Genomic DNA, 72,089 nt, shown 5'->3' with positions numbered 1-72,089 from the left:
TAGTTATGTTCTTCCTTTCCACAATTCCATTCTACTGAGGTGTCCGAGGAGTAGAAAATTGTCTCCTTATACCATGCTTCTCACAAAAGTTATTAAACTCACCGAATGTGAATTCTCCACCATGATCTAACCTCAAAGATTTAATCTTGAATCCTGTCTTAGTTTCCACTTTAGCTTTAAAGATTTTAAACTTTTTAAATGTTTTAGATTTCTCTTAGAAATGTAACCCACATCATTCTAGAATAATCATCAATTATTAGCATGAAATATCTATCACCCTGAAAAAAATTAACTCTAGCAAGGCCACACAAATCAGTATGAATAAGATCAAGAACATCATTAGATTTATCTTGTATACTCTTAAAGAGCTTCTGACTTGTTTACCCATTTGACATTCTTTACATACTGGATTATAGGGCTTCACAATCCTAGGTATATCTCTAACTGCTTTAGCTGAACTGATCTTCATAATGCAATCAAAATTCACATGAGACAACCTTTTATACCACTGCCAACTCTCATCAATTTGTGCAATCAAACATGTCTTCTCACTAAAATTCAAATGAAATATATTACCTTTTGTCTATGTAACGGTTGCAATCTCCAAACCATATATGTTAATGATTTTGCATTTTCCATCCTTGAACTATAATTGAAATCCATTTCTACCAATTGTCCTACACTTAAAATATTATGCCTCAAACCTTCAACATAATAAACATTATTAGTATTGTTCTTACCATCTAGTGATATAGTTCCTTTTTCCTTTGATAATTTCCCACACCTGATCTAGACCCATCTATGCCTCCACCATGGAACTAGGCCTCATTTCCACACTTTAAAACATTTTTATGTTGGCCATTTGGAGGAATTGATTTTGTTTTGCATTGATGTTTTATTATTGATGTCAACACTAGTTGTTTGGATGCTTTACCGGCACACTTTTGGTCTCGATAGGTTGAGTAGTTTCTAGTTGATTTGGATCTGGCATGATCCGGTATGCTCTGACATGGTTTGGCTATGGAATTGGCTTATTCATGATACTCATATTCATATTCAGTCAATTGATTTTGGTCTAGTGATTGGATGCTATCCTATTTGCTTGGAAGCTTGGCTTGTGGTTCTGATGAGGGTTTCACCGGCAGAGCTTTTGATGAAGATCTTTGATGAATTGCATAAGTGGTGTTGGTGGAGCTTCTGGTATGGATTCAAGATGCTAATGGTGATCATGCTTGAGACTTGGCGGATGAAGATCATTTATTTAACATGTGGACCTATATATTGGGTGGCCGTTGATCAAGGTTATGGACTGATTTAATGTTGTAACAAAGAGTTGAAAAAAATATTATGTAACCAAATTTTTTTTTAAAATTTTAGGCTTGTAGAAGCCCACTACAAACCTTCATTTCACTAACCATTTTCTTTTGTTGTGCAGGTTTGCTGACTTCTTATTTTGCAGGAATCGAGGAGTTAGGAATTAGGAAGTTTATTTCTCTTTCTTTCTAAGCTTTTCTTTTTAAGTTAGATTAAAAAGAATTCACTTTCCTTTTTGGGTTTAGAAACAACTTCATCTTTCATTTTGGACCAAAATCAACAAAATTTTCAATTTGGGGCTTAAAAAGAATTTCATTTTGCAAAGTTAAAAAGAACCACAAAATCAAACAAACAACTTTGTTTTCTTGCAAGTTAGGGACAAACTTTTCATTTTGGGTTTAAAACAAACAAACAACTTTCATTTCTTGCAAGGATAAAATTAACAATCCAATTTTTTATTTTGCAAGTCAAAAAGAACAAACAACTTGTCCATTTTATTTACAAAAACACTTTTACTTTGAGCAACATGCTTTCAATTTTGTTGACTAGGACTTTCACTTTCCTAGTTAGAAAACAAATTGCCTTGAGGGATTAAAAAGAGCACCATGGTTGTTGGAGAAAAATCTCCAAATAGCATATAGAACACATTGTGATAAAACGGTTAAAAAGAACAAGTGTTTTCAGTGTTTGGCACACTTGTGCAAAAATCTGTAGAGTGGTCCCATTTCTAACACACACTATCCTCTCCCTTGGATCTCATGCTCCTAGGTACAAGAAAAAAGTGTTAGTAACGCTCAAAATTTTTTATTTTTAAGAGAGGCCTACCAAGAGACACATCACTCTTGGGAATGACCTTGTGCGGTAAATCCTTTGAGCCACTATAGAAATCAGGTGAGAGCGAAATTTGTAGCCTTGGGTGTAGTTGTTCCTACAATGTAACTTGCTGAAAGGACATATGGGCATATGGGCCCCACCACAAGTTACAAGGCTCTTAAGTGAGTCACTGTAGAATGAACTTATGTCCAAAAATATCAAACATTACTAGACACCTTTTATTCTAGAAGCCCACATGTTCTATTGATTGAGAATATTTATTAAAAGTTCAGTGGAAGAGCATAGATGGTTTTGTTCCCAAGATACTCAACATACATATCTCCTTGAGTAGAAACGGGCTTTTTGAAAATTTACTTGTAGCTTGATAAAAGTGGTGACTCCCCCATCATAGGGATCATCTATCTATTATGCTCACGCAAGACTTAGTATATCACATCCTTAGCTACCACAACAAGATTCATAAGGTATGTAGTACCAAAGTTGAATAAATATCAAGATGTGGGCTGAAAATATCACAACTGGCCATTTGACCTTACAGATAAAGTGTGTTTGAGTTGTCTTCATCTTGTGTCAGACTAGTAACAATTTGGGATGACTTCGGGCTTTGGGAAACATAAAATACATTTGTAAAAAGGGTCAAAAAGTTCATGATTGGATTGATTTAGACCCACACCTATTTTTCCCTTTTTGTTGAAAAGGTGCAAGGTTATTGTGCTTGTGTACTTGCTATGTTTTCTTGTCAACAAAATTCAAAACAATCTTAAACCAAGTATTCATCCAACACAATTTACATCAGACATTGACAAACAAAACAAACATCAACAAGCGAAACAAAATATCAATTTGTATGACCATCACTCACATCTTAAGAAAAAGGAATCTTCATCAAAAGACCAAATTGGAGAAGAGACAACTTGGTTCAAAAGCTCTTATCAAAAGAAGGAATTTTTTCTATATCAATAGACAACTATTTCTCTCACATAGGGTATTCTTACATCATATGTACTTGTCCCTACAAGGCAAATCCAATGAATTTGATAAAAAGCCTTTGAGCAATAGAGATTTTACTTAGTATAGAGCTTTTGATTATCACAAAAACAAAGGGGGCAAGATCAATCTTGCTTTCTTTCCTAAAATTTGTATCACATACAACAAAGCTTGAGGGGAACCACCAACCCCTGAGAGAGAGGAAGAAGTAGAAAACCCCTTTGTAATAGAAAGTTTTTATTGAGGTACATATTCTATCCTCTTTCACCTTCATACATCACAAATCCATTCAAACTCTCAAACACAAAGAGGTCTTGTCCTTAGTAATTGCAAATGTTACTTAAATCAAACCAACAAATCACTTTTTAGGGTGTCTCTACATCTAGGATCAATCATCCTAAGAGGCATTTCTACACAGGTTAAAACAAATTTATTAGTGCATCCTCTGATTACTGTTGGCATTTCAATAGAAACAGGGAGATTGTTGACATTTCAATAAGGATATTGAGAAGATTGTTGGAGATTATTGATATAATTGAAGAAGGATGATTACTGTCTTAATAATATTATTTTGTCATTGATGTCAGGAAATTGATTTTCTGATTCAGTATGATGTTGCCATATCTTAAGAAGTATGTTTTGATGAGTATTAAGATGTCAGTAAGTGACATAGAAAGAATGTGAGAATGAAGGGGAATAATAAGTTATTCATTGGGAAACTATTACCGAGTTAGACAGTGATGAGATTTTGTTGTTTTGATTATGTTGATATCCTATATATATGTGTATTCATTGACTGAATAAAGATAAGAAAAGATTTCATTCAGTAGATGAATATAAGTTTAATATTGTTCTATGTTACTGAGTAAATAACCTAGTCGGTAAACCCTAAGGTTATCGATATCAGTTAAAGAAGGCAGAATGTCTATCGAGTGAAGTTCAGTATTAACCGAGTTACAACCGAGTAATAACAGAATGCATTGGATGACTAAAAGCATTATTAAACGAAGGATTCTAATGAGCTGGAGATGAATACATGATTGGTATGTCGTGCAAAAAGTTTGTTAAGGATCTATGACATTGAAAATTCAAGAGCTAGATCTACAACATAGATTAAACAATCATAACCTAGCACAAGTACCAAGGAAGGAATACAAGTTCCAAGGTGAGATAAAACATTTTTCAAATCAAAGGATACAATGAACCTAGTGAAGTTTGATGATCTGAAGGCTAAGATTAATCATGGGAAATGTGATTAAGGAGATTAAGTGGTTAGGAATTGTTTATAAATAAGGAATTGTTGATGAACAAAGGATGCAGGCAAATAGAAGAATAGTGAAGCTACTGTAGTGATCATCGAGCACAAAAGATTGAAGATCGGATTGAAGAACAGATTGAGTAGCCCAGCAAGCCCAGCAAGGAGCAAGATAAGTCTTATGACAACATTATTTTGAGCACATAGAATCTACTTTAGCATTTCAAATTTGAAGTTGCAGATATATTTTATTACTATTATTTTATTTTGTAAGTGACAGAAAATCTCTTAATCGAGTGGACCTAACAGTCTTATTTGTAAATCCTCTAGCAAGGTAACATTCTAGTTGAGTGTTTGAAATCCTTTGACAAGGTCACTTCTAACAAAGTGCAAGATTCTAACAGATCTGAGGGAAATCCCTTAACCGGGTCACATCTAGCAATGTGTATGTAATCTTTTACAAGATTGGCTTTTAACCAAGCATACTCTAGAAGGGTATATTTCCTAGTGGGTCCAAAATCCCACAGTGCTTTTTCCCTATTTGGGTTTCCACGTTAAATCTGGTGTTATATGTGTTGTGATGTTTTTAAAGTTATCTGTTTATGAGTTTGCATGTTTTATAGTTCTAATTATATACTGAAGTAAAGGCTACTGAGGTTGAATCTGATGAATATATTGAAGATAGAGGTTATATGATTCACCCCCCCTCTCATCTTATTTACAATTGGTATCAGAGCTTTGGACTCTGGAAGTAATGTTTAAAGGTACTTGAGGCAAGATCCGAAGATGTATAAGAGGGATGCCCCAAAGCTGAACAAGTCAAGTTTCTCCACATGGCAAAAAAGGATGAAGCTGCACTTATTAGGAATTGGAGAATATGCTACATATTATCTGGAGAATGATTACATTGCACCGACCACCTACCCGATGACAATGGAAGAGATAAAGGCAAAGCAAGAACATATTCAAGCAATGATTGAAATAACATCAGCATTGACCGACTCAGAGTTTAATGATCTAGAAGGTTGTAATGATGCAAAGGTGATGTGGACTAAGCTCATATCTATGTATGGTGGTGATGAACATGTTCAAAGAGAAAAAGTAGATAGTCTAAGAGGTCAACTTGAATCCATGAGAATGAATGAAGGTGAGAACATAACACAATACAGTACAAGGTTAAAGGAAACTGTCAATCAAATCAAAGGAGCAGGAGGAACTATTGAAGAAAAGGATGTAACAAGTAAGTTGCTAAGAACACTTCTACCTACTTATGCCATTTGAGTCTCTGCAATCAATGAATTATGGTCTATACCAAACATGCCAGTGTCTTTGGATGCTACTATCGGTAAGCTACATGCATTTGAGTTAAGTAATTTTGATAATAGTGGGTCTTCGATAAATAAAGTTGAATCTAGATTCAGTTCTTTTCATCTTGGTGAATCTAATGACTACAATGATAGAATGAATAAGTATACTAAAGGAAATCACAGTGGAGCAAGTGAAAGATTTTGTAAAAATATGGAAGAAGTACACAAACTATATGAGGAAATGAGAAAGCAGGAAAAGTTTGAAGCATTATTGGCTAGAAGGTTACTGAGAGGCAAAGGTAAGTATAAAGGAAAGCTACCTTTGAAATGTTTTAACTATGATAAAATAGGACATATGGCTTCTAACTGCCCTGACAAAGAATCTAGTGAAAAGAGAGAATACCAAGATGACAGACAAAAAGAAAATCACTACAGAGGACACTGAGACTTCAGAAGGAGAGATAGAAAGACATGCCTAGTAGCTGATGAGGAATCCAACGATGATAAATCTGATGAAATTGAAACAGAGGAAGTTGTTTATGTGGCTATTAAAGATGGATTAGATGAAGAAAGGTATGAAGAAAAAGCCTTAATATCTCACATAAATAATAATGATTCTTGGATCATAGATAGTGGATACTCACATCACATGACAGGTGATAAACACAAGTTTGTTAAATTAGAAGATTATGATGGAGGTTATGTAAGATTTGGTAATGATGCACCATGTCCAGTAAAAGGTAAAGGTTCTATCACACTTCTTGACAATGCTAAATGTGATGATGTATACTAGGTTGAAGGTTTGAAATATAATTTGTTGAGTGTAGCATAGCTAAAAAATGCAGGATCATGAATAGAATTTCAGAAGGGAATTGTCAAAGTTCATGACAAGCATGGAAACTTAGCTGCTACCGGGACACAAACAAGAGGTAATACATTTCATCATGAATCAACTCAGAACAAATATCTGTATGCAAAAATAGAAGATACCTGGTTATGGCATAAAAGGTTTTGTCATGTAAATTTTGATAATCTGATCAAAATACGTAAGAAGCACCGAGTAAGAGGTCTACCGAGCTTGGAAAAACCTAAGAATGTTATGTGACGAGGATGTCAGATGGGTAAGATGACAAGATCAAGCTTTACAAGTAAGTCCTATACTTCTAAAGGTATTTTAGATCTTGTGCACACTGATCTTTATGGTCCCATGAAAGTTGAAAGTTATTATGGTGATAAATATTTCATATTATTTGTGGATGATTACTCAAGGATGATGTCAGTTATGTTTTTAAAAGAAAAATCAGAAGATTTTCAAATGTTCAAATGGTACAAGGCAAGAGTTGAAAATGAAACAGGAAGATAGCTGAAATGTCTTAGATCTGATAGAGGAGGAGAATTCACTTCTAATGAATTTAACTTATTTTGCAATGATCATGGTATAAAGAGACAAGTGTCTACACTGAGAACTCCACAACAAAATGGGATAGATGAGAGAAGAAATAGATCTATTGTAGATTGTGCCAGAACCCTAATGATAGAAAAGAGAGTACCTCAAACATTTTGGAGAGAAGAAAAGAACTATGAAGACACCATATGAAATCTGGTATGACAAGAAACCTAATGTAAGTTACTTTAAAATCTTTGGGAGTAGATGCTATGTTCACAAAGATGACAAAAATGGAAAGTTTGATTAGAAAAGTGAAGAAGGAACATTTCTTGGTTATTCTTCTAGAAGTAAAGCATTTAAATGTCTAATCAAATCATCTAACAAAATAGTGGAAACCACAAATGTGAAAATTGATGAATTTGCAGAAAGAAATGATGAAGGAAATTCCAAAGAACCAAAAGATTATGAAGAATTTGTATATGTTCAACCGAGAAGTCCTACCGAGAAAGCTACTGAAGAAAATGAAGAAAATATCCAGTTACTGAGTGATGAAGAAGATCATACAGAGCCTACCAAGCCTATATTAGCCAAATATGTCAGAAGAAATCATGCATCAAGTTAGATTATAGGAAATAAGGATGATCCAGTGATGACAAGGAACAAACTAAGACAGAACACATGTTTGATATCTGAATTTGAATCAAGGATAGTAAAAGAGGCATTTAACAATGAAGATTGGGTAAATGCTATGACAGAAGAGATTGATCAAATCAAGAAAAATGAAACATGGACATTGGTCCCAAGACCAAAAGACAAAAATGTAATTAGTACAAAGTGGATTTTCATAAACAAGCTAAATGAAAAAGGTGAGGTCATTTGGAAAAAAATAAGACTGGTTTGCAAAGGTTATGCTCAAGAAGAAGGAATAGACTATGGTGAGACTTTTGCACCTATGGCAAGACTTGAGGGAGTAAGAACACTGTTGGCATATGCTGCTTACAAAAATTTCAAGGTATATCAAATAGATGTTAAATCTACATTTTTGAATGGTATACTAGAAGAAGAAGTTTTTATTGAACAGCCTGAAGGATTTGTTGAAGAGAAGAATAAAGATCAGGTATGTAAGTTGAACAAAGCTTTATATGGTCTGAAACAAGCACCTAGAGCATGGTATGAGAGATTGCACTCTTACTTAATCAAGATTGGTTTTATAAGAATAAGTGAAAACAACAACATGTACATGAAGAATGATGAGGAAAATAGAATACTGATTTCAGCCATATTTGTTGATGAAATTATTTTTTTTGGAAATGATTCTTTATGTAAGAACTTTGGAAATGAAATGTGCAAAGAATTTGAGATGTCATTAATCGGTGAAATAAAGTATTTTATAGGTTTACAAATACTGCAAATGAAAGATGAGATTTTCATTACTCAATCCAAGTACATAAAGGAAATCTTGAAGAAATTTGGAATGGAGGATTCTAAACCTGTAAGTACTCCTATGAATACCAACTGTAAACTATCAAAGAATGATGAATCTGCATCTATTGATGAGACACTTTACCGATCTATGATTGGAAAGTTACAATATGTAGTACACAGCAGGCCTGATATAGCACATGCAGTAGGTATTGTTGCAAGATTTTCTGTAGATCCCAAAGAAACCCATATGACAACAATCAAGAGAATTTTTAGATACCTGAGAGGCACTAAGGATTATGGCTTAGTATATGAAAATAGGAATGATTTTGATTTAAAAGTCTATACTAATGCTGATTGGGCAAGAAACATTGATGACAGGAAAAGCACAAGCGGTGGAGCTTTCTTCTTAGGTGAAAGACTAGTAAGTTGGCTTAGCAAGGAAAAAGGATGCATTTTCTAGTCAACAGCTGAAGCTAAATATGTTGCTACAACATTGAATTGCACCAATATAGCATGGATCGAACAACTGTTGGAAGGTATAAATGAGAAAGTTACCAAGCCAGTAACTATATTCTCTGATAATACGAGTGCCATTAACATTTCAAAGAATCCTGTAATGCACTCTAAGACAAAGCATATCTCTATAAAGTATCATTATCTCAGAGAAGAAGTTCAAGAAAAGAAAGTTGTGCTGGAATATGTTATCACAAAGCCACTACCAAGGGACACTTTTGAGTATCTCAGAAGCAAGTTAGGGGTCCTACCCCTATCTTCTACTCAATGACAGAGTTCGGTGAAAGCATCAATTCGATGACTCTATAGAATACTATTTATGAGTTGATGCTAATTTACACACTTTAGGAGGTTTTCTAAAGTTGTGTAGGAAATAGTGAATGAAGACAAGTTGCTCTGACCGAGACTAAGATGATACATTTGTATATGGTTTAACTACAAGGAAATTACTTCACAAGGGAAGGAATCATGAATTAGTTTTTTTGTTTTTTTTACTTTTTGGCATTGTTGTCAAAGGGGGAGAAGTCTATAGCTCAAGGATAACAGGAGAAGAATTCCAGATCAAATCAATTGCCATTTAAGATTGGTATTGCCATCAATGCCAAAGGGGGAGATTGTTGGCATTTGAATAGAAAAGGGGAGATTGTTGACATTTCAATAAGGATATTGAGAAGGTTTTTGGAGATTATTGATATAACTGAAGAAGGATGATTACTGTCTTAATAATATTATTTTGTCATTGATGTCAAGAAATTGATTTTCTAATTCAGTATGATGTTGCCATATCTTAAGAAGTATGTTTTGATGAGTATTAAGATGTCGGTAAGTGACACAGAAAGAATGTGAGAATGAAGGGGAATAATAAGTTATTCATTGGGAAACTATTACCGAGTTAGACAATGATGAGATTTTGTTGTTTTGATTATGTTGATATCCTATCTATATATGTGTATTCATTGACTGAATAAAGATAAGAAAAGATTTCATTCAGTAGATGAATATAAGTTTAATACTATTCTATGTTACCGAGCAAAGAACCTAGTCGGTAAACCCTAAGGTTATCGATATTGGTTAAAGAAGGCAGAATGTCTACTGAGTGAAGTTCAGTATTAATTGAGTTACAACTGAGCAATAACAAAATGCATTGGATGAATAAAAGCATTATTAAATGAAGGATGCCAATGAGCTGGAGATGAATAGATGATTGGTATGTCATGCAAATTTTTTTTTAAGGATCTATGACATTGAAAATTCAAGAGCTAGATCTACATCATAGATTAAACAATCATAACCTAGCACAAGTACCAAGGAAGGAATACAAGTTCCAAGGCGAGATAAAACATTTTTTAGATCGAAGGATATAATGAACCTAGTCAAGTTTGATGATCTGATGGCTAAGATTAATCATGGGAAATGTGATTAAGGAGATTAAGTAGTTAGGAACTGTTTATAAATAAGGAATTGTTGATGAACAATGGATGTGGGCAAATAGAAGAATAGTGAAGCTACTGTAGTGATCACCGAGCATAGAATATTGAAGATCTGATTGAAGAATAGATTGAGAAGCCCAACAAGCCCAGCAGGGAGAAAGATAAGTCTTATGACAAGATTATTTTGAGCACATAGAATCTACTTTAGCATTTCAGATGTGAATTTGCAGATATATTTTATTACTATTATTTTATTTTGTAAGTGATAGAAAATCTCTTAACCGAGTGGACCTAACAGTCTTATTTGTAAATCCTCTAGCAAGGTAACATTGTAGTTGAGTGCTTGAAATCCTTTGACAAGGTCACTTCTAACAAAGTGCAAGATTCTAACAGATATGAGGTAAATCCCTTAACCGGGTCACATCTAGCAATGTGTATGTAATCCTTTACAGGATTGGCTTTTAACCGAGCATACTCTAGAAGGGTATACTTTCTAGTGGGTCTAAAATCCCACAGTGGTTTTTCCTTATTTGGGTTTCCACATTAAATTTGGTGTTAAATGTGTTGTTATGTTTTTAAATTTATCTATTTATGAGTTTGCATATTTTACAGTTCTAATTATATACTGAAGTAAAGGCTATCGAGGTTGAATCTGATGAATATATTGAAGATAGAGTTTATATGATTCACCCCCCCTCTCATCTTATTTACAATTACTACCTAGCTTGGTTTGTAACACATCTGAAACCTTTCTATACCTCATCACATCAAAAATTGTTGAAAAACACAAGAGCAATTCACAAAGAACTCTGTTGACATCTAACCTTTAGTGTTAGAGATCTATCTTCCACCAATCCATCATCTCAAATAATCCATAAGAAATATCAACAAAGGAACACATTTTTGAACTCCTTTCAGCCATCTATCTAAACATATTTTGAAAACTATTCTTCCATCATTTCCTCTATCTATTTTGGGTCCTTATGTCCCAAAATTTGGTTTTCCTCTCTCTTCATCACTTCTCAAGTTGTGTACCAATACTCATCTTGAATACATTTCCATCTATCCTCACACAAATCTTCAAACATTCTATGTATTATCCAACACCTCTTTTCTATCCTTCAATCCCTATCATTCAATCCTTTGCATAAATTCATCATCTGTGAAATAGGCATTTGTGTCATTTTGTCACATGCTTGCCCATTCTTGAATCTCATGTTCAGTCCTTCTCCTAGATATCTATTCATGAAATGCTTTAGAATCTGAGGTTGTTCCTCTTTAACATTTTCTTTTGGTTGGGATACATACTCAATCTAGAAAAGAAATGCTCATCATATCTTGGTACTAACATCTTTTGATTACTATATCTCATACACTTAATCAATTTCTCTAAATCATTGTGATCTCTTAGTTGACGACATGACTTGTGAAAAATATAAAATCTTTTTTCAACACCATTGTAATTATCAGACCCATGTAAGTTTCATCACTTACAAGCCAATGCAAGAAAAATAAAGAGAAGAAAGAAATATCATAAGATCAAAAGCATGAGCAAGAAAACAAATATCAAGAAAAGAAAAGAAAAAGCAATATCAAAATGCTTGGCTATGGGAACCTACAAGTAACTCCATCGGGGCTATGAACACCTAGTTGGCAATGGAGCAATATTTGTGAGATTACAATGATAACCTCATCGGGGCTATGGACACTCCCTGGTAGCAAGGCTCTGTCCAGGATGCTTTTGAAGTCAGGGTGACTCCTGTAGCTAGCCATGCTAGATTCTGAAGATTACAATGATCATATGAGCTAGAATGAACCCACTTTTACACACATGGGTAATCAAAGACTAAATACCTTGATCCTTCCCTTTTGATTCTACTTCCAAGTTGCTAGAAATGTTTAGTTGAATTTTCTGGAGGTTCTAAGTGTGGGTTGGGTCTCTATCTTTGAAAAGTTCAAGAACACTTATTCGGGTAGTGCTAGATGTTGTGACAATCTTACATATTGCCTTTTTGCAAATGGAAACCTCTATGCTTGGGGAAAAATTTCATCCACTCTATTCTTCCTACCATATCATCCGTATCCTCTAATCCGTGTCCCTTATCCTATCTATTCGTTGCTTCTATCATCAAGTGCTATCTACAATCTTGCTTCTCTTTATCCATACCATCTATCCTATCTATTCATAGCTTCTGTCATTGAGTGCTATCTACGATCTTGCTTCACGTCATCCATATCCTCTAATCCATATCCCTTATCACATCAATTCAAAGCATGAATGCATGGCCCATCCATCAATTCAACAATAGGAAAACTCTCAAAGTCTGTAATCAAACTAATCACATGTCTTGTTAATCAATTCATCACTCAAAATCAACATCAACATCAAACATGTCTTATATAGGGATAGGTACACTTGAAACTAGAAAGATCGGTCTTATACAGGGTACTCACTCTTTGAAACCATAGATTTCTATCAATCATCAAGTCTTGATAATCAATCCATCGATCAACATCAACATCAACATGTCTTATATAAGGATAGGTACACTCAAACTAGATAGATCAATCTTATATGAGGTACTCACTCTTTGAAACTAGACATTCTTATCAATCATTGAACAAATCAAAACAATGACATAGATTAGTATGACTACTAGATTTTGTTCTAAGTTAGCCTTATCTTTATCAATTGATAGCAGTAAATGTTTTACAGATCATATTGTACATATCATATCCACCCATCTAAGCCATCACCATAAATTCACAAATACTTATCAATCCTAGACATACTTAGCGTAGTCACTATCCTTGGTTTATCTGAATCAGTTATCCAAATCATATCCCACCATAGATTGGTGATCAATGTACATATCCATATCAAAGTACTATCAATAGCAAGGGGCAAAATCTTGACCTTGCTAGGGGCAATTCGCCTTCAAGGTTTTCAACATTGGACCAAACACGCAAACACATAGCAAGACAACAACATAATTAAAGTGATCATTTAGTTGCATATCATTTTAAAACTTTCATTTAGTTGCATATCATTTTAATCTTGCATTAGTATCACATCATTATCATTATCATACATCTCATTTTCAAGATACATCTCATCATCATCATCTAGTCACATTCATCATTGCATCTCCCGCATGCATATCTATCACATCATCATGGAATCTTTCTTCATTTTCATATCTTCATCATTCTTCCAACTATCATCTATCAAGTCTTATACAAGATATATCATTCCTGAAACTAGACGTTTTGATCAAGTCTTATATAGGATATATCATTCTTGAAACCGGACGTTTTGATCAAGTCTTATACAGGATGTATCTTTCCTAAAACTAGATGTTTTGATCAAGTCTTATACAGGATATATCGTTCCTAAAGATAGACACTTTGATCATCTTTGTCTTATACAAGAGGAGTCATTCCTAAAACTAGACACTTTGATCATCTTTGTCTTATATAGGTGCCATTCATAAAAGACTATGGCTCCATTGCCTTTAAGAATTGTAGCGATCACATCCATTGCATTTATTCACCCATTATTTATACCATGGCTTGTTATTGATCTGCAATCAAGGTTACTACTTCATGTGTCCCGCGTCATGCTTTCATAGCGACATCTAACTGGGGGCAATGTTCTTAAAACCTTTTGATGGGAGTGGATTCTCCATTGCTTATCATACATTGAGTTGCTCATTCAAAAATGTCTTGAACTAATACCAAAAACATTCATAAAAACTCAGAAAATCCCAAAAAACATTCACAAAATCGAAAAAAATGATAAAAACATCAAAAATCAATCAAACACATTGCAACGTATATTATTCCTTGTACATATACATCACAAATGACACCAAAGAAACATTTTGAGCTACTCAAACAACGACCACTTACCAAATCAACCAACCAATCAAAACATCTACACACAACTTGTTGGAATTTTGACATTAAGTTGTCATTGATGTCAATTGACATGATGGCAATTCACATAAGAGTGAGCAGATAGAATGAAAGCTTATCGGTAAGGCATAATCTAGGATGAAGGCTATGTGTGTGTTAACATGTTTAGCAATAAACCGGTCTAGAGGTTGGCTACCTATTTATGATGAAGAGGCAGAATGTTAAAGTTATCACAAACCACTGGAGGTGAAGATGTGATACCGGTATAGTGTGCATTGTCGATTAGTAGAAGAAGAAGGCCTTACTGGTAAAGGTGTATATTGGTATGAACTTTCTAAATGTTCAAGTTTGAATTGACTATGTGTTGGTGAGTAGAGTCTTTGACCATGGTGATGCCATGTGGAGCTAAGGTGGCAAATATGTTGTGGTCGATGAAGCCTCCATTGACATGGTTGGTGAAGCTGTCAGTCAATATAAATGAAACAACCATAAATTATGGGATTGTAAATGACTGATGTGGCTCGAGGAAGAAATAATGACAAAGGAATATTAGGGAGTAGTTGGTGCCTAGATCAATGCAAAGGAAATCCGATCACAAGAAGATCTCGAAAAGGAAACAATAGAGTCTTCTATGAGTTGATAGATTTCAAAGTAGGAAATATTATATGCGATTACTATCCTTAGCAAGTATGCATTGGGTAATGGGAAATGTGTATAGATGTATCCATTGAGTATAAAGAAAGGGAAACCCTAACCACTCTAAATTTGAATTATTTTTTGGCGGGAAACTGAGGTATAAAAAGAAGAGCTCGAGACAGGGAAAGTTTGATGCTGCAGAGAAGAGGAAGAGAAAAGATAGATTAAGTGAAAAAGAAGAATTTCTAGAATCACATATTATTCTAAGAGAGTTGCAGATTAAGTGAGCAAGAATACCAGTGAGAGGGTTCTACCAGTAGTAATTGAGTACCGGTATAACTATAGCTTCATAGTTAAGCTGAACCAGCAAGGTGTGGTAGAGCAGGCACCATCCAAGTGTGACACAATGTATTGAGAGATTGTGTGTGTGTGTGTGTGTGTATGTTTGTGTGTGTGTGTGTGTGTGTGAGAAAGAGAGAGAGAGAGAGAGATAACAAAGGTTGAGAATTAGAGAGTGGAATCTCACAACCAGTAGTGTGAGATTCAGTGAAGGAGTAAAGACTATCAACCAGGAGTAGGATATCTAATCAAGAGTTGCATAATTCATTTGCAACAAGAAGCCTTAACTATATTCAAATTGTATTTTAATATACATTACCAAGTTAGAGCTTGGTGGAGGGGTTGGTGCTCCTTGGGTTGGTGCCCTAAAATAGAAGGGGCTGGTGCTCCTTGGGTTGGTGCCCTAAATCTTTGTAATTCACTATTTTACCTGTGAGGCTGGATTGAAGCACTAGTCTCCAACAACTTTTCTCACCGAGGTTTTTCCCACATTGGGTTTTTCTCATACATCTGGTGTTGTGAGTTGCATTTGTGTGATTGATCTCTTTGGATTTCCTTCTTTCTTTATTGGTTTGATTGTTTAGTGCTTAAGTGGTTAACTGGTATTCTGAAGTTGCTTTGAAAGTCAAAAGATTTAGGAACCACTGATTCACCCCCCTCTCAGTGGTACTTTGTGTTCAACAATTGGTATCAAAGCCAAGTTTCTAGTTATCATTAAACCTTGGGTAGATTCTAGACTTTGAACACAATAGCAAGAAATGAGTCTACTTCCTCAAAAGCCCCCATGTTTGATGGTTCTAATTACGGCTTCTGGAGCAAAAGAATGGAGACCTATATTTCCTCTCTAGGATTTGATTTGTGGATGTCTATCAAGAATGGTTATGTTGTTCCTAGTATTCCTCCCACTAATCCAGATGCCAAAAGGAATATGAGAACAATGCAAAGGCCAAACATGCTATCTTGAGTGGGCTGTCTGATAATGAGTTTGTCAAAGTCATGCACTATTTTCAGCAAACAAGATGGGATAAATTGTAGAGGTTGTTTCAAGGAGATGCAAAAGTCAAAGAGGCCAACCTACAGACACTAAAGGGTCAACTTGAAAGCATCAAGATGAAAGTTGACAAAAAGGTTGCAGACTATCTTCATAGATTGGATGAAACTATGAACACCATCAAAGGACTTGGTGAAGAGATTGCAAATGAGACTCTTGTCAAGAAGGTACTTAGGTCTCTCACACCCAAGTATGATACTAAGGTGTCTACCATAGAAGAAGCCAAGGATCTGAAAACCTTTACAATGGATGAGTTATTTGGCTCAGTGACAGCCTATGTGATGAGAATAGTTGGTGACACATCCTCAAGGAAAGAAGCAGAATTCAACATCACCAAAAAGGGGAAAGAAGTAGCTACTCATGAAGAATCCAATGAAGACTCTGATGCAAAAGTAGCAAACTTTGTCAGGAAGCTCAAAAGAGGATCCGACCAGTATAAAGGAAAGCTACCGCTTAAATGTTTTAACTGTAGGAAGGTCAGACACTTTGTTGCCAATTGTCCTCACAAGGAAACCTGTGGAGATGAGTCAAGAGAGTTTAGAAAACAAATCTGTTGGCAAAGATAGAGAAATAAATGACTACTGGCAAGGAAGGAGAGGCTACTAGATTCATAACAGTCTATATACTATTGAGGATGATACAATAGATGAAGAAAATGCATCAGAGGATGATTACCATGAGAATGACAGAAAAGTCAATCTCTTCATGGCACTTGGTAAACTAGTTGCTGAAGATGAGGAAGAGGAGGACATTGAGGCTAAAGTGGACTTGGAGGGTGAGCTTATCATTTCTCTTGAGGAATTGAGAAAAACAAGAAGAGAACTCAAAAAGTTCAAGTTTGCTATTGTAAATGAACAAGATCTCTTGAAGCAATCCCTAGATGAGTTCGGTCAAGTTATAGCTAACTTGAAATTGCAGTTGGAAGAAACAAAGAGGATATGTGAAGCTACATCCTTTGATCTAACAAAGAAGGAAAAGGAGCATCAAGAGTTGGAAGTAGAGATAGTGAAGCTTAGAAAGGAGCTTGAAGAAAGTAAGGAAAAAAAAAAATAAGGAGCAAATATGAAGGCAACATCGAGGCCTTAGACAAGATGCTGAGAAAACAGAAGCAATCCAAAGACAATGATGGTTTAGGCTTTGAAGTAGGTCAAAGTTCAACCCACAAAGATAGATCTGGCAAAGAAATAAAGTTCACCTCTTTTTTTGAAGGTGAAGAAAAGAAGACATTCACTGTAAGAAAGGATACCAACAAAAAGACATATGCAGATGTTCTTGGAAATTGCCACTCAAATCGGTATATAGCAATGAACTGGAGGCCACACTTCTTGTATCAACATGTAGATCCAAGGAAAAATGCAAGGGTTTATCATGAAGGTTTCACCAAATCCAACAACATGAAGGGAAGACCCTCGATGAGGTAGTCCCATTCAGGACCAAGGCTACCTAACCGGTATGTTTCAAACTTTCAAGGTTACTATTACCAATGTAACAAATTTGGGCATAGAATGGTTGATTGTAGATTAATCAATATGCCCCCTATGAGTTATGAAAGTAGAAATCCATTTAATGCACTCTATGATATGAATTTTTTCTGCTATTAGTGCAATGGATATGGTCATAAGAGTTTTGAATGTAGGAAGAATAAACCAGTTTCCTAAAACAATTTTAAGGATGTTCCCTTATATGAAGATGTAAAATGCTATAACTGTCAAGAGTTTGGACACAAAGAAAAGTTGTGTAAAAACTAGAAGATAAAGGAGAAGAAGACAAATCTTGATCAAGAACTGGTAACTGAATCTATGCACAATATAGAAACTGACAAGAAGAAGGAAACCAAACCGATATGTATTGAGAAAGAAAAGGAAAAGGCAGAATCAAGTCTCATATTATAGACTACCTTACATGCTGAAAGAAAAAATCTATGGGTTGTAGATAGTGGTTGCTCAAACCACATGACTGGTGACAAAAGGAAATTCATCAAACTTGAAGACTGGAATGGTGGTTCAGTAAGGTTTGGAGACAACTCTTCCATCAAAATAAAGGGAAAAGGCACTCTAAGCATTGATGGAACGCTGAAGGCACATGATGTATATTATGTGAAAGGCATCAAGAACAATATTTTGAGTGTGTGTTAGATGTGTGACAAAGGTTACAAATTCACCTTTGATTCAACTAGTTTCCAGATAAAGAAAGACAATACCGGCCAAGTTGTGGCAGAAGGAAAGAGAACAGATGGAAATGTTTACAATCTAAATGAGTGCTATGAGTCCCAATGTATGTTAGGACAAGTAGATGAAAGTTGGCTATGGCACAGAAGATTAGGTTACATAAACTTTGATAACCTAGTTGTAGTAAGTAGAAAGGGGTGTGTGAGAAATATTCTGCCCATCATCAAATTGGTAAGCACATTTTGTGATGAATGTGTGAAAGGTAAGAAAACCAAAGTAAGATTTAAGACAAAAGAGCACAACACTTCAAGACCACTTAAAATTGTACATACAGATCTGTGTGGTCCAACTAGGACAAGAGCACTTGCAGGTGAGAGATACTTTATGCTCTTCATTGATGATTACTTAAGAATCACATGGGTCACATTCCTGCAAGATAAATCACAAGCATTTGAAAGATTTAATATCTTTAGGAAGATGGTGGAGAAAGAAAGTGGGTGAGGGTTAAAATGCCTAAGATCAGATCGGGTTGGAAAGTTTACTTCAAATGAGTTTGAAGATTATTATGAAAAGTATGGAATTAGAAGGAAATACTCAGCTCCTAGGACACCACAACAAAATGGTATGGTATAAAGGAAGAACAAGATATTCAAGGAGATGGCCAGAACCATGTTAAATGAGGCTAGACTACCAGACACATATTGGAAGGAAGCTATTCATACAGTTGCATATACTTTGTATTGGGTTCAATTAAGAACAAACAATAGAATGACACCTTATGAGTTCTGGTATGACTGGAAGCCTGTGGTCAAATACTTCAAATTATTTGGAAGCAAGTGCTTTATCAAGAAAGATATGGATGGTCCAGGAAGTTTTGACTCCAGGAGTGATGAAGGAATCTTCCTTGGTTACTCATCTAACAACAAGACCTATAGATTCTACAACAAAAGACTAAGAAGAGTCGTTGAGAGTGTGCATGTAAAAGTTGATGAGGATATGTACAAAGGATGTCAACCATATATCAACTAGTATGATAACTTTGGTGATGAAGATGATGAAGCTCAGTCAGACATTGAACTAGAGGAAGCATCTAGGAAGGCCCCCAACCGGTATGTACAACTGAATCGTCGAGAAGACCAAATTCTGAGAAATAAGAGTGATGGTGTGCAGACTAGAAGAAGACTTGCTCAGAATAATGAACAAGTCAACCTCTGTCTCATGAATGAAGCTGCACCCAAAACATTCAATGAGGCCAACAAAAGACAAGAATGGATGGATGCCATGGAAGAAGAACTCCAATAGGTTGAGAAGCACAAGACTTGGGAATTATTCCCTAGATCAGAAGACAAGAACATCATTGGCACTAAATGGGTCTACCAGAACAAGATGAATGAAGAAGGTAAGATTGTTATGCATAAAGCTCAACTAGTGTGCAAAGGATACTCTCAAGTAGAGGGGATTGACTTTGAAGAAAAAATTGCACCGATAGCTAGATTAGAAGCAATTTGAATGTTTCTATCCTACTCTACCTACAAGGGTTATAAAGTATACCAAATGGATGTAAAATCTACCTTCCTAAATGGAAATTTAGAAGAAGTGTACATGGAGCAACCAGAAGGGTTTCTACTGCATGATGATGAGATATTTGTGTGCTAGTTGAAGAAGGCCTTGTATGGTCTAAAGTAAGCTCCTAGACCATGGTACTCAAGATTAGATCAGTATCTGAAGGAGCAAAGTTTTAAAGAGGGAAGTGTTGATCACAATTTGTACATAAAGAAAGATGGGAACCACATGATCATTGTGGTTATGTATGTAGATGACATTATCTTTGGAGGCAACAAGGACACCCTCTGCAAAGAATTTGCTGATTAGATGCAGTCAAAATTTGAAATGTCAATGCTTGGTGAATTGATTTACTTCCTTGGTTTGCAAATATTATAGTAGGATAAAGGAATCTTTATCTCACAAACCAAGTATGCGAAGGATATGTTGAAGAAATTCCAACTAGAAGATTGTAAACTAGTAAGTACCCCCATGGTGACCGAAAGTAAATTGAGAAAGAATGATGAATCACCGGTGGTGGATCAGACTCTATACAAATTCATAATAGGTAGTCTACTGTATCTAATTGCTTCAAGACCAGATATAGTTCAGGCTGTATGCATGGTAGCCAAATTCCAAGTTGCACCAAAGCAGTCACATATGAATGTTGTTAGCATAATCTTTAGGCACCTACAAGGGAAGCTCAGCTTTGGTTTGTGGTATCCTAAACAATAATATTTTATCTTGGAAGCATACATTGATGCTGATTGGGCAGGTTGCATTGATGATCGAAAGAGCACAAGTGGTGGTGCATTCTTTCTAGGTGACCGGTTGGTCTCATGGCATAGAAAGAAGTAGGACTCGGTCTCTCTATCTATTGCTGAAGCTGAATACATTGTTGTTGCTACATGCTGCTCTCAAGTGCTTTCGATGAAGCAGACTCTCAAAGACATACAGGTGGACATCACTGATCCTATTCTCATCCAGTGTAACAATTTGAGTGCAATCAACATAGAAAAGAATCCAGTCATGCATTCTAGAATAAAGCACATTTCTATGAAGTATCACTTTCTCAAAGAGAAGGTTGAAGGATAGGAGGTAAGGATGGATTATGTCCCTACCGAAGAACAAGTAGTAGACATTTTCACCAAACCATTACTGGTAAGCACTTTTGAGTAACTCCAACACAAGTTGGGAGTTGTGTCATTTGTCTAGGATGGATTTATGTGGTTTAGGGGGAGTTGATAGCGGTCAAAGGGGGAGCTCAATATGGATTAAAGGGGGAGTGTACATTACCCTTTGTCATTGTGTCAAAGGGGGAGAAATGTACCGATATGAAGTGTCTTGCGAGAAGTTGACATCAATGCCAAAGGGGGAGATTGTTGGCATTTTTGCATTAAGTTGTCATTGATGTCAACTAGCATGATGGAAATTCACATAAGAGTGAGCAAACAGAATGAAAGGTTACCAGTAAGGCATAAATTGAGATGAAGGTTGTGTGTGTGTTAACATGTTGAGCAATAAACCAGTCTGGAGGCTGGCTACCTGTTTATGATGAAGAGGAAAAATGTTTAAGTTATCACAAACCATTGGAGGTGAAGATGTGATACTGATATAGTGTGCACTACCGATTAGTAGAAGAAGAAGGCCTTACCAGTAAAGGCATATACTGATATGAGTTTGTTGAATGTTCAAGTTTGAACCGTATGTGTGTCGATGAGCAGAGTGTTTGACCATGGTGATGCCATGTGTAGCTGAGGTGGCAAATATGTTGTGGTCGATGAAGCCTCCATTGACATGGTTGGTGAAACTGTCTGTGAATATAAATGAAATAATCACAAATCATGGGATTGTAACTGACCGATGCGGCTCAAGGAAGAAAGAATGATAGAGGAAGATTAGGGAGTAGTTGATGCCTAGATCAATGCAAAGGAAACTCAATCACAAGAAGACCTCGAAAAGGAAACAACAGAGTGTTCTATCAGTTGATAGATTTCAAAGTAGGAAATCTTTTATGCGATTGCTATCCTTAGCAAGTATGCACTGGGTAATGGGAAATGTGTATAGATGCATCCTTGGAGTATAGGAGATCTACCCAAGATAGACTGGATCGGATCTCATGCAAATTGTGTCGTGAAAAATAAACCCTAACCACTCTAAATTTGAATTGCTTTTTGGTGGAAAACCAAGGTATAAAGAGAAGAGCTTGAGACAAAGCAGTTTTGATGCTGCAGAGAAGAGGAAGAGAAAAGAGAGATTAAGTGAAAAAGAAGAATTGCTAGACTCAAAAATTATTCTAAGAGAGTTGTAGAGTAAGTGAGCAAGCATACCAATGAGAGGGTTCTACTTGCAGTGATTGAGTACCGGTATAACTGTAGTTTCATAGTTAAGATAAATCGGCAAGGTGTGGCAGAGCAGGCAACATCCAAGTGTGACACAGTGTGTTGAGAGACTATGAGAGAGAGAGAGATATATAACAGAGGCCAAGAATCAGAGAGTGTAATCTCACAACCAGTAGTGTGAGATTCAATAAAGGAGTAAAGAATGTCAACCAAGAGTAGGATATTTAATCAAGAGTTGCAGAATTCATTTGCAACAAGAAGCCTTAACTATATTCAAATTGTATTTCAATATACATCATTAAGTTAGAGCTTGGTACAGGGTTGGTGCTCCTTGGGCTGGTGCCCTAAAACAAAAGGGGTTGGTGCCCTAAATCTTTGTAATTTAGTGTTTTACCTATGAGGTTGGATTGGAGCAGTTGTCTCCAGTAGCTTTTCTCACCGAGGTTTTTCCCACATTGGGTTTTCCTCGTACACCTAGTTTTGTGAGTTGCATTTGTGTGATTGATCTCTTTGGCTTTCCTTCTCGCTTTACTGGTTTGATTGTTTAGTGCTTATGTGTTTAACTAGTATTCTGATGTTGCTTTGAAATTGAAAAGATTTAGGAACCACTGATTCACCCCCCTCTCAGTGGTACTTTGTGTTCAACACAACTATCTTCACAAGGATGCATCCTTCCTCACAAAAAAAGACATGATGAGATTTTCTTTGACAAGAAAATTTTGTTTAGCTGATAAGAACTTGTTCGATTTGTTATTTATATATATTAAGTTCCTATGCTACTTCAGGATATCCACAAGTGATTAGAGTAGTCTGGATGGCGCCTGATATCTTTTTCTTTGTTTGTTGTCTATAGAATTATCCAATGAAGTTCTAGGGAATGTACTAATGGTGTCTACGTGGGAAGTTCACTAAGCTACGTGATGATATGCAAAAATATAGTCATGAATCACTATGGCTTACTAACTATAGCATATACCTCAACTATTTGCGCATGAACCAGAATGGAGGGTAACTTTTCCTTGTCTGCGATACTTGCTTATAGGTGAAATGCTCAAACTTGGTTCCTGCTACCATGGCCAAGAACGATACTACCATGCTCGATGATGAAAATAAAGCACTGTGAATAATCTATGGATCATCATTTCATCTCATCTGTATATATTGTATTCCGTTGCATTCCATCCATCCATAATTCCATACAGTTGCATATCATTCATACATAGTCATAAAAATGCATACTCTATTTTTCTCCTCTTACATAGGAATGGGTCCTAGGTCCTCCATACCTTCTATCTAACATTGAATCACCCCCCTCACCCTCCCTATCTAGGTCCTCATCATAAATCACATACCCTACATCATGTCCCATCAAACCCAATCAAGCCACATTCATCACTATCCATCTCTAATAGGAGGGGTTGCCTTTCCCATCCTAAGTTATCCTATGAGCCAAGCAGGTTACTCTGTCTACATAGGTAGATCGATTCATGCACACCTATACTATCAATAGATACTTTCTAATCAAGTATCTTTGGGTCTCAGTAGGTAATCACTTATGGCAATCCTAAACTACAACAGGCATTTATCACAATGACCTAGTCTCAATGGGGTTTCTATGATTCACCACAAACAACCTACAATACAAATACTATCAATTGGTCAACCAATCAAACACAATCAAAATAGACAACTACATCAATTGTCTAAGTCTCAATGAGTATTTTGCTTCAGATACCTTGACTTCATTGAGAAATTACATCAATTGTCTAAGTCACAACAAGTCACTTTGATTCACTTACTTAGACTTTATCCTGTCCCAGTGAACAACTGACATCAACTGTCACGCTTTGACTCAACTGGGGCAATTCAATCGATTGCACTAGATTGTCCAACCAATTTTGATCAATTGTATAGAATCAATCAAAAGCACAACACCATATTTGCACCATATCTCCTACATTACCTAAGGGTACTCACTGGCATGTCATTTCTCTGTCTTAACTCCATTTTCTCCCGTTCTTTCACCATTCTTTCTAATTTTTTCTATTCTACCCCCCTCCAACTTCTTTCTCTTTTTTGAGAGATCACCCAATTTTTTGAAATTTTTTGGCCCCTCTCAAAGGGGCATATCACCCACTAAATTAACACTTATGGGGCATATTTCTCATACCTATCTTTCTTTCTTTGAAACGACATGATAAACTGCACCATCTCAAAGAGGGGCAACTGTAGTCACATAAATTTTTCCACTTAATTAAATGAATATTTACTATTTATTTGATTATTTAACCACCAATAATCATTTAATTCCATCCTCAACCTCTTCTCCTATTAATTAAATAAATTATTTAATTTATTTAAATTAATTCATTAAGCCACACTCTAAATCAATTAAATGAATAAAACATATTTATTTAATTTAACCCCTTTCCTCCTTTAAATAAATAAATAAGTATTTATTTAAATCCCTAAACTCCACCCCACTTGCATTCTCCTACAAATGCAAGTTGCACAATTTTTAGTTCAAATAAATGAATTTTTATTTTAATTAAAATCCAATTTTCTCTCACCCACCAAACCCACTTCAACAAAGATCCACCATAACATATGAAGATTACCTAAGACAATGCAAATCAAATGAAATCACAAAGATTATACCATCACATGTCCAATAGGGTTTGGATCTCCATTCTTCCTATCTTCATTGATCTTGTTTGATATATTTGGTCTCAGATTTTATGTGTGCACAAGAGCTCAACAAAGAATGGAAATGTGGTTCCAAGTAGGATCGCCTATGTTCAAAAGCGTAGTGTAGTCAAGTAGTCAACGGGGGGTTTTGCATAGATTGATTAGAATGATTGATTAGGGTTTATAATGAAGGAAGTATCCTCTTATATAGAAGACACTATATGAAATGGAGGGATAAGATTGAGAAGTGTAAAAGGAGGTCGGCTATGATTAGAGGGTAGGTAAAAGAAATAATAAAATAATGAAAGGGGTAGGTAGTGTATGAATTAAGAGATGAATGACATTTGTCATAGGTAGAAAAGGTTAATGAATTAATTAAATAAATAAAGATTCATTTAATTAATAGAAGAAGTGGGATCAATTAAATAAATAAAATATTTATTTAATTTAGGAAAAGGATAATTTAAATAAATAAATGTATTTATTTAAATGAGAAATAAGGCTAGAAGAAGATAAATGAATTAATTAAATAAATAAAGATTTATTTAATTAATAGAAGAATAAAGCTTAGATAATTAAAGACTGGACAATTTTGGGTGTCTACATTTTGCCCCTCTTTGAGACAATGCAGCTTGTCGCATTGTTTCAAAGAAGATAATATGAACTGATACAAAGTTGCCCCAAGATAGGAATGATATGCCTCCTCGAGAGATTGGATGAAAATGTGTGAAAAGACCACAGACAATCTCTCAATAAGAAAGAAAGGCTAGAATGGACTAACTAGATAAAGTGACAAAGTCATGGGATAACGAAGACTGACACAGGAGACTAGGGCTAGGGTAGTCTATAAGATGGACCACGAGGGGAAAACATCCTCATTGTCATCCACACATCCAAGAGATTAGAGTGCAGAGTGAGATAGAGTAGCAGCAGTCAGCAGCGATGGCAATGGCTCACAGATTCGATCGCGTTCGTCGATTTTAGAGGCCAGCAGAGGCAGGAGAGTCAGTAAGTACCACAAAACCTCCTTGTTCTTTGATGCATTTATTGTTGTCATTAATGCATGCTAGGTAGAGTAATAAATGTGCTTAGAATAGGGTCCAAAAAATGTCAAAAACATGTAGGCATATCTGCGTTGGTGCTAGGCACGTTTATGCGGTCAAAAAGAGCGTTTATGTCATGAAAGCACGTTTGTGTCCAAAAATGTGAATTTGTGTCTTCTAGATCAAATCAACAATTTTGTGATGAACATACACTGTCGATTGGATAAGTTGCTGAGAGGATATACTCAAGAAGGTCCTCTAGGGAAGACTAGGATAACAAATAGGGCTAGGATTGACAACTCTATGATAGAACATACGTTGCCAATTAGGAAACTTCTCAAGAGGATTCACTCAAGTAGAGGCCCTAGGATAGGATACTTCAAGGCACTTTGTGATGAATAGTGAGTACCAAGATATAGTACTTTGTGATGAACAGGGAGTACTAAAATATGAGCAGCACTTTGCAATGAACAATGAGTGCAAATGTGAGCAACACTTTGTGATGAATAAGGAGTGCCAAACACATAGTACTTTGTGATGAACAGGGAGTACCACTAGGATAGAAGCAACACTTTGTGATGAATAGTGAGTGTCACTAGGACTGAGATGATTGATTTATGTGACTGCAGGAGTATTTGCCTATGTTGGAGTCACGGGAGAGATTCCCATCGACTCAGAGGTTGCGACCTGAGTTGACAGTCGAGGACCGAGCTACAATTGAGGCTATGGGATTGAGACATATTCTATATGTGCCTAAATTTCAGGCAAGCATGGGATTTTTGACTGCACTGGTGAAGAGGTGGCACTCTGAGACTTGCACTTTTCATTTACCGATGAGGGAGATGACAGTCACCCTAGGGGATGTATACAGGATTCTACAGATACTGATCAATGGGGAGTTGATTCTGTATGATCGAGATAGAGACATGGATGCCCTTAAATGAGTGTTCTAGGATCCAGGACTGGAGATGAGGGTGGGACATGTGGCATGGGATACCATGACATGGACAGGATTAGCACTACCAACAGTGTTGGCAGGAGTTATCAGTGGGTTCCTCTGTTTAAATAGGGCGACATGAGGGGTGGCTGCAGAGGACACAGGGGCTAGGAGAGATGATCTTGGGGTGGGTCCTTCTAGAGCTCAGACTTCGTTGAGGCCAGCCGGCTCTGAGGGAGGGAATTCATCATAGCCATAGAGGGCTCCCTATGTATCAGTATTGTACCATTTTTGTATGATGATGTAGACACATGCGGGTGATTGTAGCCATATGATTTTGACATCATTGTATCATGACAATTTATATATATATATATATATATATATATAAGATGATTCATCTTTGTGGCAGCTATATGCATGTGAACCTATGTGATGAGATGTTCTAATGTGATGATTATGATATGGATGCAAATATGTATATGATGCAATGCAATATATTTATTTATTTTTTTGTTCTTTTATGTTTTATATGTGTATGCATGATGCAAATGTGAATGTATGTAATGCAAATGAATATGATAATGCAAATGTAAATTGTGCTAACAAGTGTTGTGTGTAGGATGTGATGTAGTTGTGATATCTATATGTATGTATGAAATGCTTATATGTGGTAATGCAGGTACAACTACATGAAATGCAAATATTTTTGGTGTGTCATTATACTCAGTCATGTGATAGCAGGCTATGTGGACTCAAGAAGGACGATGGAAGTCAATCAAGAAAGGGGGATGAAAGATAGAAGATATGAAAGTGAAAGAGCTTCTTGTGCATTATTATCATTGAGCTTTATTATAGCAAATAGGTTATGACAATCGAGGCATATGTTCGACCCAAAAAGTCATTGTACCTATTTGCATGGAGATAAGACAGTCACAAACAAGGAATGCCCCAGTTCACACTAGACTCACAATGTCCTCATATCCTTGGACAAGCCATAGCATTACTAAAAGACAATTCATAGACAACAAATACAAATAGGTGATGATACCCCATCCTCGCCTTTCTAGTCAAAGACATCCTGGAGATAGAATCTCTAGTCAAAGACATCCTGAAAAAGCTAAAAGACATGTCACCAAAAGATAAAATCAAAAGAAAACCAAGACTCGACACCAACATCCACTGTAGTCCTCAAGTTTAGTGTCTCTTGTCACTTGTATAAGTCTTATTTGATTGTGGTCACAATGTTTACTTTCACAAAAAGGATAGATAGCACTAAACCATATGTTATCTGAATCTGTTGAAAGATTTGATTTGTTCAAGCCCATTGTTATTGTTGTGTCTCCTCTAAAACTGACTGAATCCATGAAACTGATACTTTATTGTGGAGAAGATGAAACTTTATTGTGGATTGGCAATGCAAATGTTGCTTTATTGCAGATTGTGTGCGAATAGACCAAAGGAAGTTGGAAGAAATTGTACTCCTCGAAACATGTGATGTTCTTAGTTCCACACCCATCACTAGATGTAGGATTTGCCTTAGCCACATATAGGATCTGATTTATTATGGATGGAAAGGGAGGTGAAAAGGGAGGTTTATTATGAATGGCTAACCAATCTTGGGTAGATCAATAATAAGCCATGATGGGAATGGGTAAGTTTATTATGAATGAATAGGTTGTGAGTGTGTGCAAAGTGAGAGGATGAAATTGAATCTTGAAGGAGGGAGAAGCAATGTCTCTACACATGGAGCTGGTGACCCAGTTTCCACCATGGTACTTGCCCAGGGTGCCACCAAAGTGGTTTTCACCGTTGGACGAAAATGTTTTTTGTTTTGGTTTTTTGTGTCACAAGGCGCCTGTTCACCAGGTTTTCCCCAAGTAATGATTTTTTTTGTTTTATAATTTTATTTTTATTTTTTAATTTTTTAATTTTTTTTTGTATTTTTGAAAGTTTTGATTTTTTTGTATTTTTGAAATTTTTAATTTTTTTGTATTTTTTTGAATTAGGATATTCCAAAGAGCTATGTGTAGAACCTGCGAAGGTGTATGTTGTTGATAGGATCCTCCAAAGGTTCACCTTCTATAGTTGAGAGCTGAAATGCCCCAGATCCATATGCTGCTATAATGATGTAAGGACCAAGCCAATTTGGTTCGAACTTGCCCTTCTTCTCTTTGTCTTGCTAATTTTTTGGGTTTTCTCTGAGAACCAAATCACCTACCTCAAATGTGCGAGGCTTGACTTTATGATTGTAACTGCATTGTTCCTTGACTGAATGATGTGTATCTTGAGTGACTGTCTTCCTTGATAAACGAACTGAGATAGAATTACTAATATGTGGACTACATAGGCCCATATGCATGTCACCTAAAGAAGTTTGGGCATACCTGACAACAAAGTCCCTTGAGGAAGCTCCATTAAAGGTCCATGATGTATCACCAGAAGGGAAAGGATGTGCGGAACAAGTAGATGAGTGATGAAGACTTATGATTGTGAAAAGAAGTGAAAGTAGGATAGCATGATGGAGACTAAGGATCAACAAGTATTCTTTATGACTTAAAATTCTAGAACTTTTGCCCCCAGTTATTTTGATATTAGGGGAGATCAACTCTTTCTCTTTTTGATTAATAGGATTTTTATCCTTGATTTTGATTTTTGCAGAGTCCAATAGCTTTTGATTTTGATTTCGACTAGAGGATTTTTCTTTATTTTTTACTTTTAAATTTTTTTGTTCATAGCTTGATTTTTGATCTCCAATGAGTAAGGGCTTTTGTAATTCTTGTTGATCCAAGTCTGGGAGAGGAGCAGAAATGGAATGAGTGGATGAAATGGAAAAGCTATGTGAGTTATCAAGAGGGACAATGATACGCTTAATAGATTCTTTGTTGGAACCACTCTTAGGACTATTGATATCAAGAGATGCTTGCACCACTAGAGGAGATTTGCATTCAGACTTAGTAGCCACAACACTAGGTGGTTCACACCCAATTCCTTGGCATTGCAAATTGTTTGTAGATTGTTCCTATTGACTAAATACCTTAGGAGATAGTGGGAGTTGGTCAACATGAAAGATATACTCACCACATCCCAAGTCTTTAAACTTGAATTTTTCTTTGATCCCTGCTTGTGTTGATGTCGAAGCTTTCAAGGATTCTGGATCCACATATGCTGAAGAAGGAATAGCTTGTCGATTGACTGGAATTGTTATTTTTGATCTAGGTCATAGATTGTTGCAATATATGAATGGATTTGGATCAGCTTTGACGGTCACTTCAACTCCATTGTGTGGAAACTTGACACATCGATGATATGTAGATGGGATTGTGCTCATCTCATGAATCCATGGGCATTCCAAGAGTATGTTGTATGTGAGATCTAAATCAAGGACTTGACAAACCACATCCTTTGTAACCAGTCCAACTCTGAGAGGTAAGGTGACTGTGCCTTTGGATGAACGCTCTTCATCATCATATGCCTTGATGGTAATTTTATTTGTAGAATTCATAACTTTATCAAAATATCCCAATTGTTTAATAGTACTCAATGTACAAATGTTTAGACCTGCTCCTCCATCTATCAGGACTCGTTTGATTCTATGTTTGTGTATGAAGGCTTCAATGTGTAAAGGTGCATTATGTGGCTAATTTACGGAGGTGTCATCGGCTTCTATGAATGTAAGGGAGTGTGGAATAGAAAGGTATCCCACCATGGCTTGAAATTGGTCCATGTTCAGATCAGTAGGAATGACAGTTTCTCTCAAGATTTTGTCAAGAATGGATTTATGTGCGGGGGATATGTGTAGGAGCTCAAGAATGGAGATGAGTGCGAGTGTCTTCCCTAATTGTTCTACAAGGTCATACTCAGGTTTGGTTGATGAGAAAGCAGTGTTCTTGGCTGGAGCACCTTACGAAGTGATTTTACCTCGATGGGTTGTAACATGACATTTAGAGGTAGGTTTGAAAGAAGATCCAATGCCTTTTAAGACAATCTTGGGTCTCTGGGTAGAATTCTCAGGGTTTTTGTCCTTGATGATAATGGTAGAGATGTAATTGTCCATCAAGATGTGATTGATAGTTGAATAATAGTTGTAGGATGCTCTAGTATAGTTGGTTTGATCATCTGTGACTTTAGCTTTTCCTTTGTCATGTTTTGGGAATGGTTCCTTAAACATCTCATGTTCTTGATTGATGAGTGCCCTTCAATCTCAATGTCACCCCTATCAATGAGATCTTGTATGATGTTCTTTAGTCGATGGCAATTTCCTGTCTTATGACCCTTACTCTTATGAAATTCACAATATTCATCATCATTCCACCAATTTGGTTTAACCTTCGATTCATATGGAGGAAAATTTGGAATAGTGATTACCTTGTTTGCCACTAGCTTTTTGAAAGCTGACGCAAGTGGTTCTCCCAATGAAGTGTACTTCCTTCATGATTTAGAAGCTGTTTGAGTATTCACCTAATTTGATCCAAAAAAAAAGAATTTGGGTCGCACTGTATTGGCATCAACAACACCATCATTGACTGTGTTCTTATTTTTATTCCAAAATCTTGGCTTGTCTTTTCCTTTAAAGTCATCTTTGTTTTCCTTGAATATCTTAATGACTCCTTGTTCAATTAGGACCTTTTCTGTCACTAAGCCTTTTTCAATGATGTCCTTGAAGGTGGACAAACAAGCTTTCCTTAGATCATAGCCAATTTCTTTGTTAACATTTTGGGTGAACATCTCTACCATTTGTTTTTGTGGAATTTCACAACAGCATCTGCTAGCTAGATTCATCCATCTTTGTAAAAATGATGAAAAAGACTCTCCATCTTTTTGCTTGGTGTTACATAAAGTAGTGACTGATATGTCTGTCTCTATTTTGTAGGAGAAATGTTGAATAAATGCCTCTACTAAGTCACCCCATGACTTAATACCAAGTGGAAGTTGGGAGAACCATTCCATAGCTTGATCACCTAGGCTTTGTGGGAATAATCTCATCAAATATGTCTCTTCTAAAGCTACCTCAATGCAAGCTATGAAAAACTATCTTATGTGTGCCTTAGGATCCCCTTTGCCTCTATACTTATCAGACTTAGGTGTCACAAAGTGTGTAGGAAATGGAGGCATTGGAATGCTTTTGTCAAATGGATAAGGACATATGTCTCTCATTGTGTATGTTGGCTTTGGTGTATTTATGTCCTCCATTTTCTTTTGTAAGTCCCTAATTTGTTGCTCCAAATTGTTCTTCGGTGGAGACCAACTTCTTGGACCATACCCCATGCTTGAGGCACCAATTGGAGGAGAAGCTTGTTGCATATATGGATGATATTGATCATACACATGTTCATATGGAGGAGGTCTATAGTGATGCTGCATATATGGACCACTTGGTATAGATTCATGTTTAGGAATGAAATATCTATTTTGTCCATGTATACCATACTCTACAAGCATGTCATGTTCTAATGTGTTGCCCCCAAATTTGACATGGGGTTTCCTTGTGTCCAAATTTTGAGCATGCCTTTGAATATCCAATTGCTTTGGTGGTTGATCCTTAGCATTGATATGTGATTGAGCATATTTCTCTACATAAGACTTCCATAATGGTCTACGAAGGTGAGTATCATATGCTTGACCATGTATATGTGGGACCTTTGATTTTTGAAACAAAGATGATGGTGATTCAAGCACAAGATGTGGTCTTCTATTGCCTCCACTATTAGGCCTCCTTTGATCCATGTTGGAGTGAGGTTGTTGCAAAGGTTGATTTTCCATTATTTGAGACATGTCAAAATCATGAGGTATCTTGGCTCCACTTTGTGCCATCATTTGTAAGAAGTATTGTCTATCCCTCCTCATTATTTCCTCAACCAATCAATTGAAATGGGGATCCATAATGGATTCTTCCACATCTGCTGAATGTACTGAAAAGTTGTCCATATCATTATTGTATGTATCATTGTTGTTTGTAGTGTCCATGTTCTCAACATTTGGAATGTTTCTATAGGCATCCATGTCAGGTAATGTAGTATGATCAGAATTGAAAAAGATATCATTGTCATACTTGTAAGAACTCATGTTTGTAGACTCTTGAGCCTCTTTAGTTTCTCTCCTAGATTTTTGAAGACGGGTTTCAACCATGAACTAGGTATTGACCGAGATGTGTGAGACTAGATAAAAATGGAAAAAGTATGGAAGACCAAAGGTTGGATGGAATGTAAATGAATCTGAAGTGTACTTGCAATGTCCAAAGTGTAAGACCAAGAATGTATGTAGTAGAGTAGGTGTGACTTCCAAAGAGAGGATAGTTTCTCTTGATGAGGTAAGTTGACCTTGACTCTAAGTAAGACCAAATGAGACCCAAAGGTGATAGACCTTGATGAGGGACCACTTAGCAAAATGTTGTTGTATGTAGGGTGTTGACAAAGTATGATGAGGACAAGCAAGTGACCTTTTGACTCAAGTTTAGACAAATGTAAATTTAATGCAAGATGTAAAGCAATGATGGACTTTGTGAGACCCAAAGACAAGTTGAATCCTAGATGAAAACCTAGAGAAACAACTTAGGAAGCTCAAGAATTCCAAAATTGATTGCTCTTGTTTGCTGGACTGTAAAATTTTTTCAATTTGTGAAATTGTTGGTTGTGACCAAATCTGAATGTTTGACTATTTTTCATGACAAGAGGACACAATGTTGATGAGGACTCAATGTTTTCAAGTGTTTAGACTCAAAATGACTCCAAGAAAAGTGTGTTGTTTGATGTAAAAATGTTTTGCATACACTTGAAGACACAAAAGACACAATGTTTTGCTATTTGGTCTTGATTGTTTTGAATGTTTAAAATAAGTCAAGCACAATTCTTATGGCTAGCCAAGACAATAGTTGTTAATCCCACATGAGGTTTTACCCTTGAGGCTATGCTATTAAGAGCAAATACCTAGATGCTTGACCTCACTGGCTCCACCCTCAACACTCACTTCTCGGGTCAGCCAAGCATCAGTCCCCACGAAAACTCCCCGTGGTGAACTTTGTATCTCTACTAAGAACCGTATGTGTGTGGGTTGCTACCAGAGGTCCGACCTCTTGCCTCAACAACTAGAAGGATTTTGGCTTCTAAAACAAAAAGGTGCTAGTAAGGGCATCCACTCGTGTGGCCATACATGCGACACTTTTAGCTTTGTAAATACAGAAGGCTTCTAGCCGATAGGGATTACGCCCTACAACTGATCAAATAAATTTGATCAAATGGGTTTATGGGAAGACATAGTGTCGGTATGAACTAATCAGCACACGTTATCCATAGTTTTCACCATGAATACAATTGTTTATAGTGGTTCGGAAGATGTGGGTTTTCCTTGCTACCACTTGGGTCATTCTCTTCTCACTAGTAGTCCTAATGACCACACAGAAAGACAAGCCCTCTAAAGATTAAACAAAAAGAGCCTATTGCTCAAGACACAAAAGACAATGATTCAATTTTAGTGCACCAATTAAAGTGTTTGCTAGTCTATGAAAACAAGGCACACAATAAAAATCCAAAAACCCTTGCTAAGGACCTGCAACAAAGATTTATTAGTAGTTTGGATTGTTTGAAATAATCACCCCTTCCTGCAAGCACACAAGTTAGGTAAATTTTAGATCCAAAAGACTTTGTGAAATAGGGGCCTTCAACAATTTTGTTGACCAATTCAAAGATCTGATTTATCATTAAAAAAAACCACCTGTAAAATTTCAAGAGATTTCTAGAAATGTAAGAAAATCCAAAAAATTTGCTAATTTGCTCCAAAAATTAATTTTTTATGAAAAATCATAACAAATTCATATAAAATGCCTAAGGGATCCAAAAAATCTAAAATTTTTACTAGAGAGTCTTGATGGTCTTCTAAACTTGCATAACAAAATTTCTGCAACAAATCCAAGTAGTTTGTGAGATATGAGAAAAATAATGCAAAACCCTAATTTTCAAAGATCTGATTTTTGAGGAATGACTTTGCATCAAATTTAAAATCACAAAGAATAGATCTTATGTATAATTCTGAGAGATTTCCAAATATGTAAGAAAATCCAAAAAATTCACTAATTTGCTCTCAAAATTAATTTTTTATGAAAACTCATAAAAAATTAATATAAATTGAACAAGTGATCCAAAAAATCTAAAATTTTTACTGAATCCTTCTAATACTTTTCCTGACTACACAAAAAATTTAATGCTAAAATTCAAAGACGTTTGTGAGATCTGATCAAAATAAAGAAAAAACCCTAATTTTTAAAGATCTGATTTTTAGGGAAATATTTTGCATCAACTTTAAAATCACAAAGAATAGATCCTGTGTATAATTCTGAGTAATTTCCAAAAATGTAAGAAAATCCAAAACATTCTCTCATTTGCTCTCAAAATTAATTTTTTATGAAAAATCATAAAAAATTCATAGAAAATGAAAATATGCTCCAAAAATTCTGAATTTTGTATTAAGAGCTCCTGATACTTTCTTCAACCTATAAAAAAAATTTGGTGCAAAATTTCCAAGCCGTTTATGTGATATAATTGAATCTCGTAAAGATCTTGATTTTGTGTCCAAAACCCTAGCTGCACAAGGTTATTCTCCAAATTGTTTTACAAAACAGCAATATAGGGTTAGAAAAATCTGCAAAAAATATAGATCTAACAAAAATCCATGTCCCACCAGGCATGCCAAAATGTATATGGTGAAAATGGATAACAACAATAACAATATTGAAAGGCTAAATGGATTCAACCACAAAACCCTAGTCTAACAACAACAAAGATCCACCATAACATATGAAGATTACCTAAGACAATGCAAATCAAATGAAATCACAAAGATTATACCATCACATGTCCAATAGGGTTTGGATCTCCATTCTTCCTATCTTCATTGATCTTGCTTGATATATTTGCTTTTAGATTTTATGTGTGCACAAGAGCTCAACAAAGAACGGAAATGTGGTTGCAAGTAGGATCGCCTATGTTCAAAAGCATAGTGTAGTCAAGTAGTCAACGGGGGCCTTTGCATAGATTGATTAGAATGATTGATTAGGATTGATAATGAAGGAAGTATCCTCTTATATAGAAGACACTATATAAAATGGAGGGATTAGATTGAGAAGTGTAAAAGGAGGTCGGGTATGATTAGAGGGTAGGTAAAAGAAATAATAAAATAATGAAAGGGGTAGGTAGTGTATGAATTAAGAGATGAATGACATTTGTCATAGGTAGAAAAGGTTAATGAATTAATTAAATAAATAAAGATTCATTTAATTAATAGAAGAAGTGGGATCAATTAAATAAATAAAATATTTATTTAATTTAGGAAAAGGATAATTTAAATAAATAAATGTATTTATTTAAATGAGAAATAAGGCTAGAAGAAGATAAATGAATTAATTAAATAAATAAAGATTTATTTAATTAATAGAAGAATTAAGCTTAGATAATTAAATAAATAAAATATTTATTTAATTAGATTGGACAATTTTGGGTGTCTACAGATGGCAACACTGGTTGTTTTGGTTGTTTACCAGTACCTGGCTAGTTCCGGTAGTCTGGTTGGTTTTTGACAAATTCTAGCTAAGCTGTTGGATTACGGAATTGGTTTGGTTTGGTCATTCATGTGTTTCTGATGTGTATCATGATCAATTGGTTCAATATTTGATGACTTTGGTGCTATCATTTGTTCTAGTAAGCCTTTCTATCTCCGGTAAGGATTTTATTGGTAGAGCTTTGTTGAAGATCTTTTGATGCTTGAGATAAGTGATGTTGGCGCAGCTTCTAGATGGCTTTTAAGATGATGTTGGTTATCTTGTTCATGTTCCTATTGATCGGCGTTGTTGGATTTGGTTTATGGCGACCTATTTTGGGTCCGGTGTTATCTAGGTTTTGGACCAATTTATGTAACATGTTGATAGGTGTGCCCGATGCGTTATCGATGAGATTTAATGATTGGTTTAGATTGTTTTTGGCCTAAGCCGACTTGGTTTATCATTTGATTAGGGGTTTATGTAAGTATTCCCTTCAATTTCTCACACACATTACATTCAAAAGAGGGGTTGAATTCACTAGATACAATCCCCAATGGTAAGAGATTGAATACTATTAGCATTATTGGCATTAAGTTTTCATTAATGTCAACCGGTTTGGCAAAGTCATCGATAAGTAGGAAGTAGTGACTAGTATGATGGCAATACACATGAGAGTGAGTGGACAAAAAGAAGGCTTACTAGTAAGGCACAACAATTGATGGATAGAATAGTGAGGATGTTTGATGGTCATACCGGTAAGATGAACTAAACCGTTAGTCTACCTAAGTCAACAAAGAATGTCAAACTGACATAGGAATCCAAGAAGAGGTGGATGTTGATAAGCATGACAACTAGAGGCTCAGTAGAGGGATTGAACAGGTTAGTGGATTGTATTTGAATGTAACAAATCTGCAAGCAGGTCAGCTTTAATGAGGAACCTACAAGTCACGGAGGATGCAAGAGGATTGCGGCTTGAGGAAGGCAAGATGGCGAAGCAACTGAAGTGATCTTGCAAGAATATTTGATCTTCATACCTATTTGGTGAAAGAAAAAGAAAAGCCATTAATAGTGAATGACAGAGAAAAGCAGAAAAGCATGGTGCAGACCTCTAGATCTAGAAAACGCATATTGGAATGCGAAGTTTTGCTGGTGATTGATCGATGTCATGAAGATCTTATCCCTAGAAAAGTAGATCAAATCAAATCTGATTCGGATCGAGTTGGTGAAGGAAAAACCTAACACGGAAGTGATTGAATGTGTTCTTAGTGGGAATCCATGATTATACATACATGAGATCAAAACAAAAAAGTATGATGTTTGAGGAGAAGAGAAAGAGTGAAGAGAGATTGAGTGTAGAGTAGAATCATCTCCCTTAGAATTTATTCTAAGAAAGTTGCAGAGAGAGTTAACAAGGAAACCGATGAGGTGTGATTAAGCAAGGAAGCATCCAAGTGTGACATAGTGAGTTGTGAGACTATGAGAGAAAGAGAAAAGAGAGGCCAAGAATCAAAGAGAGTGATTTCATAACCGGTTGTATTAGATCCAGTAAAGAAGAGAAGATTGTCAACCGCTAGTAAACTATTTGATCAATAATTGCAAAACTCATTTGCAACAAGAAGTTATAACTGTATCAAAATTGTATTTCAATATACATCACCAAGTTGGAGCTTGGTGTAGGAGTTGGTGCTCCTTGGGTTGGTGCCATAAATCTTTGTAATTCAGTATTTTATTGTGAGGCTGGATTGGAGCAGTAGACTCCAGCAGCATTTCTCACAGAGGTGTTTCCCATATTGGATTTTCCTCGTACATCTAGTATTGTGGGTTGCATCTGTGTATTTGTCTTCTTTGGTTTCCTCATTTTCTTTACTGGTTTGATTGTTTAGTGCTCAGGTTATTAACCACTATTCTAAGGTTGCTTTAAAATGGAATAGAATTTCGGAACCACTAATTCAACCCCCTCTGAGTGGTACATTGTGTTCAACAAATGCTAAGTGAATTGTGCTAAATTTGGAAAGTATTAGGAAAGTAAATTAACCCTCTTTTATAGTAGACTAGTTGAATTAAGCAAATTGAGACTAAGTGTGGAAATGACAAAGAAACAATTATATCTTGAGATAGAAATGTGGGATGAAGTTGTGCACTAGGAATTAGCAGTAGAATATCAAGATGAAGCTTCCCTGTAAATCTGATAAATAATTGTAGGGACCATGCATAAGTTATGCATAGTCCTACAAAAAATCCGTGCACCAAAAAGGATTTTTTTTCTCTCAAAATGAAGCCTAAACTTGCAATTACAGTCACGCACCTGCAATTACAGTCGCGCACCTACAACCTACACATGAAAAGAGGGGGAAATGTTATTGGGATTAGGGGTTTTGTTGGAAATTGACACTCTCTTGGTTGGTTTCACTATGTTGTCATTGATGGCAACATGATTTTGTGTTTCGGCTTCATGTTTTGATTCTATGGTGTACCAGAAAGCACTTCACAGATTCTACACCGGCACTAGCATCGACACCGGTATCGACATGCCAGAAAGATTTCTTTGGTCATCGACAATGCAGGTCAACATGGTATAGTAAAGGTTATCAGTATTCGAGGCTGACATATCTTGGATCCACAATCAACAATTTATTTTAATGTTCATACATTTATGTTATCTAGCCGACATGTAATTTGATATTGTATATATCTTTGTAAGCCGACATAAGGTATAAAAATTGTACAGGGTATATAGGTCAGTTAAGATTAGATCATTCTGATAGAGATATAGATATGGTGATGGATATGTGAATGTAATATGTTGGAAAATTATTCAGAGAGATTATCTATGTGAGGAAATTATTGTAAGAGTTGTTCCGGTAAGGGGTTTAGGGTTTCAGATCGAAACAAATAGAGCTTAAACTAGAACTATATTATGGCATAGATGATGGTATCTTAGTAGTTCACACTTCTCCGGATTGTAGTCTGGAATTTTATGTAGTTAGTGAGGCTCCTATTGTGATTGAGCAGTGTGCTCTAAGCTGTAAGCCTTCCTGCAAGTGCAAGCCCCTCATATTTTGTAATATCTCTTCATATGGCTAGTGAATTGATATTGTGGTTCACAAATCCCACCATGGTTTTTCCTCTTTGAGGTTTTCCATGTATAATTTTGTGTGTTATGATACTCATTTATGTGACTGAATTATTGGTTTCTTTACTTCTTTTAATTCTTTATGTACATGTATACTGATTGGTGTATGTATGTTTTAATAAGGCTAAAATTGATCATTCCGGTATAACATTGATTCACCTCCCTCTCTCAGTGTTATTGGATTCCACCAATCCAACAATTGGTATCAGATCCTTGTGCCTCAAAGGAAGTTTAATAGGTTGAGGAAGACCTTGAATCCAGAATCCACTGTCATGGCTTTGGAGAAGCAACTTGAGATGGCACTTGAAGATTATGATGCTGAAAGGTTGAAGAACTTAAAGCTACAAGATGAATTGAATTCTGCTAAGGAATTCATTCTTGTCCTACAAGAGAGGTTATCATCAGTTCAAGCTACGAGGAAGGAACTTTTGCAAAATTGAGATGATGAAGAGAAAGATGAACGTAAGCAACAATGTCATAAATTGAGTTAGGAGAACATGGTTATGAAAAATGAAATGCAAGTTATTGGTTGCTTTACTTCTTTTAATTTTGTATGTACCGGTATACCGGTTGGTGTATGAATGTTTTAATAAGACTAAAATTTATTATTCTGGTATAACACTGATTCACCCCCCCTCTTAGTGTTATCGCTTCCCAACAATTGGTATTAGAGCATTGTGCCTTCGAGGAAGTTTAACAACTTGAGGAAGATCTTGAAACTGGAATCCATGAATATGACTTTGGAGAAGCAACTTGAGATGGCACTTGAAGACTATGACACTGAAAGGTTAAAGAACTTAAAACTACAAGATGAATTTAATTCTGCTAAGGAATTCATTCTTGTCCTACAAGAGAGGTTATTATCTATTCAAGCTAGAAGGAAGGAACTTTTGTGAAATCAGGATCATGAAGAGAAAGATGCACTTAAAGAACAATGTCAAAAATTAAGTAAGGAAAACATGGTTATGAAGAATGAAATGCAAGTTATAAATATGAGGATGTCTAAGGAGATTGAGGATAGAAAGAAAAAGAAAGAAAATCTTGTTGTATCCCTGAAGAACAAATATGAAGAATGTGGTAGGTTGGTTCATGAAAATGATATGTTGAGAACTAATTTGGTACAATCTTAGAGTAATGAGCAAGAGATTGAGAGAAAAATGATAATACTAGGAGAAGATTGAACTACAACAAGTGAGTACAAAGAAAAATTCAACATCAACTCAGCACAACTTGATGAGTTATTAAAAAGATGGAGGCAAATTGGAGATTCTAGTGGACTTGGATTAGAGAAAGGATGGAGTTTCAGTACTGCTAAAGAAGATCAAAACCATAAGGCACTGATAAGGGAATTCAATGCTTATAAATTCAATGGTAAATGTTTTATTTGTAATAGATTTGGTCACATGGCTAGGCAATGTAGAAATAGAGAAAATCAGAACCCTGATTCTGCTCCTGGTAAATGTTCTAAATGCAATAAGTTTGGCCATAAGATAGATTATTGTAGAATGAATGTAAAATGCTATGCTTGTGGAAAATTTGGACATATGGCTAATTAATGCAGATCTAGCAATTTCACCAGTTTTAGCAAAGCAATTCAAAAGAAGAATGTTACATGTTATGCATGTAATGAAGTTGGGCATATTGCTAAGTTCTGTAGAAGCAGAAATCCACCAGTTAGTAATGGAGGATCAAATGAAAAAGGAAAAGAGAAGGTAGTGAAATCCAACAAGATCATACTCAGAGATGGGTTAGGAAGATTGAAGGACAATCATCAGATGGAAATGTCCCAGTTACTTATCTAGCAGAAGAGGTTGATCCTGCACCGATAGGAAGCTCATCTGGTATCTAAGGCATATGCCTTAGGGTTAGGAAAAAATCATGAAGATGTTGCATATGCCTTGGGAAGAGGTTCTGGAAGATGTTCGAGATATTGGAGAGAATTATCTATCATGGATATGTTCTGAGCAAGATCCGGTATCTTTCACTAGTAGTCATTTATGTCAATAAAAGATTAGGGTTTTTCTCAAAGGTCAAAAGGTCGAATACACTTCATTGTTAATCACCCTACATTTAGAGAAATTTCAGAGTGATTCAGAGTGACTAAGTGTGATCAAAGGCTATTCAGAGGCAATCAGATTTATTCTTGAGCGATTTCACTGGCGTCAGGAAGAATTTGTTGAAGGTTTTCACCGAAAGCAATCAAAAGGTATTTATCTTTAAACATAGAAGTGGGATCATCTTCTATTCCTATTTTTGTTGCAAACCCAACTGTCGTAGAGGTCAAGGACTGCTCTAGGAGAATTTTCAAGTGGTATCCACCTCTGGCTACCTTGGAAGCTTCAGTTAGAACATTTTCTCGCGTTCTAGAGGGAGTTGTGTATGTAGAGGATGTTAGGGCATATATTCACTATCATATCAAGGACTTGGGAACTTCAAAAATCAAGGGTATGTATATGAGTGAGCTAATGGGAGAATTTGGAAAGATCAAAGTGACATACAAACATATTGAAGACCTAGGGTTTATAGACATTCTGGAGATTCTAGAGTTTGAGGATGAAATAATCAGATATGTACTAAGCATAGTACATGAGGAATTTATATGGTTGAATAGACCTTACAAAATCACCAAGGAATCCATTCAGGCAATTACTGGTTTACCATCAGTAGGGAAACATCTAGATAAGAAAGTTTCAAATGATTTCATGAGGAAGATCATCGACGCTACATCTGACAAAAGATCCATGAAAATGAGCACTATCACCGACATGGACATCAAATTTGGTAGCATGATTATCAGATATAAGGTAACTCAATCAAACTAACTGAATTTTGTTTCTAGTTCATGCATTTGGGCTTCATACAAAATAATGAGAGATAATATAAAGTTAGATCTATGTGGTTGGTTTCTTGATGAGTTGTTAATAAACTTAGGGAAGATTAAGGGTGAGAAGAAGGGTACTTTTTGATATGGGAACTTGTTAGTTTGCCTAATGTTATATTTTCTGAATGATACACCTAGTTATGGCAAGAGGCAATGGGATTTTGACATTCTGGTAGGAAGACAATTGAAACAGTCAATTGTTGCATTAGGAAGCCAGAGAGATGATAAGGTATGGGGGTATCTTAAGGCATTTAAAAAATCTATGAGGTCTAGGGTAAGGGTACCTAAGCATATTGTAGAAAATTACTCTGCAGACATGTTTTATGGTAAAGAAGGATGAGACTCTCATGGAAGCAGTTGAGCCCCGAATGATTTGGATTGAGGAAATGGGCTATGAGGTAGATGCATTGATTCTTGATGCCTATGCAAAAATACTAATTGATGCACAAATTGATGAGGCAGAGAAGCCCTATGGTACTACACAACAGAAAACTCAAGAGGTTGAAATAGAGTTCAACCGGAAGAAAAGAGAGAAGAAGGAAGGAAAAGAAAGTAAATTTGTGCAGAAGGTCTCAAAAGACATCAAGGCACTAATTGATGTTGTCCCGAAGAAAGGAAGAAAGATGAAGGATCAAGAAGTTCATATTGAGCCTATTACTGCAGAATCTGAATCAAAGGATGACACACTATTAGCATTTAAGAGGGTTGTTAGGTAGAAACCGAAGGAAACAAAGGCAGAAGCAAAGAAGCAATCGGTTAGGAAGGTCACAATTAAGCTACCGGCACAAAAGCAAGCACCTGAAGCTACACCTATAGTTGTATCCAGTACTGCCAAGAGGAAGAAGAAGAGTGACATTGAGTTAGCACTTGAAACTGGTAATGTGACTATTAGACCACCTAAAACTTGTGCAGAAATATTAGATGAAATCACTGAAGATGGCATGTTGAAGAATGTTAAATTTTATTATGAAAACTTACAAGATGATGAGCAGAGAGGTAGAGGAAGTAGTCCTATTATACCTAGATATTTATAAGAAAGCCTTAATAGAGATCAAAAATCAAATATCAATTGTGTTATATAACATATTGGATGCTAGAAGATTATCAGCTATGCAAGAAGACAAACACATTAAAATTTAAGAACTATTATCTATCTATGTTACTATAGCTCCAAAAGAAATGGAAAAGACACTTGAGGTGGCAGACATAAAATTTTTTAATAGTAAACATAGGATAACTAGCCTGATGCTAGGGAGAGTAAATGAAATAATAAAGGAAACTCAAAAGGTGTGGGTTAAATTTTTGGGAGAAAACAGAGGATTCTTTAATTCACCAGAAACCAAGACAGAAACTGTAGATACCCTAGTTGAAGGAAAAGGTAAGGGGATTATGGGTACTTCACCCTCAGTTTTGAAAAATATTAAGATAGTGGAAATTGAGCCACCGATAAATACAGATATACAAACATATACTGAGATATCGATTAATACTAAGAGTGAACAAGCTAACATTATACATGATACTAATATTGAGGACAATTGTCCTCCAGATACAAATATACAAGTTGGGTTTATTATTCCTACAAAGGAATCAATAGTTACATAGACTGCACCAAGTGGCGAAGCCACCAGTACAAGTGAGGAGGTTATAAAGGATAAAATATCAGAGGAAAAAATAGGGGAATCCAGCAGGGAATAGATTTTTGGTCCATCATTATTTTCCATTGACACTTCTCAAGTAGAAAAGAAAACCATCATAGAAATGAGTGCCACTAAACTAATGATGATGGTTGCACAACAACTGATGAAGGAGGGATCCACAGACAAAGGTATTATAGATCAATCAATCACAGTTCTACACAGATTGGTCCCAGAGTGTAAGATTGAAAATGAAGTGAGCCCATCTGGCAAGCTTAAGATAATCACTGAGCACATATCAAAAGAATTTCAATCCTTATAGTAAATCTCAAACCAAAAAGCACTAGAAATATTTACTCAGGCTAAGAGAGTTTCTTTTGATAAGATATTTGAAACAGAGAAGAAAAAGATTGAGGAGAAGCTAATCCTAATAGAAAATTCTTTGAAACAATGTACAAATATATAGAGGGTATGTTGTAACACTGAATTACTTACAAAAAATGTAGATAAAAAGATAAAAGAGATTCAAGACAAAATTGCAAGTATTGCTAACTCTTTTGATGGATTAATTTCATTGACTACATCAATTGATGGCTAAATTTTGATTTTGGAGAACCAAATTTTCGCTCTTGAAAAGGAAAGAGACAAAATAATTAGAAGAGCCAAAAGTCTAAGAGGCTTGGTGAGTCCCTAGTTGGATTCACTCTGTGTACACCCTAGTTGTGAGTCCCTAGTTGGATATGGTGGGAAAACCCACACCAACATAGGTAAATGCGAAAAAGTCTTTTGCACATTTATTGAGTGGACTTACATCTATTTCTGGCACATTCAAACTGGTTGGGATACTTATGTGGAGTTACTGGAGAAGGCTTATCTGGAAATTTTGAAGTTAGTCAAGCTCTGGTAAGATACTTTTGGGGATATTCATTGTACAGTTCTTATTCTTTGACATTCTTTTTAGAATTCTTAATGGCATTGATGTCAAAGGGGGAGTAGTATAGATATGAAAAACAATAAAAGTGTTGCATACATTAGGAGGAGTTATAGAGTTTTGGATTTTTTGGAGATATGAAGTATTTTGCATATTCAATTTAGTGGGAGTAGGGCAGGGTGAAACTAACAGATGAAACCTTGGCCATTTTTCACATGAGTGTTGCCAGCAATGTCAAAGGGGGAGATTGTTGGAAATTGACACTCTATTGGTTGGTTTCACTATGTTTTCATTGATGGCAACATGATTTTGTGTTTCAGCTTCATGTTTTGATTCTATGGTGTACCAGCAGGCACTTCACAGATTCTACACCAGCACCGGCAGGTCAGAAAGATTTCTTTGGTCACTGACAATGCAAGCTGACATTTTATAGTAAAGCATATCAGTATTGGATGCTGACATATCTTGGATCTGGCATCAGCAATTTGTTTTAATGTTCATACATTTATGTTATCTGACCAACATGTAATTTGATATTGTATATATCTTTGTAAGCCGACATAAGGCATAAAAATTGTATAGAGTATATAGGTCGGTTAAGATTAGATTATTTTGATAGAGATATAGATATAGTGGTGGATATGTAAATGTAATATGATGCAAAATTATTCAGAGAGATTATGTATGTGAGGAAATTATTGTAAGGGTTATTTCGGTAAGGGGTTTAGGGTTTTAGACTGGAACAAACATAGCTTAAACTAGAACTATATTCTGGCATAGATGATGCTATCTTAGTAGTTCACAGTTCTCTAGATTGTAGTCTAGAATTTTATGTAGTCAATGAGGCTCCTATTGTGATTGAGCAGTGTGCTCTAGGCTATAAGTCTTCCTGCAAGTGCAGGCCCCTCATATTTTGTAATATCTCTTCATATGGCCAGTGGATTGATATTGTGGGTCACAAATCCCACCATATATACTTGCCAATTAGGGGTTTTTAGGTAATTTCCTATCTTAGGCCAACATAGGAAATCATTTTCCCGCTCAATAATTGATAATCCCAATGCAAGGGGGGACCAAAGGGGGCCCAAAATAGGGCCAAGACAAGGGTGCCATGCTCCTATCCGGAGAGGCTAGGGGCACCATGCCCCTGTCCTACCCTAAATTAGGATAGGCAGGAGTAAGAAGGCAGTATAGAATGATGAAAAAATACAAGTTTTTGATGTCATGAGCATGTTGTAGGTCTCCATTCAGGCTTAGGGATTCATCTGCTAACACAAAGACCCAAATGTGATCAAAAATTTCAAGGGTCACAATTTTATGATGCTACAGTTTATAATCTGCATTAATTTTTTAACTTGTGGAAAATTGATTCACGCCCCCTCTCAATTTCCCTTCAATTCATTATTGGTATTTGAGATTATAAAAATTGGTATTAGAGTGAGCTCCTCTCTAAAGAAGCTTAACCGCTTGAGGAGATCTGATGACATCAACTTCTACATTTAATCCCTACCAGAAGGAGAGTCCCATATTTGATGGTACAAATTACAATATATGGAAGGAGTGAATGAAGATTCATCTGAGATGTCTTGGAGCTAAAGTTTGGGAGATAATAGAGAAAGGCTACAATGATGAATACTAAGAGGGGGGTGAATTAGTATACCAAAAAATGTTGAACACAAATTCTTAATCAGTTTGGTAGATAACTGGTACAATAGATTTACTAATAAATCGGTTAAGATAAATGCAAACCAAATAGAAAACAAAGCATTCACCCACAAGAGAACAATCACCATAACACAAAATGTTTGATGTGGAAACCCAAATGGGAAAAACTATGGTGAGAAGAAACACACAAGTAACTATCTACAGAATAGGAACTAGACCGGTTGAGGTCATACAATGTTCTTCACCAGAATAGATCCTGTTAGGAATCTAGATCTCTGTTAGGAGATAAGTCCTGTTAAAGACTACCTTGTGAGAGGATTTCAGATCCATAGTTGTGAACCACCTTGTTAGAGGATTTACAAAGGCTTTGCTAGGTCTACCTGGTTAAGGGTTTCAAACTTGCCGAAGATGTGAGTAATCAACAAGTGAGTGATCTAGATACTAGCACAGTATGCTTGGTTAGATCCTTGATAGCTCATTGTTAATGCATTTCAACATTACTTTAGTCTTCAATATCTTCACACTCTATTTCTTCACACAGACTTAATCTTCAATGATCACACATAACCTTCTCATACATCATACATTTGTCATCATACTTACAAACCCTAGACATGATGTCCTTATAAAGGAAACTGATTTCATGTCGATCCAATAGGATTAGATTACAAGTTCCTAGGTTCAGTGCATCTAGACACATTTGGTAACATGGCACAAAATCACCGCCAAAGTGTCTGTGGATGATAACTCATCACAGAAATATCAGTTGGTAACTCATCACAGAGAAGTACCGGTTCATACAGTTTACCAATTACTGGTTGTCAAAAAAGAAGACTAGAAAAATGTTAACTACCACTTTGTTCCTTTGTACCTCTTGAGATCCTCGAACCACTTGAGGTCTTCATATTGCTTGAGGTCTTCAGTCAATTTGTGACTGGTAAACATCTTCTGCAAAACACCGATAGTCTAAAGACCATAATACATAATACTGGTTGAGCATAACTCATACATCAAGAAAGTGTTCACAAAGCAAGTGTGTGTCCATCAATGACAATCACAACATCATCAAAATGCCAACAATCTCCCCCTTTGGCATTGATGGCAACACTTAGGAAAATTTTGACATCTAAGTGTTTTTACAACAAAATTATGTCATAATCAAAATTACTCCCCCTAAGCATATACACTATCCCTTTTTGTAGAAATTACAATGTATACTACTCCCCAAAGTTGTAACATGAAAGTACATGAAATGGTAACATTCATCAAAATTTTAAATATTACTCCCCCTTTGCCAACAATGACAAAGTAATGAAGAATAACCCATGTTTCCTTATATAAAAATAGAATAGATATTTATGACAATAAGGAATGAAACTTATCAAAAATAGATTTAAAATCCTACATAAAAGTTTTCATGGCCAATGTCCATGACTCAAGTAATGAGGTAGCAAGCTCACTTTTAGTCTGCATCTGAGATACCTATTCTTCCATGTCATCAATGGTAATCATCCCTTGAGTTTCCATTAAGGCTTCCAGATTGAGAAAGCACTTCTGAAGAATCTATAGTCTTGGCAATAAGACCAGTTGAAGTTCCTGCAAATCTCTTGGTTGGTTGCTAATTTCTAATTCTATCCTTGCAGTCTGAAGCTGATAATGATGAACCGTTTGCCCATATATAGCAAATGAATCATAGGGCATCTTGAAGCTACTTATGTATGCCTGCAACTCCAATTGGAGTTTATCTTTTTGTGTGAGCACATCATCGCAAAATAGATGGGATTGGCAGATTTTACTCAACAGTAATTTGCCCTCATCTATAGAAACACTTATATCCTTCTATTGTTTCAGAAGTTGTGACCAAAGCTCATTCAATTTCTTAACTAAGGCAGTGTTGAGTGCCTTATCATGCTTCTTCTTGGCATTTGCTTCAGTAACTTCTTCTAGGCATTGTACCTGGTCTTCTAAAACGGTACACAGAAGTTTAAGTTTAGACAAAGAAGAATCGATACTGGGGAGGTTAGTACCAAGAATTAAACTGGTAAGGGTGTCAACCATAGTTTGAATGGCATCATGTTCCTTCTTCCTCCTCAATGCTTCCAATCTTTCATGTGCAAGCTTTATGCTTTGAAGTAGCTCTGATTCATCTATAGATTGGAGATCAATAGGACTGGCGATGTCAACTGGTTTGGTTTGACCACTGGTTGCCTTGGGAGTCTCTACTTGTTTGGCTTTCTCTGCTTCCTTCTCCTCTGCTACTCTTTTCTTTTCTTCTTCTTTCTTATTTTGTTAGTCTTCTTGTTTCTTCTTCAGTTCTTCCCTCTTCTTGTCTTCTTCCTAGTTTTCTTTTCTTCCTCCTTTTTCTCCTCTTCTTTCCTCTTCTCCTCTTCTTTTTTCTTCTCCTCTTCTTTTATCTTCTCCTCTTTCTTTCTCTCTTCTCCTCTTCTTTTCTCTTCTTCTCTTCCTCTTTCTTTTTCTCTTCCTCTTTCCTCTTGTCTTCCTCTCTCTTTTCTTTTTTTTCTTGCTCTTTCTTCATTTGTTCTTTGTCCAGCTTCTCTTTTTCAGTATCCGGAGTGACATCCTCAACATCTAACTCATCCACATCAATGGGATCATTTTGCTCCATCATTCTTTCTCCTTCACTATCAAATGCTTCATCCAGTTTGGCTAAGGATAGGTTAGGTTCTTGTTTAGCCTTCATATTGGCCTCAGACACTTGGTGCATCTTCAAAGTAGCTTTAGCATGTAAGTGGGTGTCCTTTTCCACTTCAAAAGTTCTTCCTTCAAGCAGCCCGAGTTTTCTCCTTCTCATCAAGAAGAGACCTTTATTCTTATCAATTATCTCAAATAATTCAGAATTAGAGGCATTGGGAAAGTATTCTGCAAAGACTTTCTCCCTTATTTCATGTTCTTTCTCAATGGCAATGCGCCATTTATTGTCCAAATAATTGTGTAAAGAATCAGGTGTCACCGATCTAATTTTGGATGGTGACCGATCATAAACACATAAATAATTAATGATTTACCACTCTACTTCTTTCTCACTATTAGTAAAATCATCAAAATAATCCTTTAAATCATCAAGCTATTTCCTTTTAATATTCTTAATAGTTATTTGACAATGTGTCAAAGGCTTATAAGAAGAGATGTCTATATTTACCGGTGCTAAAGTTGCAGGTGCATTACCGGTAGATTTTGCTTTCTTGCTTGTTTGCCTAGTCTTCTTAGGTTGTACTTCTAGTTTAGTATCCTCTAACTCCAGTGAGTTCTTTTTGGTCTTCCACTTCCTTTCAAATACTTTGGTGGGAGAAAATTTTGGTTTCTTCTTGGTAGGTGACCGCTTGGTCACTTTTGGACTTGTTGAGGTAACCGGTGTTGATACCGATGGCACTGCCTTGCCCTTTTTTAGTGTAGGATCTTCAACCGATGTTACCCTCTCTAAGTAGGTGCTAGTTCACTTTTTCTTAGCATCTAGAGGTGAGGCAAGTAGGGTAGAGGCATACCCATCCAACATTTCATACATCACTTCATACCCCATAGGTTCTAGTGCTTCCTTTCTTGTCTCTACCACTTCCATTATGCATTCATCTACCTTTATGATAAAGTAGATGTCATCTTCATATTTATTTACAATATCTCCAGAAATCCTCATCCTCTTTCCACTTGAATTCATCAAAATATTTATTCAGAACCTCAGGATATCTGGTTCCCACTGCTTGGAGACTTTCCCTTATTTTCTTAGTGATCGGTTGGTCAGCAGACCATTGAATATCACCTACTCCTAGGAAATAGCCTTGAAAATAGAAAAATAGGCCGACCAAAAGTTGTCCAAACCTGAACCTTAGAGCACTGTCCTGTTTGATGGACTTTAGATTCAATCTAGCAGTTGTTTATGTAAACAGGTACATAAATCAAAAGAGACATCTTCCTTAATCATTTTGTAGGCAGCATTGACCATAGCAGCAGGGACAGAGTTTATTCTGCTAGCATAAAACACCCGGTAGCCAATCACCATGCAAGCATACTTAACCAAATCATCTTTGATGGTGTTGATAGTCATTCTCCATTGGTCGCTCAGAGAACCGGTGAGTTTTGTCTTTTTAGTTTTAATGACCTTCCTTAGAGCTGGCACTTCTCCAATGTTACATAAACCAGTGATGACATGAATTGCTTCCAGTCTAATATCACGCGACCTCTTGAGATACATTTTGTCACCATGTACTCTACTTAGGATGATGCGGATGTGATCTTCAGTTAACTCTTCAAGAAAATAAACAACATTGTGCAGTTTCTTCCTCTCTAGGATGCTATATTCCGGTTTGATTTTCTTTTCATCCTCACAGAATAGACCTAGCAGGGAATGGATCACTAGGGATCCTAGGTCTTCCAATTTACAATCAATATATCCTGAAATATCTTCCTCAACTATGACTCCAGCAGGTATCTGGGATAGGGCATTGTATTTCATCTTCTTTTGAATAAAATCCACTGAGTCTACAGGTGCACTAGAACTGGAGTGTGATGCAGAAGCCATGATTAAATGATAGACAATTTTTTTTTTGAGAAATACCTTCACACTTTGAAATTTAGGGTTTTGTAATGTTGCTCACAACACACCACTTCAGTTGCTAGATTACTGCTTGGTGTTCTTCACTTAATTGATTGAAAATGATCTCTGGATTCTTTTGCAAGATTTTGAATTCACTTTGAATCGCTAGACAAATCATTCTTGTCACTCTGCACCTAGAAATTCTTCACTCAAAAATAGATAAGTGAAAGTGACGACAAAAATCCTTTTAAACAAATTTTTCACCTACCATAATAAATGCTCCATGACAAGGGTACAAGCCCTAATTTTGCCTTTTATTGCTTCAAAATATTCTGCCAATTGACAGGTAACGTATACCGGTTAAGGTCTTTATCGATATAAATCGGGGGTTCAAATATTTAATCGATATGCTCCCCCTAAGCTTTTCTGAAGCTCAGTTTGCCAGTTCAGATGCTTCCACACTAGGTGCAGAAACCGGTTCATCCTATGATACTTCTTTAGATTTCTTTCTCCAAGTTTTATTCATTCTCGCTTGAATAGTTTGAACATCAATCTTCACTTCAGGAGTGATTGGTATATCATCCAATAGGTTCTTTCTCATTCAAGAGGTTCTAGCAGTGTGTCCTGATTTATTGCAATGATAGCATACCATTTAGGTGTTCTCCATGGTCCATTATTCATACCTCCATTCTTCCTGTTGCATGTTGTAGCAGTGTGACCACTACCATGATAGATAAAATAGGTTGCTCTCCAACTAGTTGCTGCTTGATAGCCACTTGACCGATGGTCATAGGTATGATACTGGTTGGCATTTCAGTTCAGAGAGGGTTCCAGGAAAACTCCTTGAGTCCTTTGAGGATATCTCCCAGTGTTGTGTAAAACTGACCTGCATTCAAATGCTCTATGCCCAAACTTGTTGCATGCATAACAGTTTCCATTGAATCCATTGGATCTAGGCTTATTGTTTAGAAAATAAAGAAAATTGTTGTAGCCTTTGCTTCTACACACATTTACAGTATGTCCTTCTTTGTGACAGTTAAAGCAAACAGGTTTAAATTTTTGCTTACCTTTACCTTTGGATGTAAGTTGCTTCTTTTATGCTTCAACTTTTGTTCTAGAGGTCTCACCTTCCTCATATCTAGAGAAACCAAGTCCAGTGGTATCCTTTTGTAGGCTTCACTAATTCCAGTTTTTGCTCCAACTTGGCAGTACTCCGGTTGAATTTAGCAAGTATCTCTTTTGTCTTAGCAAGTTCCTTGGAAATAGCAGCATTAGATTCCATCAAGGTTGCATTCTCAGAAATAGCCATGTTTAGTTCACCTTGTATTTTTTCTTTTTCCACTTTACTCTCTTGAAGGTGAGTGGTAAGGGCACTGATTTCTTGCTTCCACTTGGAGATCTCATGATCTTTGTCTTTTACCAAATCTTAAGCTTTCCTCGTGTTCTCAAGCTCTTGACCCATTCTGATAGTCAATCCTTTCAACTCCCTTCTTAGGTTGGCATTAGATTCATTTAGTTTTTCAACTTCTTCAACTAGGGCATCCATGTCTGCTTCATCAGAAAAGCTATTTTCAGTAAGCTCCATCAGTTTCTCAGCATGCTCTCTTCTCTTGGCCAAAGAGGCTTTATACTTGACTTTAAGTTCATCATAGGCTCTCTCAATCTGAGTGAGACGATGAGTAAGTTCCCTCATAGTGTATTCCCCCATATCTCTTTCCAAGTGGTTAGACTTATAGAAAGCTTCACTCTGATACCAATTGATGAATCTTAAGAGGGGGGGGTGAATTAGTATGCCAAAAAATGTTGAACACAAACTCTCAATCAGTTTGGTAGATAACTGGTACAACAGATTTACTAATAAACCGGTTAAGATAAATGCAAACCAAATAGCAAACAAAGCATTCACCCACAAGAGAACAATCACCATAAAAACCATGGTGAGCAGAAACTCACAAGTAACTATCTGCAGAATAGGATCCAAACTGGTTAAGGTCAGACCGGTTAAGGTCATACAATATTCTTCACCAGAATAGATCTTGTTAGGAATCTAGATCTCTCTTAAGAGATAAGTCTTGTTAAAGACTACCTTGTGAGAGGATTTCAGATCCATAATTGTGAACCACCTTGTTAGAGGATTTATAGAGGCTTTGTTGGGCCTACCCGGTTAAGGGTTTCAGACTTGCCAAAGATGTGAGTAATCAGCAAGTGAGTGATCTAGATACTAGCACAGTATGCTTGGTTAGATCCTTGATAGTTCATTGTTAATGCATTTTAGCATTACTTCAGTCTTCAATATCTTCACATTCTATTTCTTCACACAGACTTAATCTTCAATGATCGCACATAACCTTCTCATACATCATACATCTCTCATCATACTTAAAAACCCTAGACATGATGTCCTTATAAAGGAAACTGATTTCATGTCGGTCCAATAGGATTAGATTACAAGTTCCTAGGTTCAGTGCATCAAGACATATTTGGTAACATGACACAAAATCACCGCCAAAGTGTCGATGGATGATAACTCATCATAGAAATACCGGTTGGTAACTCATCATAGAGTAACACCAGTTCATACAATTTACTGATTACCAGTTTTCAAAAATGAAGACTGGAAAAATGTTAACTACCGCTTTATTCCTTTGTACCACTTGAGATCCTCAAACCGCTTGAGGTCTTCATACCACTTGAGTTCTTCAGTCAATTTTTGACTAGTAAACATCTTCTACAAAACATTGATAGTCTAAAGACTATAATACATAATACCGGTTGGAAAAAATACCGGTTGAGCATAACTCATACATCAAGAAAGTGTTCACAAAACAAGTGTGTTTCTATCAATGACAATCACAACATCATCAAAATGCCAACATACACACCTCATGATCCTAATTCTGGAACTCTGACACCTCCTAATGAGCAAAAGAGAGTTGATAATGATGTCAGAGTGAAAGAAACATTGTTAAGTGCCCTATCAGATGAGAAGGTGTTGAGTGTCATAGAGTTGGAAAATACAAAGCAGATCTAGTTGAAGCTTGAAACTCTTTATGAAGGTGATTAAGCAGTAAAGATTGCAAAACTTGAAGGTTACCAGGTGAGATATGAAACTTTGAAGATGGAAGCAGATGAGAAGATAAATTCTTTCTTTGATAGAGTGAATGAGATTGTCATGGGAATCAAATGTTGTAGTAGAAATGTTAATGAGGATGAGGTTGTGTCAATGATTTTGAGAGTTCTACCTCTAGCTTACAAGATGAAGGATACTGCAATAAATGAACTCCAGACAATGTCAAATACCCTTGTTACCAGAGATACATTACTTGGGAAGTTGACTGCTTCTAAACTTGAAGAACTTGGAGATCAGAATGCTACTAAAACTGAGACTGCATTTAAAGCATTTGCCTCTGGTAAGCAGAAGATAGACTGGAAGGAGTTATATGCTAAATATTTGGAAGACATTGAGAGAGAAGAGAGAGAACTTGAAGAGTTGGAAGCCCTAATTTCTAGAAGAATCCCTAAAGGATTAGTTGGAAGTAAGTATGAAGGATAAGTTCCTTTTAAATGTTTTTCATGCAATAAGATTGGTCATTTTTCTTGTAGATGTTATGAAAGAGCTACTAGGAATCAAGAAAGATTTATGTGGAATTATAAACCTAATCCAAATTATCAGAGCAGGCCTAGATTTATAAGGAATAAGGATAAATCATTTTACTATGCTGGTGATGATGAACTTGTGAGTGGATCAGGTAATGGAAGCTCTAAAAAAGATTCGGTCTTTATTGCTATCAAGGATGATTCTCTAGAACCTATCATTGATACAAATTATACTAAGGAGAAAGTATTGGCTACTAAAATTGAAGAGAAGGATGAATGGGTTATAGACAATGGTTTCTCATATCACATGACTAGCGACAAGAGGAAGTTCCTAACTCTGCAAGAATTTGATGGTGGACTAGTCAAATTTGGAGACAACAAGGCATGTAGGATCAAAGGCAAAGGAGGAATATCCTTGGATGGTAAGACTAATACTGACAATTTTTATTATGTTGAAGGTTTGAAGCATAATATTTTGAGTGTAAGTCAAATGGTGGATAGAGGATTTTATTTACAATTCAAAGATGGAAAGCATAATATTATCAATAGATTTGGATTGGAAATTGCATCTAGAACACAGACAAAAGGAAATATCTTTCATTTGAACTTCAATGAGAAGGCTTGATTGATTGCTCATATTGATGAAAGTTGGCTATGGCATAAGAGGATGTGTCATGTGAATTTTGATTTCATTGTGAAGATCAGTTAAACATAGGTTGTCAATGATTTGCCCAAGATTATCAAGCCTCATAATCCGGTATGTAGAGAATGTTAAATGGGTAAGAAAGTTAGAACTTATTTCAGAAGAATACATGATAGATCTAATAAAATTATTGATCTTATTCATACTGATCTATGTGGATTAGCAAGGACTAAAAGTTTTCAAGGTGATAGATACTTTGTGTTTCTTATTGATGATTATTCTATAATGACGTGGGTTGCATTTTTGAAAGAAAAATCAAAAGCTCTTGAGAAATTCCAAATTTTCAAAGCTATGGTTGAGACAAAAACAGGATTGAAGATAAATATTTAAGATCATATCAAGGTGGTGAATTTACATCCGATGAGTTCAACAACTTTTGTGAGAAGCATGAAATCAAAAGACAATTTTTTGCACCTAGAACTCCACAGTAGAATGGAATAGTGGAAATGAAGAACATAACTATCTTAGATGTTGCAAGGTCAATGATGATGGAAGTCAAATTTCTTGATATCCAATGGAGAGAAGCTGTCAATACTGTGGTATACACTTTCAATAGAGTACACATAAAAGGTGATACTAGTAAGACACCTTATGAATTATGTTTCAGTCATACTCCTACTATCAGATATTTCAGAATTTTTGGAAGTAAATTGTATATTAGAAGAGATGATGCATTACAAAAATTTGATCCTAGATGTGATGAAGGAATATTTTGGGCTATTCTACTAAGAGTAAAGCATATGGATGTTATAACAAGAGATGGAATAGTATAATGGAAAGCATAAATGTCAAAGTGGATGAGCAAGGTAATAATTAGATCAGATCATATGACTATAGACTAGAAGATGAAATTGTCAGATCAAAACCGGTAGTGTAAGAATTAGTTTAGAGCATTGACCTGGTTGCTCCGGTAACATCAGAAAATTCCATAGTGATTGTTGATGAGAAAAAAGAGTCAGAAAGTCAACAAAATTCAGAGACTCCCAAGTATATAAAGCTAAATCATTATGAAGATCAGATCATTGGAGATAAGTGTTAGAGTATTCAAGTATTTACTTGATTAATTAAACAATATTTGTTTAATTATTGAAGTTCCCTTTATCTCTTTTACACTTAAGGTAACTTTAGGTGCATAATAATTAATTCTTTGATTAATTATTATGTGCAAACCTAGGTTTTCCTTTTCAGGGTTTCTTGACCTATTAAAGGTTGAGTTCCTTCTTTTTATTGTAAGGATTATCACATTACATATTTTTGTGAATATTGAGCTCTCTTTTTTAGCATATTTTTTGTGTATTTGTTTTATCTATGATTTGCTTCCTTTCTTCTCCTTGTAATAGGTTTTTCAGCTTGCAGAGATCTTTTGGGCTCTTGTGGTGTTGTATTTTCTCAACTCCAATATGGTATCAGAGCTTCAGATCTGCAGCTATATGTTCATGTTTTGAGAATTTTTGCATTGAAAGAAAATTTGGGGTTTCAGGAAGTTTTTTTTTGTACTTAGGGATAGCTTTTTTTTTCTGAGCACTTTGGGCCTAAACGGGCCTCACCATCATGCTCAGAAGTCCCAAAAACCCCTATAGTCATATAAAACGTTCCTAGTTTTGGCTCCTGAGCCTCTGGGAGTATTTTTTCTCCAGATCTAGGCCATACGGCCCTCGCACGCAGTTTGAGAAAAAAAATTCAAATTTTTTTTTATTTTTTTGCCTTTTTATGGCATGTAGGCCGAATTTTTGATTTTGTGAAAAAAAAAGAAAAAAAAATCAAAAATCACAAATTTGAGGGCAAAAGAAACATTTTTTTACAAAGTTTTTTTGGGGGGATTCCCCACCGTATGCAGGGTACCATGGGACCCCTGCCAACATGCAGGCCCCCACCGCTGCTGATAGAGTAAGCCCTATTAGGCATCCTCCGGCCCTAACTTTTGGTGACCCTACTTCCCAACCCCGGGCTTTACAGTTGCCCGACCCCTGCTGCCCGCAGCCATCGCTGGCCCCAGCCTCTACTGTTGCCGCCTGACCCTTTGGCCTTGCCGACAACCCTCTGCCCAGTCGCTGGTGCTCTCCCCATTGCTGCCAAAAACCACCACCCGGCTCGTCGGCTGACCTAGCTCTGCCACCCAATCACCGAAATGCCCACCACCCAGCCATCGAGGCACCACCCAACCACCGAAGCTCCACCCGGCTAGCATCAGAGCGCCGCCCACTGGCCACCTCTGCCTAGCCTGCCACCAAACTACCCCTCCCTCTTGTTTTGAAGGGGGGTTTGGTTTTTTTGGTCATATCTTGGGCATACGGAGTCATTTTTTCACAAACCAATAGGCATTGGAAAGCTAGTTCCAAACTAGACCTCATAATGTTGGTACATTTTTCCAATTTTACTATTTGACTATGTTTTTTTCTAGTCAAAGTGGGGTCTCTTTTTTGCACTTTGAGAGACATAGAATGAGCATCTAACCTCCATTTTTCAAAAAAATTATATTTTTGGAAAGCATGCATTGTGTACTTTACAACCATCTGATTTTTATTTCTAGATTCTGCTCCATGCATATTTTATTCAATTTTTTGCTTTTCAGCACTCTGGTGGATATCTTGGTTGTTTCAAGTCCTAGAATCTCTTCTTTGAGTAGGGTATCTCTTTTTTGGTTCTCCTTTCTATTTCCAATCTTCTTATCATTGTAGCTTCTTTTATGCAAACACACTGACATAAATTTCCATCATGCATTATTTACTTGGGATGTTGCACATCTTGTGCCTTATTGTACATGCACTACTTATAAAGTGTCATGGGGGGTTGATGTTTGCCTTTATTTGCCATCTACATTTGTCTAGTGAGTGTTCCTTCCATGACATTCACCTCATGATGTGTGTCAAGTGAGTGTTCCTTCCATTCAACACCATGTACTTTTCTCAACACTTTTGATGTTCCTGGTTCTTCGTCATGCAGTTCTTCTTGGCCATTCTTTTCAGTGTTCCTATCCCTCTCCCTTTTCAGCATTATGGGGAGGTTTGTCCTGTTGGTTCTAATACTTTCGTGGTTTGATTGATCAACTCTTCAGGCTTTGGTGTTTTCATGCCATTTGTATCTTCGATTTCAATTATTTTCCTTGTTTGCCTTCTAGTTCGAGTAGTGTCATTTCAGGACACTCATGCAGATTACAGTCTTCTCTACCTGGTCATGTTCTATTTCAGTGGAGGTTCTTCAGATCAACAATTATTCTTCGACAGTGTTTGCAGGTTCTTCATGATTCAGTGATTCTTCTAATCTTCTCTTGTTCCTATCTTTTGGAACATTCTTGTTTGGAGGCTTTTCTAGTCCTTCTTCTTGCTTTTTCCATCTCTGTTTGGAGTAGAGTTTTGTTCCCAAGTGGTTTTCTCTATTTCTCCGTTTCATAGAGATTTGGTTGTATTTGGGTACCTAATTAGGCCTTGTTGTTGGGACCCATCTTTCTTGCTTTCAGTAGTTGTTCTAGGTTTTAGCTTCTCCCTAAGTCTAGCTTAAGGGGGGGTGTTAGAGTATTCGGGTATTTACTTGATTAATTAAACAATATTTGTTTAATTATTTAAGTTCCCTTTATCTCTTTTACACTTAAGATAACTTTAGGTGCATAATAATTAATTCTTTAATTAATTATTATGTGCAAACCTAGGTTTTCCTTTTTAGGGTTTCTTGACCTATTAAAGGTTGAATTCTTTCTTTTTATTGTAAGGATTATCACATTACACATTTTTGTGAATATTGAGCTCTCTCTTTTTGAGCATATTTTTTGTGTATTTTTTTTATCTGTGATTTGCTTCCTTGCTTCTCCTTGTAATAGGTTTTTCAGCTTGCAGAGAACTTTTGGGCTCCTGTGGTGTTGTATTTTCTCAACTCCAATAATAAGAGGAAAGGTGTGATGACAAGAAGAAGGTTAGTTGTTGAAGAGGTATGTTTAATTTCTAAAATTGAACTCGAATCATTTATTGAGGAAATTAAAGATAAAAATTGGATGAGAGCTATGGAAGAAGAATTGAATCAGATAGAAAAGAATAAAACATGGGATTTGGTTCCTAGGCCTAAAGATAAAAATGTTATTGGAACTAAATGGGTTTTTAGGAATAAATTAAATGAGAAAGGTTGGGATGTAAGGATCAAGGCTAGATTGGTTTGCAAAGGATATTCATAGGAAGGAGTTGATTATGATGAAACTTAAGCTTTGGTTGCTAGGATTGAAGTTGTAAGACTATTTCTTGCCTATGTTGCACACAAGAACTGCAAGGTATATTAGATGGATGTTAAATGTGTATTTCTAAATGGAGATCTTGAAGAAGAAGTCAACATTGTGAAGCCTGATGGATTTTCATTATCATAGGACAGGGACGTGGTTTGCAGATTGAAGAAATCTTTATATGGACTGAAATAAGCCCCTAGAGAATGGTATGTTAGATTAGATAAATATCTTTCAAAGCTTAGTTTTAGCAAAGGTAATGCAGATAGTAACTTATATTATGAGATTGAGCATGATGACATATTGATCATTGAATTCTTTGTTGATGATATCATTTTTGGAGGAGAAGAAAATCTATGCATGAAATTTGTTGATGATATGAAGATTGAATTTGAAATGTCTATGATTGGAGAAATGAAAATTTTATTAGGTTTGCAAATTACTCAGACTAATAAAGGTATTTTCGTTTGTCAAACTAAGTATGTGAAGGAATTGCTTAAGAAAATTGCTCTTGAAAATTCAAAACCTATTGGTACTGCTATGATAGTCGGTTGCAAATTGACTAAGGAAGATGAATCTCCTAGAGTGAACCCATCTAGATACAAATCAATGATTGGTGGATTGTTATACTTAACTCAAACCAAACTAGATATAATTAATGTTGTCTACATTTCTTCTAGATTTCAGTTTGATCTGAGAGGAAGTCATGATATTATTGTTAAAAGAATATTCAAATATTTGGCAGGAACAACAAACTATGGGTTATGGTATCCAAAGGATGATGATTTTAGATTATGTTCCTATATAGACTCAGATTGGGCATGAGATATTGATGACAGGAAGAGCACTACAAGTGGTGCATTCTTTCTTGGGAAGAAGTTGGTTTCATGGCTTAGCAAGAAACAATAATGCATTTTAGTATTTACTGCTAAAGCTAAATATGTAGTTATTGCAACAAATTGCACTCAGATCTTATGGATGCAACAAATGTTGAAGGATATAAGGGTAAGTTATGATTAGCCTATTATTAATCATTGTGATAAAACTACTGCTATTGAGGTATTTCATTCCAAATCAAAACACATTTCTATAAGGTATAATTTCTTGAATGAAAAGGTTGAAGCAAAGGAAGTCAGATTGTTTTATGTGCTTACTAAGGAATAAATTGTAGATATTCTAACAAAACTATTACCTAAAGATACTTTTGAATATCTCAAAGATCATTTGGGGGTGACCACCCCTCTAACATAGAGTTAGAGATGCAAGGATGCATCAATCCGGTGAGCTTATCAGAAACATCTTCTTATCCAAGTTGATGGGATGATGCTACTGTATGTAGGAAAAGTGAGTCGATAGAACTCAATATATGAAAATATTCCAAAAGACTTGTCCACACACACACACAGGACTTCTTGGTGCAAGCTATGGAGTAATGAAGTATCACTCAGCTTCCCAAGGTGGGTCCCATGGTTCTCTATCTCACAATGTCCCTCAAACCAATGTTTTTGCTCTCAGATCACTGAGAAAAATGGTTTAGGGATGGCAAATGCAAGAACGAGGGATGCTTTGATAGATTTTAGAATGAAATGCATCCTAAACTATGCATGATTCTAGAAATGCAATAAACTAGATTATAAGATGACAAGGTTAGCATGAATACTATCCTAACATGATATATTTAATCTATGATTGAGCTAAATGATAAAGAAAGTATTCTAAACATGCATATTTAGACTAATTTCTATCTAAAAGAGAGGCTAAAATGATGAGCATATATGAAATGAAAGCTTGAATGTATTTGAGCATAAGTATGATACTACAAACTTGGATTGATATGTAAAAATGGAGGAATGAGAGCTCTATTTATAGCAAAAATAGGGCAATGGACGGTCAGGATTAAAAGAGTTAATCAAGGGTTGAATTTGAAAGTTGGGGATCCATGTTTGCAATTTGCACCAATGAAATGGTGACAAGTGTCAACATAGGGTTGGGTTGAGAGAAGGGGTTGGAGGCATTAAATGCCTGAGAAGACCTCATGGTTATCTAGAGATAAGGTTTAAGCTTAAGTTAGGCTTACCTATTAGATTAAGAGTTAATCCAAGGATAAACCCTTGTGAAAATGATTAAGAGATAATCATGGTCAAAGCATTAAAGGCTTGATGAGACCCTTGGGTTGGATGAAGGTTAAGTTAGGCAAAAAGTCTCTAACCATGTAAGAGGGTTGAATTAACCATTAATGGTTTGGGAGACTTTGGGGATATTAAGTGGTTGAAGTTTTGAAGCCTTTAATGGTTATTAAAGACTTTAAGGTTTTGAGAAGTGACCTCTCCTTGCTTAGGGATGTGACAAAGTTTAGAAGATGGGTTAGGCTAATTAGAAGCAATTAGAAGAGTCTAGAAGGGATTAGAAATAGGTTTTAGAATGCAAGTGGGAGATGTAGGAAAATGCAAGTGGATGGAGGGATGTTTTTCACATTCAATGTTTCCATCAATGTCAAAGGGTGAGATTGTTGGAAATATGTTGATATTTTTTATGTGTTTTTATTGATGTCAGTACTGTGCTCTAGTTGGATATGGTTCTTTCCCGGTTGGTTGCAACTATCCCGAATGGATCTATCTCGATTGGCCTTGGTTTTGACCTAATTTTGATCCGATATGATCATATCATTGGATTCAATTTTGGATGGTTATTCAGGATGATTATATGCTTGTCATATTCAATTGGATCACTATTTGGTGCTTTGGAAGCTATCGCTTATGTTCTAGATTACTAGTTGATATTCTTGGTACCAATTGGCTTTACTGGTTGGTGATATTCAATGGTTTGGTTAAGTGATTTTTGTTAGGCTTACATAAATAGTTATTAACATGCTAAAAGTGTTCTTGATCATGTCCTAATTGTTTAGTGGTTTTGTATTTGCTGGTGTGATGATTTGGTGATCCTATTTGGATCCGGTTAGTTATTCAGTGTTATTGCACTGAGGGTTTCTATCAGTTGGTGAAACGTGTTGATATTGGTCTTAGCAGAATTTTCGGTGGATATAATTGATTGGAAATTTTTGTTAGGTCTATGCTATACAATGTAAATCATAATATAGGTTTGGTGGTATCATGTGATAAAATTTTTGTAATTATGGTTTATGGGTTTAGGGTTTAGTCGACCTTGTTATCAAGGTTGATGATCTATATTTATAGGCAACTTATTCATGTAATTTGATATGGTATGGAATGGTATGGTTATGTCTACATTATTAGAGAGAGGTAATTGTGCAAATAGAGTTATATCATTCAGCAAAAGGTGTGAAGGATTTAGAGTTACAGGGAAGAGATCTGTGCTTAACTAGAACTGTATCAACCATTAGGACATGTTATTTTCATAGTACATTTTCTTTGGATTATAGTCTGATATTTATGTAAGTTAGTGAGACTTCTTTTTGTGATGAGAAGTGAGCTCTAGGCAGTTGGCCTGATTGCAAGTGCAATCCCCATTTTAATTATTTCACATACTACTACAGAAGTATTATCTAAGTGTGAGTAGGGTTTCCCACCATAGTTTTTCCCTTTACCGGGTTTTCCATGTCAAAATTATTGGTGTTGTGTGTTCTGTTCTTTCATGGTTTATCTTTCTCTATGCTATTTATATTATGCTTTGGTAAATGGTTTATAATATGTATTAATTGTTTAACTTGTGGAAAATTGATTCACCCCCCCTCTCAGTTTTACTTTGGTTCATTATTGGTATTTGAGATTCTAACAATTTATACAAGTTTCCACCTACCGTCATTGCATCCTGCATACTTTTCACACAATTACTTTGTGTGGCTTTGTCTTTTGTGATTATTTTCTTCAAGGTGCAGAGCCTTTTGGCATCAAATTCATTTCTGACCTTTTCCTCTATAGACTTTTCAAAAGATTCAAAGCGGGAAACAACAGAATCAATTAGGCTTTTTAATTTCCTAGATGGAGTATTAGATGTATCCTTTTGCAATGAGGGTGTTAACTTCTCCAAAGTACTGATTTCCATGTTCATCAACAACCTATCTTCAGTGTGATTTTTTAAAAGATCTTCATTGGCTTTGGCTTGAGAAAAAGATGACAATTGAAGCTTTTGTATGGGAGATAGGGAAACAAGGTTGATTGGTCCTTGTATAAATTTTGGGTCATCAATGACCTGCTTACCTTTCACAATATCTGTAGTGTCTCTTGCTTCAATTCTAGCTTCAACCTTGACCTCTATCTTCTCCTTATTTTCTTCTACAATTGCTTCCTTTTTAGATGACAGAGGGATCGCAACCTTATCTATTTTGACAGCTTCACCCACACCTGCATCATTCTCCACTCTACCTTTTTCTAAAATATTGACTTCTACATGTTCTGGTCATTGAACTTCTGAAATAGAAGTATCATCCATTGCCTGCTCAATTGATTACACTTCCAGAATGGAAGGTATACCCACCTTGGTCTGATCAATTTTTGGATGAGTGTCATCTTGTTCCTTTGCTGGATTAACTTCATATTGAATTTCTTGCAAAACTTTTATCCAAATTTTCTCTGTTTCCTTAGCAACTTCATCAATTTTTTCGAACATAATCTTATTTACTCTGTGTTTACTTTGAAACTTATCCTTTGCTAGCTGGAGTAGTCTATCTATTTCCTCCTTATAAATAACTAAACATAAATTGACTAATTTATATTCCTTCATTCTCTCATCTTCTTTATTCAATTTTTGTCTCTGAGTATCCAAAATGTCATACAAGCTCTTGGGTATGATTGTCATTAATTCAATTAGAGATTTATTGTATACATTTAGGTATTCTATATTTGCTTCCTCTAGAGCTCTTCCTAGATTCATCAAAATTTTCATACCACTCAAATAGTGGTTTCAAATTACCATCCTTAATAGCTACTTTATGTTAGAATGAACTGGACGAAAATTGAGAGGGGGGCTAAATCTATTTTCCACAAGTTAAACAGTTATTGTAGATTATAAACCTTCTACTAGAGAAAAATTAAAATAGCACAGAGAAAGATAAAGTATGAGAGTACACAACACACAACACAAATATTTTGACGTGGAAAACTTGGTGAAGCAAAAAACCATGGTGGGAAACCCTATTCACAATCAGATAATACTTTTGCAGCAATATGTGAAAATATTATAATAGGGATTGCACTTGCAATCAGGCCAACAACCTAGAGGACACTCCTCAATACAAAAGGGAAGTCTCACTGACTTACATAACCATCAGACTACAATTTGAAGGAAATGAACTATGGAAATAGCATCTCCTAATGCTTGGTTACAGTTCTAGTTAAGCACAGTTGTCTACCCTGCAACGCCAAACTATCCAAACCACTTCGCTGAATGATATATCCTTGTTCGCATATTTACCTCTCTCTGATAATGTAAACAAAATACCTAACACAAAAATTACATAAACATATCTCCTATATACACAAATCATCAACCTTGATAACAAGGTCAACTAAACCCTCAACCCTCAACTTGTAATTACAAAAATTACATCACACAATATAAAGATCGACCACCAGACCAATATTATGATTTACATTACATAGCATGGATCTAATTCAAATTCCCAAACAATTACATCCACTAGAAATCCCACCCATATCAATCACAACACGTTACTATTAGACAACTCAGATAACCAGAGGACAAATAAGAGGGGGGTGAATAAGTTGTCAATAGATTATAGAACTTTAAGCATTAAAACCTTATTACTGGAATGCATAAACCAAATACCAGAATAGAAAATATAGCAGTTAAGCACAAACATAAGCCACATAATATTTACCAACCATCCACATAAGATAACACCAAGATTTGTACGTGGAAAACTTAGTAAAGGGAAAAATCATGGTGGGAAGCCTACCCATAGTTAGATAATACTTCTGCAGTAAGTATGTGATTACAAAAAGAGGGGCCTACACATTTAGGAAGGCCAATAGCTTAGAGTTCACTTCCCATCACAAGAGGAGCCTCATTGACTACAAAATAAATCTAAACTACAATTCGGAAAGAAGAGTGAACTCCAAAGATAGCATCTCTTATGCCTAAGTACAATTTTGGTTAAGCTTAGTACCAGATGTCTTAAACCTCTTTCACCAACCCAATTCAATCACCTATTATTGATCAAAACCTCTCCATATGATTACAACCTTATTTGCACATAGATAATTGCATAACCCATAACTCATGATCTACAAAGAGATCTTACATCATATTTATACCAGCTTGGGACCTAAACAATTAGGTCACCCACTTGAAAGATAAGACAATAAGTTCATAACATAAACCCACAATCTAATGATCAACCAAGTCATCCTGGGACCAAAACAACATAATCCAATCAATAAATCCAATCCGTAACGCATCAGGATCATCCACCAACACATTACATAAACCAGTCCATAACCTAGCAGAATAAGACTAGACCCAAAATAGGTCACCATAAACCAAATCCAACACCACCAATCAATAGGAACATGAATAAGATAACCAACAATATCCCACGAGCCATCTAGAAGCCGCACCAAGACCATTTATCAAGTGCATCAAAAGACCTTCAACAAAGCTCTGCCAATAAAACCCTTACCAATGACCAAAAGGATTTCTAGAATAAATGATAGCTCCTAAGTCATCAAATTTCGAACCAACTATTCATGATATGCATCTGAATAACATGTATGAAATATCCAAACCAATTCCACAAACTGAAGCATACCAGAGCATACCAAATCAATATCATAATCCAACCACTCTACCAGAATGTACAAAAAACTAATAAACAACCAAAACAACTAGTGTTGACATCAATGACAAAATGTCAATGCAACACATAATCAATTCCTCCAAATTGCCAACAATCTCCCTCTTTGGCATTGATGGAAACACTAGATGTGAAAAACATCCAAGTGCCAAGAAATGCCAAATAAGTCTCCCCCAAAGGAAGACAACCAACAAACTCCCATAAAGTGATATTAGAATGAAGTTAACAAATCCCCCTATGAATGATATCTATGTTAAGCTTTGATCTCTCCCTTTTGACTGATGTTATAGTTAAGCTCAGTTTTTCACATATATCTCTCCCCCTTTGACATCAATGCCAAAATCTGACATAAACATCAAAGAAAAATCATAAATCCTTTGAACCACACAGGTAACTACTCCCCCTGAGTAGTCGGACCATAACATGAATCCAAAATGAATAGTATCTTTGTAAATGCATACCAGACTGATGTCAATCAGCATCACTCAAGTCTTTATCAGAGGGGCAGAAACCCCCAATCTATCTCTGAAGTACTCAAATAATTCCTTAAGAAAAGGTTTAGTTAAGATATCTACACTTTTCTCTTTAGTGTTCACATAAACCATTCTGACTTCATTTGCTTCCACCTTCTCCTTCAAAAAGTTGTACTTGATAGATATGTGCTTTGTCAAAGAATGAAATATCAGATTCTTTGATATGTCAATAGCAACAGAGTTATCATAGTGAATAACTACCGGTTCATTACAATCCACCCTTATATCCTTCAACATTTGTTTCATCCATAGGACTTGTGTACAGTTAGTAGCAAAAACAACATACTCAACTTCAGTAGTAGATAAGGAGGTAAATGATTGTTTCTTGTTGATCCATGAAACAAGTTTCTTTCCAAGAAAGAAAGCTCCACCAGATGTTCTCTTTTGGTCATCAACATCTCCAACCCAATTTGCATCTGTATATGCACATAGCATAAAATTATCATTTTTAGGATACCACAAACCATATTCAGTTGTTCCTTGAAAATACCTGAAAATCCTTTTCACCACACTCTCATGATTCTCTTGAGGATCACTTTGATATCTTGATTCAATACAAACTGCATTCATTATATCCGATCTAGTCTGAGTCAGATATAACAAATCTCCAATCATAGACTTGTACCTTGTAGGATTTACTAGTGTTGATGCATCTTTCTTTGTCAATTTATCACTTGTAACCATAGGAGTACCAACCGGTTTAGAATTTTCCATACCAAATTTCTTCAACAACTCTCCAGCATACTTAGTTTGACAGATAAAAATACCTTTATCAGTCTGAGTAATCTGCAAACCTAAGAAAAATTTCATCTCCCCAATCATAGACATCTCAAATTTATTCTTCATATTATCAGATAATTCCATACATAACTTATCCTCACCTCCAAAAATGATATCATCAACAAAACATCAACAATCAATATGTCATCATCAATGATCTTATAATATAAATTACTATTAGCATTACCTTTAGTGAAACCAAGCTTCAAAAGATATTTATTCAATCTTCCATATAAAGCTCTAGGGGCTTGTTTCAATCCATATAAATCTTTCCCTAACCTGCAAACCATGTTTTTGTCATCTAAAAGTGAAAATCCATCAGGTTGCTCAATATAAACTTCCTCTTCAAGATCTCCATTCATAAATGCACACTTAACATCCATTTGATAAACCTTGTAGTTCTTATGGGCAACATAAGCAAGAAATAATTCCAGAGCTTCAATCCTAGCTACTGATGCAAAGGTTTCATCATAATCATTTCCTTCCTTCTAAGAATATCCTGTACAAAGAAATCTAGCCTTATTCCTCATAATGTGTCCATCTTCATTCAATTTATTTCTAAAAACCCATTTAGTCCCGATAAGAATCTTATGTTTAGGTCAGGGAACTAAAGTCCATGTGTTATTATTTTCTATCTGGTCTAATTCCTCTTCCATAGCTTTCATCCAAAATTCATCTTTACATGCTTCAATTACTGATGCTAGATCAACATGAGAAATTAAACACACCTCATCAACTGCCAACCTTCTTCTTGTCATCACTCCTTTATTCTTGTCTCCAATGATTTCATCTTCTAAATGATTCAACCTTACATACCTAAGAGTCTTCTAATTTTCTATTCCTATTCTCTGATCTTCAATTACTATTGAATTTTTTGATACTGTCAGGGTAATTAGTTAAACATTTTGTTCTAGTGTAGGTTCTATCAGTTTAGTTATGATTATTTTCACTATCGATTCTCTCTCATAAGTTTTGATTTAACTTTTGTTCTTCTCATCCACCTTGACATTAGTGATCTCCATAATTCCCTATAATATTTTTTTATAACATCTATATGATTTGATTTCATTAGAATAACCAAGAAATATTCCTTCATAACATCCAAGATCAAACTTTCCAATGGAATCGTCTCTTTTGATATAGCATTTGCTACCAAAGATTCTAAAATACTTGATTTTAGGAGTATGACCAAACCATAACTCATAAGGTGTCTTACCATTGTCTCCTTTGATATAAACTCTATTGCATGTGTATACCATCATGCTCACAACTTCTCTCTAGTAGATATGTAGCAGATTAGCTTCCATCATCATAGTTCTAACCGCATCCAAGATAGTTTTGTTCTTCCTTTCCACGACTCTATTCTATTGAGGTTTCAAGGGTGCAGATAACTATCTCCTTATCCCATTATTTTCACAATAACTGTTAAATTCATCGTATGTGAATTCTCCACCCTGATCAAACCTTAAGCATTTAATCTTCAATCTTGTCTATGTCTCAACTTTAGCTTTAAATATTTTAAACTTTTCAAATGCTTCAAATTTCTCCCTTAGAAAAGTAACCCACGTCATTCTTGAATAGTCATCAATGATTAGCATAAAATATCTATCACCTTGAAAAATTTTGATTCTAGTAGGACCACACAAATCAGTATGAATAAGATCAAGAACATCATTATATTTGTCTTGTATACTCTTAAAAGAAGTTCTGACTTGCTTTCCCATTTGACATTCCTTACATATCAGATTATAAGGCTTCACAATCTTAGGTATATCTCTAATTGCCTTAGTTGAACTGATCTTTACAATGCAATCAAAATTCACATGACACAACCTCTTATGTCATAGCCAACTCTCATCAATTTGTGCAATCAAACATGTCTTCTCAATAGAGATCAAATGAAAGATGTTACCTTAAGTCTAAGTATCGGTTGCAATCTCCAATCCAACTCTGTTGATAATCTTGCATTTTCTATCCTTGAACTATAACTAGAATCCCTTATCCACCAACTGTCCTACACTCAAAATATTATTCCTTAAACATTCAACATAATAAACATTATTGGTATTATGCTTACCATCCAATGATAGTGTTCCTCTTTCCTTGATCATGCATGTTTTATCATCTCCAAATCTAACCAGACCGCCATCAAATTCTTGCAAAGATAGAAACTTCCTTTTATCTCCAATCATATGATGTGAACATCTAATCTCTATCACCCATTCATCCTTGTCTTAAACTTTAGCAAAAAGGGCCTTTTCTTTAGGTACCGGATCATCTTCCTTGATAGCCAAAAATACCCATTCCTTTCAATTTCCGGATCCACTAGTTGAATCTTGTGCCGGTTCAAAATCAGAATCAATCACACCTTCCTCATCCACATGATTTTTCTTTATTTCTCCTATACTTATGCTTGTTCTGATAATCATGGTTATGCCTAAAAGATCTTCTAGCTCTTTCCTCAAATCTTGAATTCCTTTCAGGACATCTAGATGTAAAATGACCTATCTTATTATATGCAAAATATTTAAAAGTTGATTTTCCTTCATACTTACTTCTTGTCGGTCCTTTAGGTACTCTTCTAGAAAATAGGGCTTCAAGTTGCTCAAATTATTCATCCTCTTTCTTCATTTCCTCCAGTTCCTTAGCATATAAGGCTTTCCAATCACTCTTGCGGGTAGATGATGTAGATGCATGAAAAGAAGGTTCAGATTTTGCAACTCCAGAAGGACCAAATTCCTCCAGCTCAAAAGTAGATAACTTCCCAACCAATGTATCCCTATTAACAGAGGTGTTTTCCATTGTTCTCAACTCATTAATTGTAGTAGCCTTCATATTATAATCTAATGGAAAATCTCACAATACTTTAGAAACTATTTCATCTTCACTCAAAGATCCACCATAACACTGAATTCCCATGACAATTTCATTAACTCTCTCCCTAAAAGCAGCAATCCTTTCATCTTCTTCCATCTTCAAGTTCTCATATCTCACCCAATAAGCATCAAGTTTAGCAATTAATAGTAGGTTCACTTTCATTTAGAGTCTCCAATTCATCCCATATAGCCTTCACAGTTGATTTGTCAGTTAGTCCCATAACTTGTTGATTAGAAAGTGCACACAAAAGGGCTTCTCTAGTTGTACAATCATTTTCAATGTCCTTATCCAAGCCTGTCAAAGGAGGATTTCCATATGCTGAATCATGAGGACTATATCCTTTCTCAGTGATATCCCAAATCTCCATGCCAAGACATCCCAGATGAGTCTCCATCTGAATCTTCCATACTCTATAATTTGTTCCATCAAGCCTAGGAATTTCTCTCTAGAAAATAGTTGTAGATGAACTTGATGAACTTGAACTGTTAGATGCCATAGGATCTTCCTCAAGAAGTTAAGCTTCTACAAAGAGGACCGGGCTTTGATACCAATTGCTAGGCAACTCAAATAATCGGAGGACAACTAAGAGGTGGGGGCGTGAATCAGTTGTCAACATATTATAGAACTTTAAGCATTAAAACCTTATTATCAGAATGCATAAACCAAATGCTAGAATAGCAAATATAGCAGTTAAGCACAAACATAATCCATAGAACATTTACCAACCATCCACACAAGATAACACCAAGATTTGTACATGGAAAACCTGGTAAAGATAAAAACCACGATGGGAAGCCTACCCACAGTCTGATAATACTTTTGCAGTAAGTATGTGATTACAAAAAGAGGGGCCTACACATGTAGGAAGGCCAATAGCCTAGAGCACACTGCTCATTGCAAAAGGAGCCTCACTGACTACAAAATAAATCCAGACTACAATCTAGAAAGAATAGTGAACTGCAAAGATAGCATCTCCTATGCCTAAGTACAATTTCGGTGAAGCTCAGTACCAGAGGTCTTAAACCTCTTTCACCAACCCAATTCGATCACCTATGATCGACTAGAACCTTGGCATATGATTACAACCTTATTCGCACATAGATAATTGCATAACCCATAATCCATGATCTACAAAGAGATCTTACATAATATTTATACCAA

Source organism: Cryptomeria japonica, chromosome 11 (assembly GCF_030272615.1).
Source record: "Cryptomeria japonica chromosome 11, Sugi_1.0, whole genome shotgun sequence".
Classification (NCBI taxonomy): Eukaryota; Viridiplantae; Streptophyta; class Pinopsida; order Cupressales; family Cupressaceae; genus Cryptomeria; species Cryptomeria japonica.
The sequence above is the reverse complement of the archived record's forward strand: the minus strand, read 5'-3'. Positions refer to the sequence as shown.